The sequence below is a fragment of the Nyctibius grandis genome, chromosome 1, assembly GCF_013368605.1.
Source record: "Nyctibius grandis isolate bNycGra1 chromosome 1, bNycGra1.pri, whole genome shotgun sequence".
NCBI classification, from domain to species: domain Eukaryota; kingdom Metazoa; phylum Chordata; class Aves; order Nyctibiiformes; family Nyctibiidae; genus Nyctibius; species Nyctibius grandis.
The window spans coordinates 123,169,506-123,241,594 of NC_090658.1; the positions used below are offsets into that span (position 1 = coordinate 123,169,506).

At 38.3% G+C, this 72,089-nt stretch overlaps 1 protein-coding gene across 1 annotated transcript; it reads right to left on the reverse strand.

Annotated features, from left to right (window-relative positions):
* Window positions 1–19,255: 19,255 nt before the first annotated feature.
* Window positions 19,256–57,645, reverse strand: APOB (apolipoprotein B). The gene is made up of 29 exons (XM_068406481.1): window positions 57,591–57,645; window positions 55,917–55,955; window positions 53,135–53,250; window positions 52,146–52,291; window positions 50,944–51,097; window positions 50,603–50,758; window positions 49,506–49,630; window positions 49,233–49,318; window positions 48,250–48,469; window positions 47,024–47,251; window positions 46,710–46,827; window positions 46,441–46,587; window positions 45,164–45,375; window positions 44,572–44,809; window positions 43,848–44,024; window positions 43,360–43,551; window positions 42,486–42,653; window positions 40,933–41,144; window positions 40,199–40,381; window positions 39,850–39,971; window positions 39,005–39,215; window positions 37,553–37,728; window positions 37,231–37,418; window positions 36,820–36,965; window positions 34,110–34,486; window positions 23,879–31,459; window positions 22,968–23,082; window positions 21,960–22,143; window positions 19,256–21,228 (listed from the first exon to the last, which is right to left on the reverse strand). Exons 1-29 carry the CDS (start codon window positions 57,643–57,645, stop codon window positions 19,402–19,404), a joined length of 13,899 nt encoding a protein of 4,632 aa, XP_068262582.1. The 3' UTR covers window positions 19,256–19,401.
* Between the last annotated feature and the right edge of the window lie 14,444 nt (window positions 57,646–72,089).

Consider the following 72,089-nt stretch of genomic DNA (forward strand, 5'->3'; position numbering starts at 1 on the left):
CAATCACTCAGAAGGCTCCCATATATTTGCATGATACAATATGATGAATACAGAAATGGTCTGCTTTGGGAAATGGCATTACTGCATGAACATATCCTGGAGTGAACCAGCTTGGAAAAAAACAGCCTCAGAGCAGTGATGTTCGAGTGGGATCTTCCTCTGCACATCCCCAGCTATTCCCCCCCACTGCCACCCCATATATGTACTGTAAAAGACAATTGGACTCAGTGTTGAAAGCTTAGAAATATTGTGAGAAACATTATTCTTGGAACAGCATGTGTATGTGCTGAGGGATGAGAGGGAACGTGTGCCAGTGTGGGGTGGTTAAGGGGGCTTCAACCACATTTAGATTAAGGCCAGATTTAGGCTCAGCCCAGGAACTTGGATGGGCATTTGTTTCCTGTTTTCCAAAGCTAAAAGCTGAAACGGAGGAAAACTGATTGAAAAGAGGGGAAAAAAGCATGTTTATAATGTTAATCTATGTGGGGTAGGAATGAAGCAGGTTAAAAATGGTGGGTCTTTATTAGGAAAAAATATCCACTGAATCATTTCCAATGTTTGTTGTAAATGCAGTCCCAGTATAACAGCATTTTGAAGGGTTGTGCTGCAGGATCTGCAGAGCAAAGGCAGGCCTGGAGCTCTTGTCCATGACCAGGCTTCATCCCATTTGCAGTGGGACAGTAAATATTCATATGTGGCAAAGTCAAGGCATAAACTCTGCTGATTCTCCAGTATAACCATTCCACATCACTTGGCATCTGCCCATTTCACTGAAAAACTACTTTAGGAATATGCTAATGAGGATATTTAAAGATCTTGCCTATAAAACCAACATAACTCTCCTCTATATAAACTCCGTGAAAAAGAGTAACTAATAAATAGAGCTGCAAATCCTTCTCACTGTTTTTGAATTCAAATTTTAGTTTTAGTAATGTAGCAATTTTTCTAGTTTTCCTCTTCAAAATATGACAGAAGTACTACAAAAAGATGATTTTCCTTTGTTCAGAAAGAATCTGTTGAGTTTCTAAAAAGAAAATTAATTATGAGCAATACTGTTAAAACTTTCTTGTTTTCCATTTTTCAACGTCATTTTTAAATGGAAAATGTTTTTCATGCAAAAATGTTGGCCAACTATAATAATGCAATTTTTGAAAAGTACCTTTTTTAAAAAAAGCAATGCCACTGGAGATGATAAAACAGTCACTGATATTCCAGGCTGCTCCTTGGTTTGCAGTGAGTGGCACAGGAAAGCGGACTATTAAAATTCAGCTGATATTCTAGAACAACCCCTGTGTCTGATCCCCAAGGGCTGTAGAAAAGGAGAGCTTTGTTACAGCTAAGAGACATTTAGCTTGAATTGTATCAAGCTAGGTAACTTCAGGAATTAAAAACCAAATCTCTCAGGGTCTGCTGAAACGTTTTTTCCCTCCAATTTCCTCCACAAAAGAAACGACAAAATAGAGTGGAGAATTTTATCCGTACACAAGTTCAGTGAAAAGGTACTTTTTAGCTGTCAGAACCAGCTTGTTGCCAATTTCCGTCAAAATAATTCCCCAGGTTAAATCCTGGTCCTATTGAAGTCATTGTCCAAATGCTCATTGGCTGTGAGGGGAGATCAGGATTTGTCCCGTTCAATTCATTAGTGATGGTATGAACCCCAAGTAGTATTACGCTTCCTTTAAAGAAAGAGAAGCTCCTACTTACTGTTTATATACTAACGTTATTTCTCACACGTTTATTGTGTTACTCTCCTTAATTTGGTGCCGTGCTGGGTCCCTGTGGGACGCCACTCAAACATTATGTCAATGATCTCAAAATTGAACTCCAGTGCTTTATTTTACAAATGGCTTCTAGCAGATGTGTGGCACACTTTATTAACTTAAGTACCCATTAGTTGAAAATTTCATTAGTTTGGGGGAAAGGGATCAGTTTCGTCAATAGATCTGGTATGGGTGGACCCTTTGTGTCAACCTGACCCATATCAAAATGGATTATTGTTGTAAGTGAGACAAGTGACCTAATGTTCTGCCTATTATGCACACATGATCTATAACCTTTTAAAATACTAGTGTGGGAAAGGAGCACACTTCACTGCATCCCCAAACCACGGATTCTTAACAGGTGGCAGTCCCTCTCTTAGCAACGTTTGCCATGGGCTGTCTGCGCGAGCGTATGAATTATCAGGGGGTACAGTTTCCAACCAGGTAACCAGGGGAAAACCGGGATGGAGAATGAAACCAGAATAATGAACGGCCGAGCAGACAGTTTTAATGAGCGCAGAAGGCAGCCGGTGGAGCTGGGTCTGTAGTGCCATCGTCTGACTGACCGGCGCATTTCGGCCGAGGCGTTGCGCATGCTGCCTGGATCTTTTGGGCTGGTAAAGCCGCAGAGGTAAAGCTGGATGTGTTTACAGCAGTAACATATGGTACATTTTACTCCACGCTTTTAATGTTTTGATGCTGTTTGCTCCTTGAATGATGGCAGCAGTAGTTTCCAATGCATTCGCTTGACCTTGTTTTGGAAATGATATTAGGGCCAACTTGAAGGCCCCATGCAAAAATATTTGGTGGGACCACCCACTAAAAGGTGCACTGTGTAACCCTGTGGCTGTGTTGTGCAGCAGCTCTCACACCTGCTCTAAACTCCTTGACCTTCTGAAGAAGGAAAAGTAAATCTGTCTGGAAATGATGAATCATTTTACACGGTAAAAGGACAGTCTTTATTATTAAGTTATTACTTCAAGTAATACCTTGTATTCCACACTGAACACTGGGATATAAGCAATAATATTATAGTAGCATAGCAACTTGTTTCTGGAGAGCAACCACTAACCATGATGCATCCTGCAGCCTACCGAGGGCTCTGCCAACACACAGGCAAAAGTCCTCTGTTCATTGCCTGCTGCATAATAAGTGGACATGAACACATAAAAGAAATCTCAGAGAGTCTGATTAAGTGGATTGGTAGAAAATACTGTTGAAAAAAACAGATGGAAAAATACAGCCCTCCAGACACTGCAGAAGTGCTTCCATGCTGCAGGGCACCGATGCCCAAACATCTTGTTCTGGTGTCTGACTGACTCTTCTGGAAGTACTTGGAGATGACCTGTTTCCATTCCCTCCCTCATCACGCAGTGAGAAATGTAGGCATGTGTGCTGTAAAGCTGATCTGAGTTTGTGCCCTTAACCCAACCTAAATGAGATGTATCATCTTTCATGCATATGAACTATAAAGCATGTGCACCTTCCTTCTGTATAAACCTCTGGCAGTGTCTGGGCAACCCCTGAAAGCAGGATGCTGTTGCAGGGAAGCTTGTACAGCTTACTGTCCTGAGTTCTGCAAGCTGTGTGATGGGAAGCAGGGTTAGGCTGGATGAACTGCTCCATCTGGGGCAGCCCACTTCAGCTGCCATCCTCAGCGAGACTTCTCAGCCCTTCCCCATATATTTCCCATATATTGCCATATATTGGCTACCAGCACGCTGGTGATGTGATATGAGGTGTGAGATAGCCAGGAAGATACTAGATGGGATAAATTATCTTGCCAGAGCCATTGACCTGATTCACAGCCAGTTCCTCACAGCAGTGTCTGGGTAGCCCATGGACAGGATTGGCCAGATGGGACTGACAGGGGAAAAATTTTCAATGTCATGAGTTTGGGAGGCAAAGGGAAGGTTGGTTGTGTTCAGTGTTTGTGGAGAAGAGAATCAGTTGTGGAACGACATGTTCATCTTCAGTAATAGAGAGATGTTTTCCTGGAACAAGACACTTCTCTGCTATTAGTAAAAAGCAAAGGCAAAACACAGAAACAGTAAACTCCTAAACTGAACAAATCAATATGGGCAAACTAGATTTCCTGGTTTAGCGAGGGTTTTCCTTCCTTCTCCTGCCAGCTTTGATTGATTCTCAAAGAAGTAAGTTGTTTTTTTGGGCAGAGTCAATTGAGGAGAGGGAAGTTGTCTAGCTTCTTCAGAAGCTGACACGTATGCACCGATTTCTCTAAGAGATGCAGGTACAGAAAAAACAGCTCAGGAAATCAAAAGGATATAGTACGTGCCTTGGCCCACATAATCCCAGTTGGGTTTCTGGGTTTCTAAGTGGTTGTGGGACTAAGTCATTGTGGGACACTTAGTTCACTTTCAGCTGTTCATGCCTGTTTCTCACCTCCAAAATTAAGGTATATTTGCCTCCTACTGAAAGTGTTTTCAGGTAGACTTAAGAAAACTTTATGAGAGCATGAAGTATGTCGATTCTTATTATACAGTGTCGCATCATCTTAAATCGTGTTGTAAAGCAAAACCATGTTAAGTTATTAAGCTTAACCTTCTGTCTAGTGCTGAACAAAGAACTTATGGACATTTAATTCTAGTCATTGCTTCCGCTGACAAGCTGAGGACCTCCCTCTCTCAAGTCAGTAGGGAAACATGCACTCCTGTTGCTTCTTCAGCTCAGGTTCACTGCAGTAATTTCAGTATATTTTGCTGGAAAGTGCTTTCTTACAGCCAGGTCTCCCATCATACCAATATGGAGCATACACTATATTCTTTCGCTGTTTCCTCCAGAGCCTAATATATCCTTTGCAGCACTTTCAGCTTGAAATGAAGTGTATGACCTAAAGTCTATAGAATAACATGAATCACTGGACAATAATTTATAGGGTCACCTCATAATTACTATTGAGTATAACATGACCCTGTTTATTGGAACATATACAGGAGAAAGGTTATTTTTTGAAATTTTTCTTGTTTATTCAAGCCAACATTGCTCCAAATCTGAATGGATTTATTGACATCATGTTAAAAATAATTATTGTCAAAACAACTGGGAAAAAAACTTTTGAAAATGGTAGAATCTTCCTGTTCCTGAAACCTTCTTTCAGGGAAGTGGGGAGCAACCTGTGGCTCATGATGGCTTTTCTGCAAAAGGTGATGTTTTTTGTATGTAAGGAACTGAGATCTGTAATAAGAATGAACTAACTAGACGATAACGAAGCATGTTGCAAGTTAATGTTCCAAAAAAACATGTTGTGTTTGGAAGGAAAGCAGGTTAAAGCAAAGAAGAAGCCAACAACTTAAAGGAGGAAAGTTATGTTTTGGGCTTGTTTGGCAGATTTTCAGGTTTCTGCATTTACTGCCCTTAAGTTATAACCCCCCACGCTCTTCTACACAAAAAAGGTCGAAGCAGTGAGGGGTAGAACAGGCAGTGCTCAAACCAGTGGTGTTTTTGGTAGTAAATGCAAAAATCTTTGGGCAAAACCATTCTATTTGTTTGATTTTGATTATCTGGAAAACATTGAGGGTCTGAGGATTCATGTTCTTTTTCCACGATGATATATGATTTTCACAGCCACTAAGAGCCCCCTTGAGTCCTGAAAAGGCTCAGTCCTGATGGTATACCCTCCCTCTGTACTTCTGGTGTTCAGGTGGGGAAGAAGGAATTTTGATAATCACAAAATTTTCTGTACTCAGGACCCTCCCTGGCCTGCAAGCCAAACTGTCCCCCCTCTCCAGGCTGAGGAAGGGAACATGAGAAACATGCTATGGGTGGAGAAGATGTGGAGACCCATTGCCTTTTTTTGGCTTGGGCAACAGCTGCAGTTACAGGAGAGACTGTGGTGTACATGACCTTGTGTGCTTTTAAAGAGCTACGGTAGGAAGCTGAAATGTCTGACTGGTGTCTGTGTAGGTCATCACATATGCAACCTGCTTGGGCATACATTTTCAGAATTTTCTAAGAATGACTTTGTATTTAGGATAGTTGAAGGAAAGACCTCACATTTCCAGGAGAGGTGTACAAGAAGTCTACCTTTGGTGTATGTTTGTGGGACCAGAAGCAGAGACCTTGTTGAATTCTACCAAGACTTGATGGGTTAAAAGCACCAAGACACTCCACACCAGAGCACTGACCATAGAGGCCTGACAAACAGAGAAAATCAAAGCCTGTGCAACAAATATAGTAAGTGCTGTGCTCCAGAAGCCCAACTTGTTGCTCTTCTGGTATTCAGGATCCCTTAACGCCATCACACATTCCAGATGTGCATTCCAGACTGCTCCAGTTCTGAAAGTATGCTTGGCTTGACCAAACATGTGGGGGTTTATTCCAAGTAGAGATGTATTCATTTGCAGTCATCAAAAAATGTATATTTATGGAGGAAAGCTTGGGTGCAGCATGCCAACACACTGATTATGAGTGTGTAGAGTAAAGAGGTACTGTCAGGCTGCATATGTTTTAAATATCTAAATTCAGAGACCAAAGTACCTAGGGACAGCAGCCGGATTAGTGACACATTTGGAAAACTATGGGTACATGTAGTCTGGTAAATTAAACAGTGTCAGGGCATGGGCACAGGCACTGGGACTTACTCATCCACGCTATTCAATTGTTAGAACAGTCCTTGGTGTGATTTTGGCCCAGATCAACTAACAATCTCCCAAACAATTCCTAGGTGTGGTTTGTGAGTTAGTACAGGCCAGGGACTGTTGCCAGTAGGCAACACGCAGGCGGCTGTCCTGTTCTAGAGGTTAAGAGGGTTTAATATAATGGATGCGATCAGATTGTTCCAGATGGCTTGATGGCCCTGACACTGTTTAGTTTACTAATATAGTTGTAACCTTTAGGTTTTTATACTCATCCACTTGGACCTGTGACTCACATATACCAAACAAGCAGCTGTGGTGATTTAAGATGTTATTGCACCTGAGCTCTTTGTTACTGGCTCTTGTTGGAGGTTGCTGACCCCACTGTAGAGCTGCCAAAAGTAATGTACTTCAAGTGTTTTAGACCAGTGAAGGTCAAATGATGTGAGGTCTGTGCATATACTGAATATGGGGAAAAGACCAGTTTAAGAAGATGCTTCCTCCTCCCTGTACATCCATGTATTTATAAGGCCTTAACTAAGGCCAGAGCTCTCACTGGAGCCATCACTCTCAATCTTCAGCACAGGATGCCCTTAATAATGAGTGACCTTTTGGATAATACCACTTTCTTAAAGCTACTATTTGGCTTCCATTGGCTGCACTGCTTTTCCTGAATCGATGCTTTTCTGACTGGTATTGCACAAGAGTTTTGCACCCTAAAATCTATATAGCAATGATATTTTCCCCAATTGCAGTCACACTTGCTTTTAGAGACAAATTAACTTCAAACAGTTTAATGTCTGTTCAGTTATGCCAGGCAGATTTATTGTGAATAGAGCTTCCAGCTGCCTGTAGGACTATGGTGGAGTACAGAGATGATAGGTGGTGCTGTGCTCCATTGTCCATGGCTGTGAGGAGCCTCCAGCTTCCAGTAGGACTATGATGCGGTACTGACTGGGGTTCTGTGTGTGTCCTTATATCTTAGGCTGTTTTCCTTTTAGAAAGTTGCAACACTCTTTGGCCAAGTGGCAGAGGCTGTGGTCTTGTCATTTCCGTATCCAGGGCTGTGGCTGTCAAAGACAGGAGAAACAGCAACTGGAGCAACCACCCTCCATCTCCATGGAGAGCCCTTGCCTTCTTGCCTGGTGGTCTCTCAGCCTCATGCCAAGGTTGCCCATCCCACAACTCGCTGCTAGCCAGGAGACATCCCTCCCAGGCCACCCATGCCACTCACCCTACTGTGACATGGGTCACTCCTAGTGGTCTGCCCGCTGTGACAAGGCCATTTCATTGGCAGGGTTGGTGCCAGGAGATCATGTGGGGCCCAGCCAGCCCTTGGCTACCCAGGGTAAAAGGGTGGCAAGCTCCCTCTGCCCATGGAGAGCTTCCATCTCCCTGCAAGACCGTGACGGGGTAGAGGTGGGGTACTTATCTGTCCTGTAGAGCTTTGACAGCTCTCCAGAGGGAGAGGACAGGAGCATGCTGTGATCTGGTTGCATCCCTGTCTGTGTGTCCAGCTGTAACGTATAGGAAAAACAACAAAGGTGGAGCAGCCACCTGTCTCTGCCCTGCCCTCTCATTCCTGCCCTTGCTCACCTGGCCAGCCTGCCAGCTTGTCTGCCAGCCTGAACTGGCACAGCCCTTTTTATACTCACTGGAGCTGGCTGTGTCACCAACCCACATGCGACATGGCCACCGCCAATGTCCTGCCCACTGTGATGTGGCTGCTGCATCACCAGGGTGGTGCCAGGATCTGGTGGCTTCCTGCTTTGACATGGCCATGACATCACCAGGGCTGGTGCGTCACTGTGACATGGCTATTATCTTCCACCACTCAAGCGAGAAGAAACAATTAAACAATAATAAAATAACAATAATAAACTGATAATGCTGGGGAGGGAAATTAAGTAGCTGTAGCAGCAATTTAAAGAACAGCAGCTCAGCACAGGTTAAAACAGAATTAGAAAGCAGTAGGTCCTATCCACTGCCCAATTTTAAAGACTTGTGCTACTGCTTACTGCTGAGATTTGTGGGTTTGAAGGCTGAATTCTGGAAGAAAAATGCTTGTCAAGTTGACTGAAGGTAATATTTCATACCTTTGGAATTAAAGACACATCCACTTCCAAATCCTGCATCCACCAGTTACTGATGGCACTGAGGACATTCAGTGTGAACCGCAAGACTCGCATCTTTCTCTCCCTGCTGTTAACCAGAGATTTTGCCAGGTCCTGTCCTGTGTTGTGTACTTCAGTTGGATACTGGAACAAAAATACATAGGTTAGCTTCCATCTCCTTGTTTCACTCTGGAAGTGTTGCATCCTTTTTGACTGACAGGACCAGAGGCAATAGGCACAAATGAAACACAGGCGGTTCCCTCTGAACATCAGAAAACACTTTTATTGTTGGGGGGTGACTGAGCACTGGCACAGGTTTCCCAGGGAGGTTGTGGAAACTCCATCCTTGGAGACATTAAAAAGCCATCTGGACATGGTACTGGGCAATTGGCTCTTGGTGGCCCTTCTTGAGCATGGGGGTTGGACAAGATGACCTCCAGAGGTCCCTTCCAACCTCAACCAGTCTGTGATTCTGATTCTGTGACAGTATTTAACTAACAGGGGTATGATCTGACAGTCACATTTCTGACATCCTTAGCATCATAGCACATGCCATTCTTGTCCTCCAAAGTATGTGGGGAAAGTGTGGTCATCTCACACAGTGCAAAAGGACAGCTGCTGGTTGATGGTTCTGCTAATCACAAGCGCATTCTAATAACAAACAAATTCTACTACTTCTTATTTTAAGCCAAGTTTATGTGTTTATTTTAAGAACAAAGGCCTAATTGCATGAAGTCTCAGTGGTGCTCTAGCCAAAAAAATTGTAGACATCCCACCCCTCCCTTCCCCAAAAGAAAAAAGAAGCCTTATCAGGTTGACTGCAAGAGCAACATTCTTAGATTAATCTCAAAAAGACATCTAATGAGTAAGAGGAATGCATTACCTCAAAACAAAAGATCACATATATTGGCCTATCTTTTCCCGAAAACAGTTCCTATATGTGTTGAAGATAAACAACAGCCGCAAAGCAGGGAGGCTATGGTCACAAAATGTCATCTAGGGCAATATTCTGTGACTTCCAATGTGAGTGGGCAACATGAACTTCCTCCACTTCTCCACTTACATTATACTAAATAGTTTTGCGAGCACAAGAAGTGCTGAAGCCAGGTTTAATACACATTTGTGTTGCATGGTTGATCATGAGTTGCACTGGAAGATTTTCCTGTGGCTGGGGCATTCATAGCTAAGTTTGGAATGTCTGCCATTAAATAGGTGGGAACTCACAGCCTTTCACTTTTTTGGGGTGCTTACAGGGTTTAGGTCTTACCATGAAATTGAGTAATTCAGGGCGGAAGGTACCTCTGGAGATCTTCTGATCCAACACGCTACACAAAGTAGGGCTAACTTTGAAATTATGTTGAACTTTGAAATCAGATGAAGTTGCTTAGGATTGTGACCATCTGAGTTCTGAACATCTCCAAAGAAGGAGATTCCACAGCCTCTCTGGGATTTGTTCTGGTGTTTGATCACTCACAGGGTGACTTTGTTTTTTCTTTCATATGACTTTTAGCTATTGTTTTTTGTCTTTTGAGTCTGAGAAGAGCTTGACTCTGTCTTCTCTATAACCATGCAACAGGTCGTGGAAGACAGCAATAATGTGTCCCCTTAGTCTTTTCCTCTTAAGACTCAACAAACCCATCTATCTCCCTCTTGTTTGCACGCTGTGTGCTCCAGCCTCCTGACTAGTTTGTTGGCCACTACTGAACTCACTCTGCTATGTCCATGGCTCTCTTTCACTGAGGATCCCCAAACCAGACACAGTAATCCAGATGTGGTCTCACAAATGCCAAATAGAGGAGAAGGATCTCTTCCCTGACCTGCTAGCTACAACTGTCCAGTAGGCAGTTGGCCTCCTTGGGCAAAAGGCCATACTTTTGACTCCTGTTCAATATACATTGCATATTACATATTATATCTATGTATATCCTAAATATAGATACATTATATCTATATATATCCTAAAGTTTATTCTCCCCAACGTAAAAGTGTGCTTTAAAAAGTTCTGTTGCAACCTTATCCACAGTGGATCAAATGGGCTATCTGCTAACTACATTATGGTGGACATCAGTAATCACTATGGGAGTACTCAACTTCAGAAACGGAGACTGGCTGCACACCAGATACAGAGCAGAAGTGGAGACAGGGTGAAGAAGCAGCTGAGCTTAGCATCAGACTTTCCAGCATGTGCTGACTTTTCAGGATCAATCTTTGCAGGCTGTGCTTTTCTACTTCAAACACTTTTTTGTTGCAATTATTTGTTTTTTAAATGGAAAAAAAAAGCAATGTAATTTTATTAAATAAATCATCTTCTCTCTGTAATATCGACTAGTTTGCATGCCTTGCTAAACATTAAACCAGATGAAATGGGGCTTGGTTACATACGGTTAAGTGGCTTGGTTTTTGTGAAGGGTAAATGAGATAACTATTTGTTATTTTTAAACAAATATTCACCCGTGGAAAGAAACATCTCTATTAGACAGAAAAATGACTTCACAAAGGTGCATTATGTGGCAGCCAAAAACTGAAATGGGTGGCAGATTATTTCCAAAGTTAAAAGTTTATGGTGAAACCACGATATAAATTAACTGCTAGCAGCCGTTGAGTCCATTCCTCGGATCATTTATCTGTATGAGAGTGTTATATGTTTGATGCCTGGTATGTATGATGGTTTTGGGGTGGACTAGAGTGTTTCTGAGTGATTTAGCACATGAAACCAGCTCCAAGTTTCTAAAACAATAAACATGATGATGGGAGAGAGAAGTCAATACATGTATCTTGATTTCTTGTTGCCATTACAGTGTGTCTATCTACTTCATGGTCTTCAGCACCATTACAGTTGCTAGATTATCTCCAGGTCATGAATTAGTTTTATTCTGACAAGTCCATTGAAAAGCAGAGAAGTATAATTCCCATTTTACCGCTGGGAAATTAATATAAGAGAAAATGAGGTGACCGAATTGTGCAGTGGATCCAAAGCTGGCCTAGGAACTGAACCCCAATCCAGAACGTGAGCTATTAAACTAGATCCTGTCTCTGTAACGGATAATATGTTGTAAGGGTAATCAGATATGGGGTATATATTTAGGAGATTTGTAAAAAGCAGAAAGATAGTCACATTCAGTGGAAACATGAAGAGGGAAGACATAGAAGTCCAGATGACATACATACACATGGCCACAAATAAGTCACCAGGTCGTTATTCCCCTAGTAAAATATCAACATACTTATTTTAAAACAAAAGTGTGTTTCTAGAAGGACTGGAAAATTTCAGTTCAAATATTTAGGAGGAGGAATCAGCCCAGCCTGGTCTAGTGGAAAGGTGTCCCTGCCCATGGCAGGGGATTGGAACTAGATGATCTTTAAGGTCCCTTCCAACCCAAACCATTCTATGATCCTGTGATTCTATGAATGCAGAATAAGACAAACCATATAATTTCACAAAATTGTACATCAAATTCATCAGGGTGTTCCAGCTAAAAGGAGAACAAAATTAAGTCAAACTGTCACATTGCAACATGTAAAAAAATATACCTTTCTGATTTTGTGTTTAAACAAAAATTGAAGCTTTAGATGATGAACTTGGTGGAACACCATTGGTGAAGACACTGAATTAATGGGACCTGAGTGGGAAGAGTTACGTCAGCTAACTGCTGACAGGCATGTTGGGAAGTCTTGGCTGGCTCGACGTGCTGAAATGAAGGGGATGACCTAAGGATTAAGGATTAGCTTTAGGCTCTTAACTTGACAGTATTGTACATTGTACATGTGCGTGTGTTTGCATGGATGTGTGCACGTATAGACAGATGTGTCTGAGAAAGAGACGAGGTGGGGCTTGTACTGCTGTAATGCATTTGACTTCATAGCTTTGCGTACATGGACTATGTGTGAGGGATGTGTGTTCCTTCAAATCTGTCTGGTTTTCCATTCTGCAACTTTAAAATGAAATGCTTTTGCATAACTTTCTGTATTGTTTGTAAGTAGTTGTAAGGCAGTCATTACCATAGAGAAAAACAAAGGCTTGTTAAGAAACAAATACAATAACAACCGAGAAAGAGCATTATGGAGAGACAAACAGTCTGCTAACAATGTGAAATGTCTGTCTGAAGTGTCACAAAACACAGAGGTAGGAGGTGTTTGCGAGACTTTTTTATTAATGTCTGTCTGAGAACAAAGGTAGTAATCCTGAAATTAATTAAATTAACACCTATGCTGAACTTCAGAGACAGTGATACCACCTCTTCACTTTTCTTCCTTTTTTTTTGCAGCGTAATGTGATGCAGACTCAAGGGTTGTGTGAAGTGCGAGGGAGTGAGCACGTACGTGGGAAATGGAGATTTTCTGGCTAAATGCAGAAGCTTGATTGCATTGCCTTAGCATAGGGGTAGGGGTCTAAGAGCATCTTGTTACTGGCTTTGCATCTTAATTGCCTCTCAGGCTAGACACTGATTTAAAACTTAATATTAAAGGCTTTAGAAGGAAAAGAAACAAATGGCATTTCAGAGTCACTGTTGGGTGCCATGTGGGGATGTTTAAGAGACTGGTGACAAAACAGTATATTAGTAGATTGTGTGATTTCTGGGGGTTCCAGCACAAAAACCTTCCATACATGAAACCTACCAATAGAGCTATAATTACCAGTGCTTTCAGAGCGATGGTAGAGTTGAATACAAGGGCATCCACAAAACACTTTCTACAGAAAACAGTTCTAAATAAAAACTCTATCAAGCTTTTTAGAAATAAAGTCCTGTAATCGTAGTAAATACCAGAAAAGGTACTACTGCAAAATAACTAGTAGGTGTATGTTCACTTTTTTTCCTCTACTTGGCAATGATATTGGAATACATCTTAACTGTGGCAGAGGTAGTGCTAGCAGGGGAAATGTGTGGGGTAAGAAAAGTATGTTATGGAGACTATTTGTTTGCTATCCTTAGCCAAAGCTGCACACAAACCAGAGAAGAATATTACCTCTGTAAGAATAACCAGGTTGCCCAGAAACCCAGGAGTCCCCAACCTCTTTCAGTAAAACTTCCATAGAGTGATTACAGAAGTGGCAGGCAGCACTCAAAGAGTTGCTGGTCTGTTACTTTTCCCCATGCATCTCCTTCATTAAGACGACCTTTACTCACCCTAGTGGCTTCCTCTAAGTATCTAACCATGCCATTTGTAAGGTAGATGCAGTGAGTATTTTCATGCTGTATGCACTCTCTGCTGTCCATTTAGTTCACTCCTTGCTTCAGACTCTCTCGGGTCCCCCAGACAACTATACTGCATATGGCTTTTGGCTCCAGTCAGAAACAACCGAAAGTTCCCTCTTTAAGGAAACTTGGACACTGAATAGAAAATTGTTCCAAGTCCTGTTTCCTACAGCTGATATAACTTTTGAGCTAGTTCATATCACTTGTTCGGAGACCAGAACTTGCTCCTTGAGTCCCAAAAGCAGTAGAGATTTATCCATAAATTCAAGATTGTTTCTAGCATGTCCTCTTGAAATCATTTGCTGGGAAATCAAAATGAGGTTATAACTTGTGGTGGGTCTCTGCTTACAGCAAACACCTGGCAAATTCTTCACAACAGAAGCGTAGTGTAAGCATCTTGCATAACCTTTGTTACTTCCATAAGTCAGTGGTGGTATCGCTGCTCAGTGTGCTTGATCCTCTCACTCTGCCAATGCCCGGACTAGCACATGACCCTTCTCCAGCCATTCTGAGAAGTTCTAATGTTGCTGTTTATTTTCCTAACAGCTACCAAAATTACACTGTCAGAATATAAATGGTAAAAAACATAGCATGTTTTTGTGGTCAGTTCCTGCATGCTGGGGAAACATCCATGGTTTGGCAAGGCAGAGGGGTACTTCTGTCTAAATTGACATGAATAACACAGAAGAGGGAAGATGCAGAACTGGCTGAGAAGATTTCAATTGTTGGAGTGCTTCATGGGAATTTAGGATGCTTGCAAAGTGAGTATGGACCAGATAAAGAGTACAAGAGATGACTGTGGGGAATGATAGCATTAGCCATGAAGAATTTGTCCTACATTGTTACTTATACTACCCACTAACTATGCTACCCAAAAAATATTAAAGAGAAATTAAGGAAGATTTCTGCAAAAGATGGTCCAGATTGATACAAGTATCACAGGCACTGTGGGTCAGAGGAAATTATGTATTATACTAAAGGATAATATCAGATAGCTTGCAGGTAATAGCCTGGGAAGGGTGCAGTTTGCTAGGGGTTTTGTGTGTTTTATGTATGGTTAAGGATGAAGCTATTTCCTGGAGAGGAGACAGCTGGAATAGAAACATGGTGGAAGAGATGTTGTAATATCTTACTGTCAATCTAAAGACAGAAGTTCAAGCCTCCTAGCAAACTTGCCCTGACACCTGCTTCCCCTTAGTTCAGCCATGACTGCTTATCAGGTTTCTTGAAGTGGAGACAAAAGATGGATGGACGTGATCTAGTTTGCCTTGACCAATTATTATTTCAATTTCCTGCTATTGAAATGTGCCTTCATCGTACCAGCTCAATAGCATTCAGAACTTCTGGCAGTCCTCTAACTGGACTGTTGAATGGTGGATATAAAGGTTTTATCCAGAAATACACTGGTATGTATGTGTGCAGTGTTCGATGCTGCCAGAACAGTGGTAGGCTAGTGGCAGAAAGTATTCAGGTTGGTGGTTGCATCTGATTTTGGTATTGGGGCCTATGCCTCATGGTTGCGACCAGAATGATAAGGCATTTACATGCAGGGATACCATAAAACCTCTGTCTTTGTACAATGATCTATTAGAATGAATGATGAAGCCAATTGCTCATAAACTATTCACCAAAGGGTAAGTACAGTGTTAAGTATGGTAGCCTAAAGCCATATCATTTTAGTCACAGAGAACCACAGAGTAACTCAGGTTGGATGGGACCTTGGGAGGTCTCTAGTGCAACCTCCTGCTCAAAGCAGGGGCAACCTTCAACTCAGACTGCATTGATCAAGACTTTGCCCAGTCAGGTCTTGCAAACCTTCAACATATGCTTTTGTTCTACAAGGTCCCAGCCTCCCTCAATGCCTTGGATGGGTAATGAAATGAGGGAAAGGGTGATGAGAGGTATATGGATATTTCCATGTTAAAGGCATGGGACCAGAACCCAGGATTCTTGGCCCTGGCAGACTTTCTCTGTGATCGTAGGTAAAACTGGGTAAAAATATGTAGAGAAGCTCTGGCTACTGTTGCACAGGCAACCTTCATTCTGGCCTGTCTTGAATTCATTAGTGATTAATTTTCCTGTCTGCATGGTTTTCCAGAGATATTTTTGTGTAGATTTTTGTAGATAATAATATCGCCTTTGTCCTCCAGGATCCCAAAGTGCTTCTCAAGTTATACACGTAACTGGCCAAAGCCTATTCCTGCTGAGGCCAATAGACATTTTGCCATCAATTTCATTTAGGTCAGGATTTGGCTGTGTGGAAATGGAATACAAGCAATTCTGTATGTCCACATGGCCTTTAATAAATTCTAAGCAATAAATCTGCCAGCAGAAGAGTAGTACAAAATTTGGTGTCACTTACTGAACAACTAAATGGTTCAATATAAACTTTGTAAGGTATTAGTAGGCCATAATGACAGTTGCTCTAAAAGTATCAATAGCATAATTTAGAGCCAGAGATGGATGATGCACTGTATGGTGTGTGTGGATGTGGATGCGTGCATAGAATCTCTGTATACACAGCAAATTATACATGTATTTTTAAATCACTTATAAAAGGTCAGCTCTAGTTAGTTGCATAATCTAAAATTCTGGAACATTTTTGCTGTCCTACGTCTGCAAAAGTTTTTCATTTAGGAACACACACGCTTCTTGTCAATGTTATTTCTACAATCACTTAGTTAGAGCAGGGCATATTGTTCTCTGAATTTCTTGTTAAAATGTTTCACTTAATTAAACTTTTACAACCAGTTCTGCTCTATGTCTGATACTTGCTGTAAATTATAAAGAAAAGCCCCTCTGGCATTTATGAGAATTCAGACAATGAAGACTATAGGGGAAAAAAAAAAAAAAAAAAAAAAAAAAAGAAACAGTGTCACTGAGCCCTAGATAGTTGCTGATTCCCTGTTATCTCCCACACAATTAAATTTAATGAAAAATATTTCTTAGTATACAAACTAGACTGAAAAAAAGAGGCCAAAATAGAACTAATAATATTTCAAATTATTATATTGCAAATGTTTCATAAGTGGAGTGAATTGCAGCATAATTTGAATAATTATGGTTTTGTCTAAATTTCCGTAACGTATTACATGGAAAATACGGCTAAAATTTGCTAGAACCTGGAAGAAAAACAAACCAACAAACAAACAACAGGAAAAGCCATAGAAATTGAAGTTACACCTGGTTGTACGTGCTTGTGGGACGTACCTATGCACACATGCAAACATACACACCCCTTCCTGTGTCAAAACATTGCCAGAGTTTCAAAGGGGTGCTTGAGATGACCTCTCTAGTGTGGGGATTGAACAACAGCTAAGTTCCAGCAAGATCTCATTTTTGAGAGCAATGTTCTGCTCCCAGGCCCTCCCAAAACCAACTGTGGGATGACTACAAGATGGCTGTCACATCGATTACAGGATTGAGAGCTTCAATCCAATTGGCGGCAACGCTGCTATGAGACTTGGAAATCTCCTCTAACCTCTAACCACAGTTTAGTGTGCAAACTATTGTGTTTGCTCTCGGGAAGCTTCACTCTTGCCAAAGAGAGCCTGTATTTATGCTATTTGGCATATTTATTATTCAGTTAACCCATTCCTTATAAGTAAATCCTTTTTTAGAATTTATAACCCTCCCAAGAACTATGGATGATGGACAGAAATAAACAGCCATGAGGGGGGAAAACAAAAGAAAACAAAACTTTAAATCTCTCCTCTCCCATAACTTTTGTAACTTCTTCTATTGTCCTTTGTTTCCCAGGCCTATTTGTCATGATGAAGGGAAGCAAGAATCAGACAGTGTCTCGGAAATCTGGTTGTGCTTAAACATTTGTGAAATTCAGGGAAACAAGTTGTGCAATCTGACATCAAATAAAGATCATATGACCAATAGGCTTCAGTTTCCTTGTGAATGAAGGTGAAAGGGCTCTGCAGCCAACATCTTTATTTACTGGGATACTCAGGAGGACATGTAAACACGGATTTTTATACCTCTGGTTCCCCCAGGCAGGATGACATATGCAGATTAGTTCTATTCAGAAGGAAAACTCCGTATTTTACAGTTCACGGGAGACTACTCCATCTCTTTATCTGAGAATTATTGCTATATTTGTGATGGCTGAAAGCTCTGTACTTTCTATGAGATGCCCACTCTCTGCTGACAGCTAGATAGGTGTGCGTATACTACTGTGCTTGTCAGATTCTGATTTTGTGGTTAATGTAGCTCATCTAAGAAAAATCATTACTGGCAGACTTACTCGGGTAATAATACTATATCAAAGTCATATAGCCCAACTTGCTCTGAGATCTTGCTAGATTGGTGTGGACCAGCTGTGGAGGTGTGAGCTTTACTGCTGCATAAACTCAACACGGGCACTGGACTCTCCCATTTCCAGGACCTGAGCTAGCATCTTTGCGTGGTGCTGCTCTGTACTGTAAATATGTATCTGCTGCCACAAAACTTATTTGGTATTTGTAAACTGGTCCTCCATTGCTCCATGTTTGTAATCAATCTATACCATGGGATGAAACCAGACTCTAAAAGGTCATGGCTGCAAATAGATGAATCTCTGTTTTCCCATTAATGAACATGCAACAACCATATTACAGAGTGACCTGATTGTATAAAAACAGACACGTACACAAAATTTCTAGTGGTGTTTGTTAAAGAGTTTATTCTCAAAGAGGCAACATTATTTCAGCCTGAGCATGCCTTGCTCAAGGACTATCTATACAGTATTCCAAGAGCTGAAAATAAACCATAACAGGTCCACACATTTTCCACTCAAAAGTAGTCCTATTTTGTGAGTGAATTCTTCAACATTATTTAAATTCATCTTTAAATTGAGAATTCATTTAAATGAGGTCTAGGCTTCAGCCTAGGGGACTGAGGGGAAAACTTTTTGACTCCCATTATATTCAGTGGTGTCAGTGAAACTTTGACAGTTAACTAAACTTTTGATAAGTAAAAGTTAGACAATTTGATGTGAAACAAGAAATATCACGGGGAAACAGGTAAGAAAACCCTGTATTTCTGAACCACAAATTAGCCAGTGGAAAGAAAACCCATCTAAAAGTCTTGGCATAGTTTTCTGAAAAATGATACATGCATAAACTTTTTTTCTTAACAGAGCATTGGTATTATTATCTGCAGTTTTCCAGGAGTCAGATTTCTATTTATATTTATATTTCTATATTATTTTTCACTTTTTGATGCTATTTCCAGAATTCATTAGTTTTCTCTTCATTTGTTTTTTATATGTTCTTTTCCTCTTTTTTTTTTCTGCCAAACTTACCTATGAAGGTATCTCTATGCTGGGAAATGGATGTGTTTCCAGGTTGTTCTTCAACTGGCTTATGAATGTGACCTTTACCTTAAAACCTGTTTATTTTATGTATTGCATAGCTTTTGTGACTATTTACAATATGTATTGCACATTATTGGCTTGATCCAACATGCAGTGAAATCAAAGCAAAGACTTCCCATTGACCTTGACAATTGTTGGAGTAAGCCCTATGGTCCAAGTAAAAGTAGCTGTAATGAATGACACAAAAATGTAATAAAGAACTCATTTATTTGCTTATTAAGTTTATTAGAATAACCTAGTGTAGATTATTCAGTTTTCGTTTACAAATTCAGATTCAAACAGTATCTACCTGAAGCTCCTGTATGCTGATTGCTGTTTTTTTTAAATACATTGCGGTACAAACTTATTACTTCTCCTCTTCTGCACATCCATTCAGGTCTTCATGCGCTGCTGTATCTTTTCCATAATCTGCTGAAGACTCAGTTGCTCGGTGGCGAGTTGTTCATCAATGAATCTTTGCATTTCTTCCCATTTCGTGGAGCCTTGCTCAATGCCTTGCTGAATCAGTGTGCGTGTTAGTTCCACTTTTTTTCTGAGTGCCTCTCTGCTTTTCTGGGGCATTTGGTAAATGGACTGCCAGTCAATCGGCTTGGGCACATTTATTCTAAGCTCTCCTTGACGAACAGCTATATATGGCTTTATGCTCTCAGCTGTTATTTGCTCAAACCAGCGAAGAAGCTCTGAGATATATTGCAGGAATGCAGAGTAATTTTCTATAGTTAGATCAATTAACCTTTTGGCCTCACTGATTAGCTTTTCTTGGGAATGACTAAGCTGCCCATAGATCTCCTGGAGTTTTTCTTTGACTTGCTTGTTATGTTCATCGATTTTCCTCTTAGCAGCTGCAGACCAATATTGGATTTTTTCCTGAGCAGCAGATGAGAGCTCCATGACCTTCTGTTTTCCTTTTCCTTCAATATCAGTTATAAGGTCATCATATTTCTGGCTGTACTTTTCCACCAATTCTCCTACTTGGTCTGTCAGGCGTGTAATCGAGTCAGCAAGACCTCCAACATACTTGTTGTGCCAACCCACTAATGTATCTATTAGATTCTTCAGCCATCCTAATACCTTGTCTTCCACCTCATAGTATTTCACTGACCATCCAAGTGTAGTTGGATCAAAATATTCCTCTCGCAATGCCTTTACATAGAGGAGCAGTTGGTGCAGCTTTTCTGAAAGGTCCTGGAATGTCTTCTGGCTAAAATCTTTAAACTGAGAAGTGTATTTTTTAACATCTTCTGCCAAGGATCTCAGTTTCTCTGCATAATCTGAGGCCATTGCATCTTTGTACAGCTGTTGAGTTTGGACTTTGATGTTTTCAAAATTTTTGGATTGCAAGCTTCTAACAATTTCTTCTACCTTCTGAAAAACTTGTTGCACTACTTGTTTCAGTTGCTTAAGCCTTCCTGCAAAGTCAGCTTCCTGGAGAGTAGCAAATGTCTGCCTGTTTTTTTCCTGCAAATGTTTCAGCATTTCTTTAATTTGATCAAGTACATTACGACCTCTAAGAATTGTTTCAGAAGCAGGAACTCTGACTTCCATCTCATTGATAGCTGCAATCAAGGCATCAAAGTACTCCTGAAGTTTTGAAAGGCATAAATCAGCATTTTTTGCTACCTTCTCTGTAGTCATAAGGTATATTTCTTCACCAGTGTACTTTTCAGACAGCCCAGGGACCTGGAATTTTGTGGTTTTCAGGAATTCAATGGCTGAATCAATTAGGTGTTTTATTCTCTTGTGATACTCTTCTATTATGTCAATTGTAGCATCCAAAAGCTTTGCTTTTATTCTTTGATAGTCAAACTGTTCAGCTTGGTCTGCTGCTTTTTGATATACCTCTTTAGCTTTGAACTTCATCTCCTGATATTTGCCAGAGGCCTCATTGGTAGCTGTGCGAAACTTAGTATCTATTTGATCTATTTGTTTTACGGCAAATGCGTATGCTTTGTCAGCATTATTCTGCATGATATTCTTCATCTTTAAGGTGGCAGCACTAATTTCCAGTCCCATATGCTCCTTATGATACCGATTAACGTACCTATAGATTGCACTTGTCATTTTAGCTACTTTTTCTTTTAGACCCAACAGCAAGTCTTTGGCAGCATCCTCTTTCCAGTTGAATTTAACTTGAATCAGGTCAGTTTTCTTGAAGGATATCTCACTTTTCAATATGTCAATGTCCTTCTGAGGAGCAGACTGAAAATATAGAACAGGATAAGAAAACGGTAGCTTGTATATAAAGCAAATCCAATATTATTTATGAGCGTATTTCAACATTCTCATTTTGCATCTTTAATTTTATTATATATTAGGACAAATACACTACAATTTTTTGTCCATTGTGTGTTTTCTCTCATCTTGAAATGGTATTTTGGAAGAAGTTATATTGTATCAAGCTACTTTATGCATCTTCAAACAGTAGGACCAGAATATAACTTAGTCTTTCTTATAATTTGATTGCAAATAAGATTTTTCCTTTCTTTGTACTAAATGTCTACGATGTCTCATAAGGCATGTGAATTACATCTACAGATGGTCTGACCTCTTCCAGTGGCCTGATTCCTATAACGGCCACTTTTGTAGTAATTACAAGTAGCCTGATGGGTATACATTAAACCTGATGGGTGCCTTAACTAAAACTGGCTTTGTACTTTCTTCACTTTTAGTGGGTGTGTTTTCTTGATCATAGGAGAGGGCAAAATCAACTGTGTGGAGGAGCTGAAACAGCCTCTTCACACAGATGCCACTTTTAGTATTGGAAAGGCCAGTGTAGGAAACAAAAACTTTAATTACTGATAACACACGTTTTCTTTGAACAAAGGGTGGTTAATTTATGTTTTAACGTAAACATACACAAACTTTAAAAGGGAACTTTTTGTCTGACCTCACCCAACCATTTTGCTTTTTATTGCTCATATCAAGCTTACCCGATTTCGGTAGTAAACTTTAGCCTTGAGAATGTCAGTGTCCATTTCAATGAGATAGCCCAAGGTCCCAGCTGAGGGTGAAGATATTGAGCCGGTTAAGCTCCTGTCAGTCTCTTGATAACGCATATGAACATCTGTAAAAGTTGGGCTGATGATGTCTAGTGATGCAGTGTTGTCCATGACTCTACAACAACAGTGAATACACAGCTATGAAGGAATGCACAAAGCACAAGCCCAATGCAGTATGTCTAAATACAACACCACCTATTATTTTATATATATATGTATGTAAACAATGCCTTTGCCAACAAAAGAAAATGTAGGGTTTTACTCTCCACATTTCTTAGGATTTAGCCTAATGCATTCAGAACTTCATGTCACTCCAGTTTTCCTGTTTTAGATAAAACTATATTGAGCTCTGTTGAGAATTTTCATTAAATTAGGGCAGCAAAACAAAATCTGTAGCTGTACCCCTATCAGCTTTCTACAGGCTTCTACAAGCTGACTGCAATCTTTTCCACAAACACAAATAGAGCCAGTATTTTTTATCTGCATTTATACTTGCCTTCACGGACTTCTGTTCATTGGATATATCAACACAACACTTGCAGATCAGAACAGGCAGTTAGAAGGCCAACTCTGTAATCTCTAGTAGTGGTACTTGTGAATAAAAATTACTCTTTAATCACTTGTGGTGACAGAGGGATCCAGAAAAAGAAAACCCAGACCTGTGTTGATGGTCAGATCTAGAACTGCTGTGATTATAAAATGCTGTGTTTATATCTCAGCAGTTTTCTGAAATGGTGCTGCTGAGAAAAGGTATTCTAGAAATGCTGAGAGGGAACAGCTATCCACCTGTCTTGAGAGGGAAAAAGACACAGACAACAATGACAGGGTAGCTACATAGGTTCTTATTAATTACACCAAAGCACTCTGGGGCATTAGAGATCAAAGCAACAATACATCATTGGCAATTCTGTCTATTATATTATTACAGCAAATCTTTACCTAATTCCTGAAACAGTAAGATCTTCCTTGTAGTTTGCGCTCATGTCACGATGTGAAAAGCTGCCAGTTGTGTTCATAACAAACATGCCTTCTTCATATTTGTAGTTTGAAACAACTGTGGAAAATATTTCAAAAGTGTGTATTTCCAGAACTTACCAGCAAACAATACAAAATACATATCCAGTTGCATGTTAGACCGCCAGTTGTGGGGTGTTTCAGTAGTATGTAAAATTATGAATCAAGAAACTGAATGCCCATAGTGCCCCAGACAAAAAGATATGAAAATATTCATTCAACCGGAGTATTTTAAAGTTCAATTTTCCTCTATATTTAGAACAACATGGATATAACATTTTGCATTCATGCAGATCATAAATTGGGGTTCTAATTTCTTGAGAGTTTAGAATTTTATTCTGATGTATATTTTCAGTATTATTATAAAGTCTAGAGCTCAGTGCTACATGGGACTCCAACGTTTTTAAGTTGAAATAACTTTTGAAATCAAATATACTTAATTCCTAAGGAAGAAGATAGGTATTTCTTATCTGAACTGAATCAGATAAAAAGTCAGCTTGCCATCTCTCCTTTACATGTATTATCGTAAGTAATGGGAGACTGTTATGTTGTTCACAATTTAAAGTAAGAAATTGCTACACAGAAAAGAGATCTTTTCCATTTTTTTCACAGTATGCCATACATATATCTAGTCACTAGCCTTCAGGATGACTGACTGAGACTCTGATAATAATTTATGAAAAAATGCTGCTGCTGATAAAAGAAGTATAACCTAATGTCAATGCTAAATAGACAGAAACACCTTCATATGCAAAGTCCTGGAAAAAAAAATCTGAAAAATACCAGTACACAGTATTTCCCCCAAAATTGTGGCATATAGAATTTTAATGTCTTACCATTCAAGTCATATTCCAGGAACTGCAATGTTGAGCTGCAGGTAGAGTCAATGGACTGTTCAAAAGAATCCTTTTTGTTTGTTAAGTCTGTTCTCCAGGTGACATTGTACAAAGGGGAAGCAACTTTGAAAGATCCAGTCAAGGCACCAAATGATGGGATGTAAATTCCAGCAGGCAAGGATATTTTGAGAGGAGGGATCTCAATTTTCTGTTCAGGAATTGTAATTGTAGGCAGATCAAAATCTGCAATCTTATTAGCTGCTTCATCCAGATCTACATGGAAACTGCCAAGAGAAATACTCTTTGGAAGAGTGAATTGAGACACAGTTATTTGGTATTCAGGTATTGTCACCTCAAAATATGGTATTTTATATTCTTCTAACGTAATATAATTGGCTCCTACATCCACTTTGGGGAAGCTTAGTTTTGGCAGTGTGGGTAAATTGACATCAAATGGCATTGTGTTTAGTGTCTGTGGAATTTTTATGTTGCGCAAGTCAATGGTGTATGATGGGACCTGGAGAGTAGTGAAAGGAACTCTCAACTCTGGAGTGCTGAGAACAGGGCTTGGAGCCTTTAGGTGTAACTCAGGAATACTGAAAGTGAAGCCATCTGTCAGCTTATTGACAGGTATGGGGAAAAAGTAACCATCGTCACTCTTTGTGTACATGAGGGATGCTGAACCATTTAAGTACTGTTTTCTGTCAGCACTGGTAGTGACGTCCAACTTCAAGATATCCCATAAGCTCCTCTCAGCAATGGGACACTTTATGTTTTTGAGGAAGTCCATGTATCCTCCCAAAGATCCAGAAATATCAAACTTTGCCTTTGATTTTTCATTTGATAACTGTATATCATGACTGAGAGATAATGACTGAATTTGGCCTTCACCTTTCCAGCCAACTTTCTGGTTTGCAGTACTGATTTTCACTATGACAACTTGATTAACTGAGGCTGTGTCCAGGAAGGAATTTGGTTGAGTGGCTTGAATCTGAAGATCTGCTGATATACCCCAAGGAGCCAGCTCTAAGGTTGCTTTGCATCTCTGAGCCCCTGTCGTTGTGAAAAGAGGTGTATATCGTGCGTAGTTCTTCCCATTGTGCTCCCAGATGGCATAGACACGGCGAGTAGATGCTTCAACTGCAAGTATTTCTTTCATTTCGCTGTTCCAGAGTCCATCTGCTTTGGAGTGGGCCTCAAGCTTGAGAGATGACCGAGCCCCATTAGCATTCAGATAGGTGTTTGCCTCATGGTCCAGACTTCCAGAAAATGCATTTCCAGTGTAAAATACTCCATCAATATTCCCATTTGTAGAAGTTTCTACTGATATGTAAGACGTAAGGCTCTCTAAAGCAAGTTTGTGAGCAATTCCTCCCTTAGCACTGGTGCCGTATTTAGGAGTATTAAAATCATACATTAATTTTAGCCCTGAGGAAAGAGTGGGTTTAGACTTAGTATTTCCAGAAAGTTCTTGGCTGAAATTAATTTTTAAGACTGGTGTATTGATTTCTGCATTTGTTTCCACTGAAGCTTCAATGTTCCTCTTTGTGAGACTAATAGTGCTGTCATGATTTCCTCCTAGAAATTTGTTATTACTTAGGGATAATGCTGTGGCCAGCTTCAATCCTCTTTTTCTTGTCAAACTTGTTGAACCATCCAGCTTAAACTGCAGTGCATCAATGACAGAAGACGATGAGACACTCAGTTGCCCAGCAATATCTGACTGATTGAACAGTCCAGCATTTACAGTTAAAGTGATCACACTGGATTTAAGTGAGAAGTCGTAAGTAAAGTTTCCCATGGCAGGAATTAAGATGTGGTTTGACGGGCTGTTGATTCTGAATCTAGGAAGCTTTAGAGTGCGTAGATCCTGTGGGACATGAAGGACTGGAAGCTCCAGAGAAGGTAAGACTAGTGTGTAAGATGGTACTGAAAAGCCAATAAATGGGACTGTGAATCCTGTGGTGCTTATTTCTTTGGGGAGCATGTAACCAAAGGCTGGCATCTCAGCAGTAAAAGGAGAAACCTCAATATTCACAACTGGAATGGTGTATCCTGGAATCCTGAAGGTCCGTGGTAGTTTGTTCAGTGATGTCTGTATTTTGTATTTGTCAAATTTTGTTTTGGCTTCATTATATGACTTTGTGAGAAAATCTAAAGCGGTGTTTCTTCCTCTCTCAAAATGCTTGTTGAAGAAAATGATGTATTTATTAAGTGCTTCATGCACTGTTGCTAAAGGAAGTGGGATTACATGCATGTCTTTGTTTTTCTCATACCGAGCATTCAAATTTAAATCAAAGGATTGTCTTGTTGTCTTCAATAAATCCTTCAGGCCTACTTGTTCCCACAGTGAATAATCTTTTAGTTGAGGAGTTTTGATTCCAGTGTAGGGAACTTGAAGCTGAGGAGTGGTTAGAGGAATATTTAGGAAGTCTAGGTTGGCATCTCCATTCATTTCGATATGAGCTTCAATTCTGTCATCATTGTTGCCAGCAGACATATTATGGGAATATCTGTACTGATTGAACCTGCCAGTAGCTTGCCAGCTGACCTGCTGAACAGAGCTGCTGAGTGCAAAACCGTAGTTATTCAGGAAGTCAATTTTGCCAGTCAGTTTCATTGGGAAGCTGATTTTCACATTTCCATCATTGTTTGTTAACAGACGAATTTCAAAAGGCTGTGCCAAGAAGGAAAACTCATTATTTACAGTTCCAGTAATCCGTCCAGTGAGCCGAGCATTGTGAGAGCCTGTTAATTCTACCTTCAGTCCTCCAAGATGTCCTGCGCCTTTTACATTCAGAACGCTACGTCCCACACGCTGTGACTCAATTTCAGACTGAATCTGAAGTGTTGCATAATTTAGGAAACCACATTCATATTTCATAGCTTGGTTGACTTTCAGGTACTTATCATTTATTCTGTTGTTGGCAGAAAATGTAATAATGGGGCCCTCAACCCTGAAAGTGGCATGTGAATCATGAGTGCCCTCATCAGAGAAATTAGGAGAAGCCCATTTCCAGTTTCCTTTACCAGTGGAAGTAAATGATATGTGTCCTGCTTCTACCTCTGTTGTCATATTATTGACCAGATCAGCCTGGCTGGAGAAGTCAGCCTGTTGAATGTTCAGTCTGTGGGAATATGCTGTTCCACTCTGCATCCAAATTTTTCTTTGCAGCTTGACCATTAAATTATTCTGTAATTCTATTGAATTTTTCGTTGTATATAAGTTTGCTCTAGTTTCAGCTTCACCTTCTACCGAAGTCCCTAAAAATACCACTTCATTGGTGTGATCAACTTTAAGGAACCTGTGGTTGACCTTCATGGAATTTTTAAGGTTCAGCTGCTTCATCTCAGGGGCCAAGAGGCGTGAATCTGCAAGAACGCTAAAAACTAGGAAGTCTAATCTGGACGTTGTTTGAGCTGAAAGGGAGGTCACAAACTCTGGACTGTTTGCAGATGTTGTAGTATTATGAACCTCGGCTTGTGTAGACAGTGTAAAGAATGGAGAGGTGACTCTGAAAGCACCAGACAACTTGCCAAATGTAGGGACAGTCACAGTATGTGGGATAGGTGGAAGCTGGAACTCTGGTATCTTCATGTTAGGAATCTGGAGCTCATTTATATTTAGCTTTGGAACCAATAATTCTGGTATTTGAAACCGAGGCCATTTTATTTCTGGGAAAGAAATGCCAGAAAAAGGCATATCTCTCATCTTCAGATCTTTAAAATGCAAACCAATTGCTGGCAACTGAAAGTCACCAGACATGAGTTTGTCTATGGTTCTCACAATCTGAAGTTTAATCTCATTCAAGTTAATTGTGTAGGAAGGAACTTTAAACATATTTAGAACTGTAAATTCTGGGGTAGTAAATTCCATTGGGATTTTCACATCCTTTAGTCTCTTAATATTTATCTCATAGGAGGGGATATGCAGATTGGTCAGTGGAACAATGAAGTCTGGTGTTCGAAATGTTGCTTCCCGAAGACTTCGGAGACTAACCTCAAAGGCAGGTATAGTGACTATAACAGTTCTGATTGCAGGCACTTGAAATCCTGTTTCAACAAACTGGTTTAAATTTTCAGCCCAATTTTTTAGATCATACTCTTCAGCCAAAGCAATGATTTTCTGAAAAGCTGTGTTCCACTGGTCAGAGATATATATGACAACAGAATTGTAAAATTGGCTTATCTTCTGAAGATACCACTGGAATTCCTGGGAAATATCCATTTCAGAAATCCTCTCTCGCAGGTCTTCCAGATGTTCATTTACCTTGGCTTTCAGATTAGCAAATGTTGTTGAGTTTATGAGCTCCTTGAACCAGTTAATTATTGCAGCAAACTTGCTGTCCCTTAGTTGTTCCATGTATTTTGAAATCACAGCGCTAAAATCTCTCATATACTGTTTCAGCGCTTCTGCTTTCTGTGGAAGTTCTAGATCTCTGAGTTCCTCATTTATTTTCTGTGTCACTTCTCGGATTTTGTTATTTGTGTCATCAATAAACTGGTTATAGTCAAAAGACTTGAGCTTTTTAATAACCATGTCAAGGAACTTATTGACCTCTTTTATCATCATTTCATAATCAAAGGTTTGCACTTTCTTGACAGCATCATCAATAAAAGCAACAACTTTATCAAAGCACGACTTCACATCAATATTTTTCAGGTAGATGATCAGTTTCTGGACAGTTTCTTTTATTCTGTACTGATTAAGCAGTTCTATCATTCTGTCCATTAAAAAATATATCTGCTTATCAATTTCATATTTTACAATCAGTTTCTGCATATGACCTCGGAAAGCACTGATCTTCTCAGACACTTCATACTCCTCCATCCAGTTTAGAATAAAGTCTTTGATTTGTTCAAGAACTTCATTAATTTTTTCAATTGGTAATGAACGATTCAATTTTTCTAAAACTTCTTTAGCATCAAACATTTTAATCTGCTGTTTCATATTTTCTGCAATGCGTCTGACATCAATATTCTGAATCTGAATTTTGAGTTGTTCTAGGTTTTCCTGTATCCTAGCTGTAATCCTGTACTCATCATCTACATTTTTAATCCAAGCCAAACTGCTGCTTTCGATTTTGCTAGGATAATACTGGCGAAAAAAAAGATGCAATTTCTGAATAGTGTCCACTACAGTCATTCTTATCTTATATTTGTTATCTAGAGCTGTAATTGTTTCAACTATTTGGTCAAGAAGCTGTGCAACAAGTGCTTTAATGTCATACTGCTCATAATGATCTTTGATGTATTGCTCAATTTGTATCAGATAGACCTGCAGCTGAGACAGTATTTCTTGAAGTTTTTCCATGGCTTTTTCCAGCATAATTTGGAGATCATCAGATGTTATTCTGTAGTCCTTTGTGAAAGCAATCAAATTATTTTTCATGCTGCTAATTCTGCCTTTCACATCTAATTTGTCCATGTAATCATTAAAGTGCTGTGGGAGTTTATCCAAAGTTGCCTTGTATTTTCTCATATGTTCTTCTATGTTAATGTTCTTCAGGTAACTTTGTATGGCCTGCAGTGTGGATAGAATGGTGCCTCTGATTTGTTCAAAGTAAACTGGTAAGTGTTCCAAGAGTGGTAGGTTAATAACATGCATATCTTTATTTTTATCATACTTCACAGAGCCAGAGATGCTGAATTCTTGAGGCTCTGACACACTGCCCCTGAGGTCCAACACGTCAATTAAATTAACTTCTTCAGATGTGAATGGTAGTGTGACTGATGTATCCATTACAGAGAGATCTGCTAAAGCTTTTCCACTGAGTTCCACACCAGTCTTTTCTGCATCGTTGTAAGCACTGAGATCTTGTGAATATACATTATTGTTTAGCTGACTTTTCAGTTTCCAAGTACTTGACTGCTCTGATGGAGTAAAAAGCATATGGACTTTGTTATCAAGCAGTGTAGTGTATCTTCCTCTAGACTTCAAGCTATGACTGGTAGATCCTCTGTAATCATGGGAGAAAGTGAAAGCAAGAGGCTCTGCTTTGAACAGGAATTTGCTGTAAAGGTCTCCTGTGTGTTCACCCATAGCAATCAGCCTTCCATTACCATTGGTATGTATGTCAGCAGTGACAGCAAATGGGGCCATAGTGGAACGCACAGCATTGCTGAAACGGAGAGATTTGGAATCACAGTTTGTATTCATAGTAACTGAGGAAGCAAGTCCTGCCACACTCAGATTAACTCTGTGACTCACGGCTGTGCCTTGAACATTTGCAACTGTATCTGTTTTAAAGTCTGCAGCTAGATCAGCGTATGTAATGGTGTAGGTATGCCTGATTTCATCTGCTCCATAGGCTGCTCTGACGTTGCCACCTAAGTTCAGCTTCAGAGGCTCAAGGACCAGTTCGGCTTTGTTGGAAACTTCTGTTTTAGTGTATTTAATATTATTGCTCAGTTTAGCTGTAAGCGAGCTAGGCTGCACTTGTAGGTCAAAAACATGCTTGTGGAACTTGTCAAAGCTGAAGCTGTTGTCTAACTTCGAAGCAAATGTTAAGGATAAGCCAGGAATATTCAAGTCATTTGTGTACTCCAACTTAATCTCTTTGAATGATCCTTGAAAATTATTTGAAAACTTCAGTCCTTCTCTATTAACTCTGAAGTTTAAAACATGTTGGTTTTCCACACCCAGAACTGTACTCTGATATTCACTTCCCAGCGTTATTTCCGTTAGGCTCACTCTTCCACCTAGATTGAATTTTGCATTGTTTTTACCATAGCGCCCAGAAGAGGACAGTGACATGGAGCCTCCAGCAGTATCAAGTTTGGCATTCATTTCACTCTGCATTGTCAATGGACTAAACTGCACATTTGTGGTTGCACTGCTGGCTAGACCATACTGATTCACAATGAGTGATGACTTATGTGCAGCTCGATTCCTTTGATCAGTCATAGAGATATCAGTGTTGAAAACAAGATCCTGGGAATTGAGAGAACCTGCAAACAAGGCATAATACTGGGTTTGCTTGTAAGTGGCTTGGTAGTCAGATCGAAGTGCTGCCATCTTCTTTGACAAAATTAATTCAAGCTTATTGACACCTGCAATATGTCGATACCTCCCATTTGTTTCAGATGTCATTTTCAGCTGGCTGTTTTCATACTTCAGTGAAGCTGTGTTCTTCAATAGTCCACTTTGTACATCAGAAACTGAAGTAATGGAAAATAAATCATCACTGTATCTGCCAGATATCTGATTGGTAGCCTGAAGGTAAGAAGAATCCAACTTCAGATTTGATTTTCCTTCTAAAACCCGTCTCTTTTCATTGTATGAGCTTGACAGAGTGTAAATGCTTCTTGCAAAGACTGAAGCCACTTCCAGCTGACCTTGCATCTTGACGTTATTGATATTCATGTTATTTGTCTTTTCGGAAACAATATCACCGGAAAATGAAAGCTGAGGACCCAGGGTACTGGATGCCATAAGTGATATGGTGTAGTTTGCAACTGGACCAGGTTCGTAACTCTTTGTCCTGGCCAACTTAAAAACTGATGTTAAGAGTCTGTGCTTCAGGTGATTTTCATATGCACAGGTGAATCCATTTCTATTAGATGATGCTTCTCCAGAACCTGAAATAGGAAAAAGGAGACAAAAGATAATGGTGTAATTTGTACCTTTTTGTCTTTAAGACTTTGTCTGATGCCACTAAGTTTTTATGTTACTGCTCGAATTACAATTACTTTTATTATACCATTTTACTTTAAAGGCCAAAATGTTTTGGTAAATCCTGAATATTTCTATAAAACTTGTTATTATTTTGATATTTGGGGCTAAAGTTTTGAACTATGAATAAATTAAATCTCTACACTACTCTCTAAATATAATTATGTGAGAAAACACGAAGTTATGTGATTATTTAAAATTAAATTAAGAAGATGAACTCTCAAGAATAACCCATATCTAACATTCCTGTTTTTTAATGTTTTATTTATCACGCTTCACTTATGGTGGGGAGTTTAGAAAAGACTGGAGACTTGTCCTTTTGCAATTTGAGAACTCAAACTGCAATTTGAGAGGAATCAACTTAAAAATATCAATCTTAAGACCTATCCAGTCTGAGTCCAGGATAACTGCTATGTAGTCATGGCTGTATATGGACATACAAATGATAAAAAATTATATATATATATAAAAATAGAGTGTGAAATAAATTGTGGCCGTACCTACACATACACCTGCACATTTGATTTTGAAAACACTTGACTTGCCAGATACACAAGTGTTTATAGAATCACGCCTTCAGTTTTGAAGGACTTTTTCTTCAGTAGGTAACATCTAGGAAAATATGAACCTTAAAAGCCTTTATTGAATTAATCTGACTTCCCTTTTAATGCCTGAATAAACAGATTCACATAATATCTTTACACAGAATCACACAGAATCACAGAATGTTAGGGATTGGAAGGGACCTCGAAAGATCATCTAGTCCAATCCCCCTGCCGGGGCAGGATTGCCTAGACCATATCACACAGGAACGCGTCCACGCGGGTTTTGAATGTCTCCGGAGAAGGAGACTCCACAACCTCTCTGGGCAGCCTGTTCCAGTGTTCAGTCACCCTTACCGTAAAGAAGTTTTTCCTCATATTTAAGTGGAACCTCCTGTGTTCCAGCTTGCACCCATTGCCCCTTGTCCTGTCAAGGGATGTCACTGAGAAGAGCCTGGCTCCATCCTCATGACACTTGCCCTTGACATATTTAAAAACATTAATGAGGTCACCCCTCAGTCTCCTGTTCTCCAAGCTAAAGAGACCCAGTTCCCTCAGCCTCTCCTCATAAGGGAGATGTTCCACTCCCTTAATCATCTTCGTGGCTCTGCGCTGGACTCTCTCTAGCAGTTCCCTGTCCTTCTTGAACTGAGGGGCCCAGAACTGGACACAATACTCCAGATGCGGCCTCCCCAGGGCAGAGTAGAGGGGGAGGAGAACCTCTCTCGACCTGCTGACCACACCCCTTCTAATACACCCCAGGATGCCATTGGCCTTCTTGGCCACAAGGGCACACTGCTGGCTCATGGTCATCCTGTTGTCCACTAGGACCCCCAGGTCCCTTTCCCCTACTCTGGTCTCCAACAGGTCTGTCCCCAACTTGTACTGGTACATGGGGTTGTTCTTGCCCAGATGCAGGACTCTACACTTGCCCTTGTTGTATTTCATTAAATTTCTCCCCGCCCAACTCTCCAGCCTGTCCAGGTCTCTCTGAATGGCTGCGCAGCCTTCCGGTGCATCAGCCACTCCTCCCAGTTTTGTGTCATCAGCGAACTTGCTGACAGTGCACTCTAATCCCTCATCCAAGTCATTAATGAATATATTGAATAGAACTGGTCCCAGTACCGACCCTTGCGGGACTCCGCTAGACACAAGCCTCCAACTGGACTCTGTCCCATTGATCACCACTCTCTGGCTTCTTTCCTTCAGCCAGTTCACAATCCATCTCACTACCCGATCATCCAGACCACACTTCCTCAGTTTAGCTGCGAGGATGCTGTGGGAGACCGTGTCAAACGCTTTACTGAAATCGAGATAGACCACATCCACAGCTTTACCATCATCTATCCACCGGGTTACATCCTCATAAAAGAATATCAAGTTGGTTGAGCATGACTTCCCATTGGTGAAGCCATGCTGAGTGCCCCTAATGATCCCCCTATCCTTGATGTGTCTAGAGACAGCACCAAGGACAAGTTGTTCCATCACCTTTCCGGGGATGGAGGTGAGGCTGACCGGTCTATAGTTACCCGGGTCCTCCTTCTTGCCCTTTTTGAAGACTGGAGTGACATTCGCTTTCCTCCAGTCCTCAGGCACCTCTTCCGTTGCCCACGACTTAGCAAAGATGATGGAGAGTGGCCTAGCAATGACTTCCGCCAGCTCCCTCAGCACCCGCGGGTGCATCCCATCAGGACCCATGGATTTATGGACGTCCAGATTGCTTAATTGGTCCCTGACCCAGCCCTCATCAACCAAGACAGATTCCTCCTCTATCCTGACTTCTTCTGAGGCCTCAGGGGTCCGGGGCTCCTCAGGACAGCCTCCAGCAGTATAGACAGAGGCAAAGAAGGCATTCAGTAACTTCTCTTTAAAAACAAAGAGAAAGTGATTTGAGATTATATAACACCTTTCTTTAAATAAGCAACAGGAAAATGAGTGTGATGAACCTGATAAATGGAAAATAAAGTAATTAAAATAGTTTTGCCAACATTGCAGTATTAGCACACATTCGTACCTTTCACACTGTAGGAAAGCAGCTCAAAAACTGAATCAGCGCTCATGGTATAAGTAGTTTTTATGCTGGATGCTTTCTCTGTGGTGCTATTAGCCAAAGTGTATGCTGCTGTCCAGTTGTAATAGTTGCTGTGCACATTAGCAGAGAGCTCTAAAGTGCCAAATAAAGGCACACGAACAGGATAGGATTCTGGAACAGTAAATGTCGGGATTCTGTATTCCTGAGATGGCACACTTATTCCCATTGACTCCATTACCAGAGGAGGTGTTTTAACAGTCTGTGGCATTCTTATGTCATGGGATGATCTTCCACCAAATGGTAACGGGATATTAATTAGAAAACTGTTTTTATTTAAGCTGTATTTGATCCGGCCTTCACTAGAAAATAGAAGTGACTGTATTAGAAACTGTAAGTCCATGATGCATATACAGAATTTCCATCATTCCTACTATTCCCATGATACTGAGCTTACTTACATGCTTATATCAATGTCTTTACTTCAGGTTTAGAGAGAAGTGTAATGATAATCTCTTATTACCAGCACTTTTGAAGCACTCATCTATCAGAATTTACTGAAAGCCCTTTTGATATCAGTGAATTCTGTCAATGGTTTTTACCCTTATTTCATAATCAGGGAGACTGATACATCAAGTAGTCCAGAAAATTCTTTCTGTAAGACCTTACATTAGAATTCAAAATCAATTCCTGATTCTTTGTTCAGAGCTTAACTAATTTTAGCTCACAGGTGGAGAGTGTCATTCAAGGGGCTAAATACACAACTGTAATGAAGCTTGCATTTTATTTTCTACTCTGAGAATCAAAATCTGCTTTATAAAATCCTTGAAAAGATGTATTGCCATGAAAATGATCCTCAAAATGAAGGAATTTGAATGAAAATAGCTGACATATAGGAAAAAATAATTCATCCAAAAACACTTGTGCAATGTGTCATGCCGAGTACCAGAAAAAGGCAATTATATTCTTCTTAAAAGAAGTGACGTATTCTTATAGAAATGCATGAAAAGTCTCATTAGCATTAGAAGTTATAGGAACCTAAATTATCAAGAATTTATCTTTCTGATGATAAGCGTTTCAAAAGTTTCATCCAAACATTCAGCATTTGTTTTATTCTGAATAAAAATAAATACAAATCTAATGATTTGACCAGGAGTTAGGACTGGAAAAAATGGATCGTCAGCTGGAAAGTTTGTAGGGAAAAAGTGTAATTACAAAAAGGCAAAACTGGAGGAAACTCTGCCTTAATTTGTACATAAACAATAAGCTGGCAAAGATGCTTTTCTTGTTTGCCTAACTGGCCTTTTATATTACAAAATCTTTTTTTTACACTTAGAGCTACATCATAAGATGAAAATGAAGGAAACATTTAAAAAAATCTGTTCTTTTACATCAAATGGTTAAAAAACTACATCACAGACCAGTAGAAATTCCTATTATTATTATTCTAATGTGCACTGCTGATAAGAACATAGGAGAAAAACCAGTTTTTTCTTTACTTAGCTTAGGAACACGATGGAAGCATAGAGATGTGTGTCATTAATATACAGTTTCACATTGCCACAGTGAAAGATAGTACATGGAAAGACAGCACTAAGAGATAACATGCAAGACTGTTCTCCATCTGTTTTTGTAATCCAGTCTTACACGAGCTTCTGTTGTCCTCTACATTCATTTCAGCCATCAATATTTCCCTAGCTCATGGAAAAACTATAGACACATGTTTCTGTTTATCACAGTGGTAGCTGTTGGGTGTATTCTGAAGATACTACCAAGCAACACTGTTCCTTGAATCCTTATGCATAGGCAGAGCAGCGATGTGATATGAACACTAATTGGCAAGAACAATATGTGCTAGGAAATGTAATGAGAGGAAATCCTGGCAGATGCATGAGCATTTTAAAGTCTAGATCCACTGTGGCTGACTTACAGTCTAATTTCCTAGAAACAGAAGAAATATACTATTTATCTGCCTTCCTGTCTCTCTTTTTGTTTGTCAAACCCTACTTTTTAGAAATTTTTAACATATCGGATTATTTCTATCAAATTGGACAGAAGGGTAAAAGCCTCAAGGGTCATTACATTCATGCAAGTTCTGTGAAACTCTCTGGAGAGGTGGAGAAGATGGGCCCAAACTAGTGCAAGCATCCAGTCCATATGTGTACAACCATGGTATGTGTTGCCTCTAAGCAAGTGACAGTCAGACATGGAAAGAGGTCAGGGTACAATATTGGTGGAGGTCAACCAGTATGTGTAGGGGAGTGGGAAGAACTGTCCCATAGGACTGCACAGGAAAAAGTAGAGATATCGGGGTTATGGCCAAAGACAAAAGGTCTGTAGGAATGCAGGACATAAATCTATGGGAAACCTGGCTTCATTAGTTCTGTGGCTCAAAGGTTGTTGAACACTGTATTTTTGTTTGGTTCTCATTACTATATAACACAATACTTTAGGATACATTAATATACTGCAGGAGTGACTGCTGTAGTCAAATCAGTATTAAAGACATGCATCATTTCCTCCATATAATTTCATCTCTCTGGTCTTAAAATTCTTTGTTATAATTCCAATTTTATGCTAATTTTCCATCGGTTCCATGCTGGTTTATAAAACAAAGCAAAATAAAATAACACAAAAATATGAACAAATACCTATTTTCAGTTTCCTGTGTGATTATCCTAATTTCTCTCCCTACCTTTTCAGGAAAAGTTCTTCAGGAATAGTGATAACAGGCAGGTTAATTTTCTGAATGCTCAGTTCCTGCAGACCAATTAGTTTGTCTTGCAGAGTCTGGGCATAGGGGACATCTTTTGATGCCTTTTGCAGCCAGGTGTTGGTTGCCTGCAATGAGGAGACAAGTTTTTCAAAGTAAATAACAAGTTTTAGGACTTCCCAGTAAGTTATCTGAAAGATGTTGTAACTGTCTGTATACTGAGCCCTAGGCATCTGATAAACTCACTGGCTCGATTAAAGTTGGAAAAATACAACTTATTCAATCTGATGAGTGCTTTTACAAGCAGTTCCCATTTTGGCTTCTGTGGGGGAGGGAAGAATTCACCAGGGCTATGTGGTCAAGCTGTAATATCTACTGTAAGTTGAAACATACCATGATAAATTGTGACACAATATGTCGCAGTGTCATATCTGTATGAGCCACTTTCCGATCCAGCAGTTCATTGGCATGCTTCTCCAAAGTTTTTGGGTAGCCTGAAAAGTCAACTGGGAAGCCAGAAGACATTTTTTTCACAGCTGCACTGGCACCTGAATTCCACTCTAGCTCAACTTTCTCAGAATCTGAAAATCATGAATTTAAAAGAAAAGGGTAAGATTAGTAATATTCTTATTCTATTTAGGGCTATACTATAAACTGATGTAACAAGATGTTTAAATTTATAGGTTGTACATGTGGATCACGTTTTTGCCCCTACCATATCTGAGAAGAACTCTTTTTGAAATTGAGTTTCCATGAGCTGTTGCAGCTGAGCTCATCTGAAGATATCCTTTGGTTGGTGAATAATTAACCAATGCTTCAGTCCTAAGTTCAGTTTGCAGGCGAGGAATAGCAATGATGCCTCTTAACATTGCCTCTTCCATTCCAGCATATCTGTGAAAGTAAAAAGTAAATGTGAATATAAAACATTTCACTCAAATTTTTCAGTTGTGTTTCAGGAGCAATTTCAGGATTTAAATCTATAGTAAAGGCATAATAGGTGTTATAAAAAAATAGACTGAATCAAACTTGTGAACTCTCTTCCAATTCAATGAATGTTTTGAGCTTCTGCTAGTTACTTCGGGAATTTGACGGTAATTATTATAATGCTACTGTGCAGATATAGACAATAATAATTCCGTATTAATTCCATAACACTGAAATGGATGGAAATATGTACCTGTCTTGGTAAAGTTGTACCTGAACCAAATTCTGAAATCCTTACTCAAGCTGAATTCTCTACTAAAGGATACAGGCTGTGGCCATGAATCACATAGGAACAAAACACTTGACAAAATATATTATGCTACTGGGCTTAATTTTCCTTTATTCACATTTGGTTTACATCTCTGTAACTTTGTTGACTTGAGCAAACTTCTAATATTATGCTAGTGCAAATGAAAGGGAATTGAGGTCCTTGACATCTGTCCAAGGTTCCCACTGATATCAGAGGCAATTCTGCATGAACAGCAAAGACAAAGACTCCCCGGGGCACCATCAAGATCACAGAATTCCATGGAAGATTGAGGTTTATTAAAGAATGTGATCAGCTCATTTCACTATGGGCTTGTGAGGCAGACAATTTTAGAAACCCTGGCAGGCTGAACATTTTTGTTAGCTCCCCTGTAGATGTTCCCGGAAATATTCTCTGCATGAAGCGTGGGAATTTTTACAGGAAGCTCTCAGTTATTTTTGGTTTTGTTGCTTATTGAGTGCCATTAGATTTCTTCATGGGGAGATGTAATAACTTTTTTTAGAGCCAAACATATCCAGTAAAAAATAATGCCTCTCTGAACAAACCTTGCCTTGTTTATGTCCTTGGATTATCACACCTGCAATAACACTAGTACAATGTCACTCTTGTAGTCATGTGTGTGCAAACATGGAAGAACTAGCTCAAGGAACTTGTAATACAAATTACATATATACATATAGTAGGAAAGATCAGTTGGTGTATTAGATGTATTTATTTGATATATATGTGATGGATTAGAAATAAAATCCTGCAAGGGTTTTTAAAGAGGGTTTGAATGACAAGTTTATATGTCTCTATATATAAGCAATTTATCCAAAATGGGATAAAATTTTTCAAAATTTTCTACTCTCAGTAAAACCTTCAGGTATCTTATTCAAAAGTATATGTAAAAGCCTAAGTGGTTTTCTGAGTTACCTTATCTGGGCAGTAAGAGTTACTTCAGAAATCTTCTTGTTGTTAAAGTCCATGACAAAGGTATATGCTTTCTTCCCAGAAATGGATTCATCAGTAATTCTGAAGTTTGTACCAAAGTCAACATCAACATCTGGAATGTGGACATCACTGGTCAAAATCTTTCTGTCTCTGTTGTACCTGAAGGTCAATGTGGCCTCATGTTGCTTTATACCTGGAAAATATAATGTACTTTGGTTATTCACAACGATGGAATCTGTTTGGACTTTTCTTAAAAGGAGAATAAAAAAGGATCGACTGGAAATTATATCACCCTGAAGATCTAACGCAACCTTTGATAAATCTGAATCAGCAACTGGGTTGTCTTTTTTCTCCTCATCTTCTAAACCCACCATGGGCTGATCCACTAATCCCGTCACTACTTTTGTTATGTAAACTTGTCATCCCACAGATTCCCCCCTTGAAAAATCTGCTGTTTATGCAGTTCTTCCCAATTTGTATGCTTTACTTCCATATTTCATTGGAAAAATGTATTTTTCTCTTGCTTATATAGAACTCATTAACTTCTCCTCTTCCTTGCTTCCATTCATCAACACCACACTTCTATTCAAATCATGTGGAAGCATTTTCGGGATAAAATAATCAGCCTCTGATCATGAAAATCTTGCACTGGGATTGCATATATGAAATGAAATGTGAGTTAAAGTGTTGGCCTGTTTGGGTGTGAAAATGGTATTCTACTTTATACTGTAAAGAATTCTATTATGATTTATTCATACAAATCTTTTTCCCATTCAGTGACACAGTTCCAAACTGAGGTAAACCATATTGCTTTTTCAGACTCTTACCTTCCGCCTGGACAGCAAACTTTAAGGTGTCTATCAGGTCATTTCCCTCTCTCTGCAGGTCATAGTTTGCACTTGCAGAGTATTCTTTCACTTCACCTGTGGACACTATTTCAACCTCAAATCTAAAGAAGGAATAAACAAATGTCTTGTAAATAACTATTTTGTCCATGACCACAAACAGGAGAAACCATACAGTTCTCAATAGCTCTCTTTCTGAGCTGCTCCTGCTAGTCTGTTTTCAAAGATTTTTAAAGGTAAGCTTTATGTGAGAGGGTATGGTAGATACTACGCCCTAAGAGGAAAAGTTAGTTAACACAAAATAAACATAGCTAAAGCTGGAATGACTTACCTCGATTCTCCAGTCAAGGGATAATATGGAGCTGCCTCTGTGGCACTGGCATTAGAGTACAATAATTTGTTGCAGAAATTTAGACCAGCAATGAAAGGCTTGCAAGAAGTCCAGGTTTCTTGGTTCTCAGTCAGAGGTGGAATCTCTTCAGTTCTGGCTGAAGACACCAAATGTAGTGTATTGCTGGAACAGAAAAGTGAGCCATTTATTCCCAGGACAGGTGTTCAGACATTGTCCTATCAACAAGGACAATATTTTTCTGAATAAAAATCATTTATTAAGGTTGGCGCTTAATGAAATAACGTTTGGTAGTTAAATGATCAAGTGGTTTATTATTATAAGTAGTATTATTGACAATTACAATTCTATGCATTGAGCCATTTACCCTCTCTAAAATTAAAGTAGTTAATTTAAATTCAATCTAAAAATAGGCATTGCTATTATAATAATTTTATGTGAAAGGAAAAAAAAGAATAGAAATGGTAAGAGTCTTGTTGAAAATTTCAGAAAATAGTGACAAATTAAAGAATCTGTAAGCCTTGACTCCCAGTTGCCACTTATCTGGGCTATTTGCTTGTCTTACAAAAGAAGTTAGCCCAGTTTTACAATGTCTGGGATTTTTCTGAACTGAAAATTTCTCCATGCCTGCCCTAGCCTCTCAATTCCATCACAATAAAAAACAAGAAGAGAAGGGAAGAACATAGCTTTGGAAGTTCTCATTGAGTTCTCATTACCTGATACTGAGGAGCTTTGTTGGAGTCTTCGGAGCAGGAATGCTGAATTTCAGCTGTCCAGCTTTCATACTAATATGTGCTTCAATTCCAGACTCATGGAATATATTAGAATTCATCTCCACACCGCTTCTAGCAAATTCAGGCATGTTTATTCCCAAGTGTGTTACAAATTCAATTGCTACCGAAGGTTTAGCAATGAGTTCTGCTTGCATCTATTTAATAAAAACAAAATGGTGTATTTATTTGCCCAAGACACTTCTTACTGGTTTTATAAAACAAATGCAATATTCTTCATAATCTAGATGTAGGCTTTATATAATTGATTTTACTATAAAAAAATTTGATTTTTTATATTAGTCACATAAGCAGAGGGACCACATAAGTGGTAACTGTAATGTAACAAATACAGCAAGATGATAACACCAAGGAACCTTACCTACTTTAATGTAAAAATACTCATGCGTCAGAAAGACTTTGTACATGAAGCTACTTGCACGTATTTTTAAATCTGAAGACAAGAGCCAGTTTTCCATTGTAAAAGAAAAATAGCAATTTTCAAAAACAATGTGTAAACTATTTGACAAAAAGTAAATGGATCCAAGATTTGAATTTCTTTAAACAGAAAACAGCTTATTTTCCAGCTTTTGGTTTGGCCGTTACAGAAAGAAGGGAGAGAATGCGAAATTCTAGAAGAGATTGCAAAGGTAACTAAAAGGCAACCAGTACTAAATTAGAAGATATATTTTTTTTGTTTTCACTCAGATCATGTATAAAGTGGAAAATTAAAAGTCTAGGTGAACTGAAACTATTCAGAAATTTATATATACTATTGACTAAGAAAAGACTGGACATGGCACTTAGTGCCATGGTCTAGTTGACATGGTGGTGTCAGGGCAATGGTTGGACTTGATGATCCCAGAGGTTTCTTCCAACCTGATTGATTCTGTGATTCTGTGTGACTAAATTAGAGCAAAACAGTTATTAAAACTGGAAAAAAGAATGGAAATATTTTTTTTTTTATCTTAACTGGATAATTAATTTTGTGTCACATAATCTTTAATTGTTACAATTTTAAAGTGTTTCCTTTTAGATCAAAAAATGTTTCATTTCAATCAATTTTCAATATTTCTTTTAACTGAAAATCAAAATTTTTACTTTGAATTGGCCACATCAAATTTTTTTATTAACTGTTTGGTTTGAACAGAAAATACACATGCTGTAGCTTTTGTATTATTCTCATTTGAGGGCAGGGAGAGAGAAATAAACAGAGATTAAAAGGATTCTTTTTTAAAGGGTGATTAAAATATTTTTAATTCACGAATTTTGTTATGTCTCACACTTCATTTATTATATGTATTACTTCTTACTTTAATGTAAATGTCATCCACAAATTAACTGGAGACCTCTAATAAGTAAGTTGTTTTTTTTCATTTTAAGAGTATTTGGTAGTCTTTAAAAATCTTTTGGTGTTACAGTTTTGTTACAGTTTTATCCCTAAATGAGATTGTAGATTATTAGGAGGAGACAAAATAAAGACAGCTGTTGAGACTTACGCTTTTTTGATGAAGCTTCACAGCTACTTTGGCCCCAGGTGTCGCTATTCCAGACAAGGCAAACTTCAGTTGCAAACCTGCCCCAGTTGGGAGCTCAAACTCGTTGTCCATGAACATGTAGTGGACAAATAAATCCTTGTCAACACCTTTTGAGATGGCTTGTGCAATCTGTGAAACAAGGAAATGAACACTAAGAAATCTACGCTTTGGAATACAAACATTTTGTACTTTAAAAATGGATCATGGAATGATTGTAACTATATAATCCAAAAATAAATTTAATATAGAGTACAGAAACTAATTTCTACAGATTCCTTGCTTCAAAAATGTACTAAAGACTGTTTATCAAAATCTCAGCTATAAACAAATACTAGATTCTATCATCTCCTGCCTTGATACGCACAGATCATCTACCTTGACATATACATACAAAGGTGAATTGGTTTAGATATAACATGTAACATTCTGGCTTCCCTAAAGTCAATGACAAAGCATTTTTTACTACATCTTCTTTTCATTTTAACATGATGAATTATTGCTTAATATTGAAATTTAGTAGTATAACATAATGGCCAACATTAAGATTTTGGCATTGTTCCAGTAGAAATCTCAATCATACAATAAGATCTGAACCTTCCCTTTCCTTCCCCTCACCCATCTTCCAGGAGGACTCCACTTCATTATTGAGCAGTCTTCATGAGTTTCTCAGAGTCTTTCAGACTAAATCTGGATATTTTATTTTAAACAATTTTATTTTCATGCTGGTATCAAATATCCATTCTTTACGTAACAGATAAACACAACCTAAATCTTAAAAAAAATCTTGTAGAAAAAACCCAAATCAATAATACACATTGGTGCATTAGAAACATACCATTTCGGGAACAGTCTGAAGAGTTTTAATGCTCTTTAAAATCATGCTTCCCAGCAATTTGAAATCACTGAGTTTCATGTACCCAAGTTCTTCTCCTAGGATTCTCAGATATGCTCTTCCTCCAGGAGCTTCCTTCTTGCCCAATTCTTTTATCAATTTTTCAAGGTTAAGCATTATTCCTTTCATGACATCCTGAAATTTCAGTCAGAAAGTAGTAAAACACATTTATGAGAAATCTGTAAAATCATATGTCTAAAACAGTTGCTTAGTGAATGTCAGCTAATCTGCACATGCACTTCTTACAGATTTGTCTCCAGACAAAGGCCTCTCCCACATATAATTAAGAAAAAAACATTGTTAAATAACATTAAGGATTTCTATTTTAGCTTACCAGAAGAAGAGAGGGCTTACATAAAATAAAGAAGTGCTGTAATTATTGTGTAAAGATAGGAATGCCATGCTGCACAGAGAATGTTTTCAAGCTGTACCTGATCCTGCTTGCCATCCTGGGAGTAACCAAAATAGTCAAAAAGTGCCTTGGAAACCTGCTCTGGCACTCTGCCGTCAACCCAGTACAAGGCCTTGCTTGCAGTGTCTGGGAAAAATCCCTTCTCTCCAAACAAAGCTTCCAGTGTTGGTTCAAACCCTTTTCCATCCAAGCCAAGCTGAAATGAACAGGACAATGCAGTAACTGAGACAGTTTCCCCACTTCTTTGGAGCTTTATAACAAACAGACTTTCTGGGGAGCAAACAATGCATTTAATGTGTATCCTACAAGTCTGCGATCCTTAAGGGAAGATACAGAATACTAGGTCATACAATTAATTTTATCTCTGTGGTGAGGTCCAACAAAAACCCTACACATAGGCTGCATTTCTCTTAAAATCTACTATGAGTACTTCAGTGTGCCAGTAATGATTCATTAGCATGAAGTCAATTTGTTACAGATGGGTTCGTTTTACCCTAGCTGAGGCCTTTAATAACTCCAACAGGGTCGTCCATCCAGTCAGTGGCAAGTGACATCACATAACGGATGGCTTGCTCTAAAGCCCATTGAGATCAAATGAAAGTCCCCTTGTAATCATAGTGATCTTTAGATTTCTCCCAAAGCTTGTAAAAACAATACATTATTCAGAGAAAGTTGTTATAAGCAAACAGAAATGAGAAAGAAAACAGATGAATACTAGCAAAAGTTTTTGATAATTGTTGTACCTCAAAGATATCGCTTGGGTGAAATCCATACACATTCAGGGTGGTTTTTAGCATAGTCTCTTTAGGAACATAGCTGTTTGGATCAAATATCACATTTCCCTCTACTTTGGCAGAGACAGGATCAACTCCAGGTACAGAAACTCTTTTGGAAATCTGATAATTTTGTGAGAATTTTCTGAAATCTTTGGCTGTTGGAGCCTGGTTTCCTTTCAGAGCTTCTTCAACTTGGCTTTTTAGACTAGGAAAGAGGATAGCAATGCAAATATGATTAATATAAATTCCAAAAACATACTTAGTCTTAGTTGAGGGATTTCTTGTGTCACTTGCAGACATTCATACAACTGAGGTGATTGTAAACGGCTAGTTGTCTGCACATATTAGTAGTAAAAATAAGACTTAAGGGAAAGGCTGTAAGCTGGCCCTGCTCTGGCAAAGCCATAGATTTACTCAGCTGATGTGCTTGTTCAAACAAAGAAAACAAAAAGCAAACATAAAAACAAGCAAAAAATGCACTGCTAAATAACTACCACTGCAATTGTTGACAGAACTTTGTTCTTCCTAGGAGACCAGTATATAACTAAATTTTACTTACTCTTCAATGCCTACTTCTTCAGAGTCTAGGATGTTGGCAATGTGTGAGGCAATAAAGCTTTCCACTTGCTCGTTCTTCTCCTTTGTGAGGACTCTCAAAATCTTTGTAAGATCACTTGGGGAAGGATTTTTCATCAGTATGAGATAGGCTGCTAGGCGTTTGTCTGTAGGGGCATCCCCTTCTTGGAATGCTTTCAGAAGTGCTGAACGGTCCTATGTAAATAGAGAAAGGTTTGCACTGATGAGCTGGCTAGTAGGTGATATTGCTAAACTCTTTTGGGAATATATAGGGTGAAATAATTTCCGGGATGTAATTTTTTCAGGACCGCATAACTATTTCTATACTTTATTTCTATAACTGACCAAAAATGTTTCATTGAAGCTATTTTGATAAAGTTTCTTTTGATAGAAAATATCATAGAAATTATGGTTTTATTAAAACTGATTTTCTTATCCTATATCTGGCAGGTTACTTTTTTGTTTAGAAACTATTCTAAACAAATAGTTTTGATTTTTGATTGTTGGGAATCAGACGTGTTCTGGTCTGCAGACAAATTCTCAAATTTTGGAAAAAATATCATTCAATGTAAGAAAATAAGGTGATCAAAATCTGCTGCTGCAGTAAAATTGAAAACATAGTTTGAAAATAAATAATAAATTAAATTGAATCCGAGGATGTGAGCTCCAGGTGTTTCCAGGCTCCCCGACTCATTAAACCTTGTCTGGGAACAAGGGCATGTCTCTTGGAGTAGAAACTTGTTGATATTGAAACTATTTCACTATGCTAAGCTGAAATGCTCTTTTTAATGACACCCATTCTGTAGGAGGTGCTTTAATGTCACTGTAATGTAAACATAAATCTAACCAGTACTATTAATAACAATGACAACAAAATGCCAGTATAAAATAGGGTCCTGAATGTTTCTTAGTTAAATCCATTTAAATTTGGGGTAATTTGTTAAAACCACCTTTAAGTACAACTCCATTTAAGACACTCTAACAGGAACAGATCCAAACTTCCCATTTAAACTGAGACTATCTATACAAAGTAACTGCATCTCAAAGGAGCAACACTCACTAAGTCAGAAGTCTGCAGAACTTCTCAGGTATGTGTAGGGAAACTAAACTAACTAAAGGAGTTCTAAAGAAGCCAGAGACAGATAAAATGGAGATAGCAAAGTATGAAAAAATAGGAATGTTTTTGCATATTCAGTAACTTCTGTGAACAGTCAAGGTGCACTGAAGACAATTTATACTGGTTCTTGTGACTCAATTTACCTCTTCAGTAATAGTCATTTTCCTGAATGCCTGGATGGCTGCTTTCTGAACTGAAAGTGATGCAGCTTCATTTCTGATACATGTCTTAAGAAAAGATTTCAGGCTGGGTTTAGCTTTCTCCATTACTGCACCCATGTTTCCAATAGCCTGTCAGTGATGAAAACAAAGAAAGATGATAAACATTTTTTCTCCACTAAGAGAAGTACAGTAATATATGTGCTACAATTTAAAATAATAGCCTGCATAAGGAAAGAAGGGAATAAAAATACCCGAAGTGTGAGGTATGTGAGTTCATCTTCCCCAGAACAATCACTGCCAAGCAGTGATACCATGAAATCTGCAACATCTGTTATTTCCTCTGTCACAATCATCTTCTCATTGTAGAACCTAAAGAAATAGAGACACGCATTAAAAACAGAAGAAGAAAACTGGAAATGTCTATTTATTTTTTATTCCCAAAGAGCAAATTCATGCGAATAACAAAAAATCCTCAAAAAGTGACTACTCTTGGGGTTTACTCTAAGTAATGTTTGTAATGTTTTCTTGAGGTTATTTTGTACAATTACATGCTATCATTACTTACTTAGTAACAGAATGACTCAGGCCATAAAAAGAAGCTCTGCTTGGCTGATACTGGGCCATGTTAAGAATCTCCCGTATTCTTTTCGGAGTTGGAGAAGGCAATAGTCCCAAGGTATATGTGACCAGGTCTACCACAAGCGGGTTCACGTTTCCAGTTCTCAGTATTTGAAGGACTGCGCCATAGCATTCTGGAGTCCCGCACTGAGTCAGGGCCTGAACTGTGATGGAACTGAAAGGAAAAGAGATGACTTTGATTAATTAATTCCTTGTTTGCAGCTATCACTGCATGCTGCATCTTTGAAATAAACATTTGACAGGTTTATTAAGGTGTTTCTATATAAATGTTATATGCTTATGCATGACTGGAAGCAAATCACACATCTGCTTATCAAAAAGAAGCTGCTTAGTTTTACAAGTTATACTAATAACACGATTAGCTACGAGCAACAAGAAAGTATTAACAATACTATAATTACAGAAACATATCTTTTTTTTCTCCACAACAGACTTTCCCACAACTTTAAGTATTATAATATAATATATTGAACTAGAATAAGGCTCTAGTCCCTCTACAGACTGAGGACATAAAGTATGTGTAAATTAACTCAAGTCCAGCTAGGACAGAAGAGTAAGGGTGGGGAGTGGAGGGCAGGGTCAGACCAAAGACTTGTGCCCTCCTATGTCTCAAAAAATCTCACTTTCAAAAGTGTTCTTTGCTATAGGTCAGACTTAGGAGTTTGGAATTACAGTCATTGTCCTTGACAAAATTGCATGAAAGATATTTGGCTATAATAACATATCCACAGGATTGAGTCTGGCATACATGCTTGGGATGGTGGTGGGGAGAAAAACCCTGTGCTGGGTTGTGTTATACTCTAATTTATAGTTCAGCTTCTCCAATAAGTTCGGAAGTTTTGATGGGGGAATGATCAAAACAATATTAGTTCTTCATAGAAGGCTAGAACTTTCAGATCCGAATTCTTCTATTGTTCTCATACATTTAATGTTCAAGTTCCAATTAACAACTGAACATTTCTGATGGAAAAATGAGAAATCCACACGTTTTACTCTCTCTAGATAATTCTGATACTTATCTTTCTGAAAGACATTCTTTACATCTAATTAATCTCTAATGTAAAACCACTTGTGGCAAATCATGAACTTTAGAATGGATTTGCTATGACATTGACATGGGGTGTACTTGCACAATGAACTTTTGTTATATACCTTGAAGTTTCCATCATCTTTGGTACAAGAGAGCCAAGAGTGGTGTTATGTAAACTTCTAAGTCCAGAAACAAATTTGTAAAACAGTCTTGCTCTCTGCTGGTTCTGTTGGGAGGCTGTAAGCTTCTGCAGTTCCTGAAGAATTTTCAGAACAGCATCCCCCTGCCTGGGAAATTTGGCATCTGTGCTTTCCAGTGCAAGTCCCTTCTCTTCCAGTTCATCTAGCAAATAAAAAAAATGCATTCATTATGTGTTTATCAACAAGCTATGTTCATTTTTACCTTCTGTCATACATTCAGTATAAATACAGACTCTCTATATTATTTTATATTATAATTGTTGAAGTTTAACAGCTGAACAGTTTCTAAACATAATGGAATGGAATTTAATTGTAATTCTCCCAGAAGTTGAATTATACCTATTTGCATAAATTCATTTAAATTTTCATGAAGATGATTCCTTAGCACCTTTTATACGAGCATAGTTTGCTTTTTCAACTTTTAATTAATATGTCTTAGGAGAAATATGCTATGACTAGGAATAACAACTGCATGTCAAAAAAGTGTGTTTCAGAACCAAATATATAGTAATCATGGACTACTTACATTTGGCAGCTGAAGCCAAAAGTTGCATAAGAAATTATGGTTAGCTAAAAATTGTTCATTAAGCTAATTTCCAATAAGATTAAAATTACTTTCCAGGCAAATTATAATTTTTTAATTATAAAGAATAATTTCAAAATTAAAATGAAAAGACAAAGATTATTTAAAATTACTGTGTTTTTAAACTCTTCAGGTTTTCCCATTTCGTACACCGACCCTTCTTCTGACTAAATTGATCAAATTTAATTAAAAATTATGAATTGTTTTGATCCCCTCAAGTGCATCTTTAATGAATTCACTGTTTAAAAAAAAAGTGTTCGTGTATTTAACCTGTATTTATATTTCGTCCTTGTATTTTTATTATTGATAATTGCAGCTATACCTCCATCAAAATTTCTGTTATTGATCTTTGGGGTATCTTCAAGCTTCAGTGTCTGGTTGACCTCCGTCATCACACCATAGCGATTTCTAGCAAACAAAGAAAAATTCAGTGCTTTAGTTGAGTCTAAGTACCTTTGAGGGTTCTTGCCTTGCCTCCTGCCTTCTTGAGAACAAAACACATATTTGGGGATGAAGTCAGGGCAGAATGTGATACATCTCCATTTAAAATGAGTATTTATAAATAAAGGTTAATGATAAATAGTGAGCAACCTACTTGTATGAGGAAGGCAGAAACAGGTGTTTTTCACTGCAGACAGCATCTCTTATATGCCTTTTCTTTGCATCAATATTGTAATGACAGAATTGAGTGCTTCTTAGAAGGGTAGATAACGGGATATTCTGTAAAATAAATATTTTGGCAGTCATTTTACTGAATAGTATAGGAAACATAATTTTAAAGGCTGCCACAGTTTTCCTGTAATATTAACAGTTACAGCATATTGGAAACAAAGGTGCATAACTGGAATCATTCTCACACAAAGACAAAATTGTGCCAGCATCAATCTTTAGTCTTAAGTTTCTTCATAGGCAAAAATCCCATTGAAATTTTCGCTCAGGCCTTACTGAGGTGTTTGGGTTAGTAGTTACTTCATGATTGACCCCCTGCTGCCTACAACAAAGGACTCCTTCATAGAAACCAGTTTGTAATTTTTAGAGTAGTTCAGGCCCCTCATAACAGCTGATGCTCTTTTTAATTTCACTCTTATTATATACACTTTAAACATTTCTACAAGCTGTAAAAGTGGCAGAAATTATAAAATGTGTTTTTTTAGCATGATATGAAATCCTGATTTTTTTTTGAGGGAAAACATTCAAAAGTACAGATGCCATGATACCAGGAAGAAATCTGCCAATATTCATGCAAGCAACTGCACTTGATCATTGCAGACTCACGGGATATCAAACCATTTACTTCTGGGCATTTAGAACACTCTCCTCCTTCACATCACATACACATCAGGGTTCTGGTGATGTTTAACATGGAATGGGAGTGTTGAAAGTTTTGACCAATAAAATTAAAAATTGGGATATGATCTGATAGGTTATCATGCAATCAATAGTACCAACTCCACCTATGAAAAGCTCTCCTTCTTCTCATGAATAACATGAAAGAAGGTAATTACACTCTTTCTCTGCATCTGTTTTTCTCTATTGACTGCCAACAAAACCACAGTCTGATCTAATGAAATGGTGCAGAATACCTATTTAAGCCTTTAGAAGATAAATACAAAATATACTGGTTGTAGTAGTTGTTTATAATTTTAAGTGATGTAGTGAAGAATGTTATATAATTTTTAATGGTATACTTACTAGTCCTTTTACAATGGCAATAGGGCTGACATAATCTCTGATGGGACTGAAGTTGTCACAGGCTTTCAGGTCCCTGTTAATTGAAATATCTTCCGCAACATTTCCTTTTCTAGATTTGAATTCAACTTCACTGTCACATTTTCCATATACAGTATCCTGGAAAGAAGAAAGAAATCAGTGTCTCTCTTCATGCTGTCAGACATTTTCTGATCTAGCTGAAAGGCACCCTTTCTCAACTGAATTTCCAGGTCTTTTGAAAATTCTGTTCAGGAGTAACTCTACTAGGTAAGGTTTCTTCCATTTGTTAAGGAAATAAGGTGAATGCTTTTCAAAATACCTACCATGGAAATTGTTTTTACATTTTCTACTGTTTCTGTTGGCACAAGTAGAGCTGAGATGATCCCTCTCTTGAGATTTAGTACATTCAGAGGTTCATCCTTCTCTGGATACAGCTTGACTTTTGTTCCATCCTGAATGTTGAATTTTAGCTCATGTCTGTCCAAAAGAACCCCAACATTAGTATGAAATCATGTTAAAGCCACCTAGTGAAGAACATATTATCAATAAACTGATAAGCTATAGCTAAAGCATCATTTTGGCCTGTCATTATTTAGTATTCACTTTTGTTACTATTACAGAATATTACAATTAAAGCAGCAAAATTCTAACCAAGGACATTCTGGTGTCACCAGACTACGTCATCTAAGGACAAGCAAATATCAAGAGCAATGGCTGAAAGTTGGAATTGCACAAATTCAGAGAGGAGATAAGTAAATTTTTAGAATGAGGTAATTATTAACTACTGCAATATGCCACAAAATGATGGGAAGGATTCTCTGTTAGTTGCAGTCTTTAAATAAAACCTTGATTGTTTTCTGAAAAACATATTTTAATACTGTCTCAAGCTGTTTTGAGATCTATGGCTTGTGAAACAGGATGGAGTGGATACTGAGGCACTGAAATAAGCATGAAGGTGCATGAGCAGAACATGCACTGACAAGCACTGGAGACTAGTTGGGTGGAGCAAGTAGTAGCAATAAGTTACGAAAGCAGATAAGTAAGGAAAAGATAAGCTGCATAGGTCATTAAAGATCATGATAGGAAACCTGGACTTCAGTCTCAAATGTCCTTCTATTGCACAGTCTTTGTACTATGTCAGCAAAGGAAAATTATCTTAAAACGTCTGCAGATATCCATTTGAGAATTTGCTTACAAGAAGGAATATTCCACTTGAAATAATATTTTAGGGAACTACCCAACAGTTTCCTGATGTAGATGATATAACTGACAAAGACATTCCAGGTGAAAATTCTGGATGGAAAAACCTTCCCTAATAGCAATTGAGAACTGTGCCAAGTTAGCCCTAAATTGTATCAGGGAGAGTTTTGCTGTGGAACCAGCTTATAAATCTGCTATGTTATCATGAAATGTGTTCTCTGCCTGCAAAAAAAACATAGTCAGGGCAGACTGTACCATTACAGCCTATTCAATGTTAAGGCTACAAGTACTGACGGATTGGTTATTGATAATTGATATTGCTTACTTGGACATTGCATTTGCAAAGTCCTCTGAGGTCTTTGACTTTTTCAGCATGGCCCTTCCCTCAGTGTCGACACCAAATGTCTCCCTTAGGGAGCAATGCATTGTCCGCAGGATGAAGTGGCACAGCTGTGGTACCTCCAATTCAACCTGAAAACACAAATACGATGTATTTATCCTTTTTTCATTATCATGTTTCCAGAATCATCCAGTTACAGTTTTGAAAATATGGTCCTCCTTGGGTTTGGTGGAGTGTCAGAATCAGTCTGCTAGCAGCTGTTGGGAAAGATTCCAAAGTGCTCTAAATAGGTTAAAGTAACTTGAGGGAGAAGATACGAAAGCAGTTATTTGCTTGGCTGATGGCACGGAGTATAGTATATACACGGTAAACAAGCAACTTAGGTCCTTAATATTTATAGTACTAGAAGAACTCTGTGAAGACTGGAATCATTACACTGATCAGTGCTTAGAGTCTGTCAGAATAGTGTGTGCTAAATAAAAAATAATTTCCCCAGTAACTCCATTTCAGAAAAAAAATCGTGATGGGAACATCTTGGGGAAGACAGAGGGACATTGACTAGGACCTTTTGCTCCTACAGTCCTGATCATGGCTTGACTTACCACCAACAGGCTATCAAGTGGTCTTATGGCATCAATGAGCTGTTTTAGTTCAACTCTAGAATTGTTTGATGGACATTGCTAGACTCAGCCTGGAAGCCAAGGAAAACTGAACTACCAGGTCTTCCCCCTGTCTCATGTTAAAGTACAGCCAGATCAGGATTGAAATGCACTGGTGCAGTGGCATGAAGGACTTCTGCCATCCTCAATGCCTTCTGTCTAGGACAGGGAGGGCTTAGTCTTCAGGACTCTAAACATGTGCCTCTCAAAAGAACAATCTTGTTTGAAAAAACACCGAAGGATGCTCCCCAGTTGCCAGCTCCCATGTTATTCAGTATACAATCCCATTGGGTTGTATTTACTTGTCTTTCCTACCTTGCAAGTGATTTTTGAACCACTTCGAGAATCTGCTGTTCCTGTGATCCCATTAGATGTTTCTGCTTCATATAAGTAAACATATTTTCTGAGGTGTTTAAATCTGGTTGCATCTTCTGCAGTTAGAAAAACAAGAGTACTGTTATGACTTGGGTAGGATATGTATATGTAGATCCTTACAATACACACTTAATATTGTGCAACTAAAATGAATACCACATATAAACAAAGCATGAGGACCCTCCCACTATTTCCTTTTATATTTGCTACAGAAGAGTTTTCAGTCAAAGAAGTAATGCCTTCATGTCAGCTAGATACTTTCTGAACCATAAGTTATAGCTCAGAGAAAACTTGTAGGGGAAGCATAAGTTTTTGTGTCCACTGCTGTTTGATGAGATCTGACAATATGACACCATCTGGCCTTCAAATCATGCCCCATTAAAGTTAATGACAAAAACGGGAGAAAACTTAAGATATGGAACTGTTTTAAAAATAACCCTATTGCTTCTAAATTAAACCAATCAAATGGTAGTTTTCAAATTGGTACTAAAATTATTCATTTCAGCTCAGATTTTTCCATCATAATTCAAATGCAAGAAGCTGCTTTATCTAAGTCACAGGACTGAGACTGGAAGCAAATAAGCACAGAAAGAGACAGAACATCAAAACTAGCATTCCTCAATACCATTTCCCCTGAATCTACAGAGTATCCTTCTGCCCCAGATTCTCGTGAAACATGATCTGTTCTAACTCAGTTATTGGATCAGCAAATTTTACTAGACTAGACTTTTTTTAATGGAGATAAACTTTAGTTATATGAAGAGCATCCAGGACAAGCCAAAAGCACTAAGTTACAAGTAAGAACAAGGCAGGAGGAAATATTTGCAGAGGTGTTTCTCTTTTTATTAAAGGAAGCCACAAAACCTAATCTGCTTCCTCAAAGGGATGAATTTCACCTGTGTTTAATTTGTCCCTGTTGCTTTCAGAGGCAATTCATCTGTAATTTTAAACCCTACAAACAGGCATGAATGCAGTAACAGAGACATAAAGAAAAGAACATTTTGGCTCAGTGACAAATACAGGGATAGAAGATCTTTTGGTATCTGGAATGCATGATGTAGGCCAAACAATGTCCTCAATTACAATTCACTTCCATTATAACCTCAGGCATAATTTTAAACTGAACATATGATTGGGCATTTTAAGTGACCGTGTTAGAGCAGTTTAGGTCTACCTGAACCAGAAGTTACTGTTCCCTCTGTTTAGACTGAGCAACTCACTGGGACTGTGACACTGTTGTGATGCTGAGTGAAAAGCAATTTCCTAAATTGCTCCTCTTTGGTTATTGGTGACTGAACATATTAGAATCCTGATCTACTTTTACAGAGAAAAAAAGGTAAAGTCATCTCGGTGTAAATCCACACGCCCACCATCAAATCTGTATGATTTTGCTTCGCTATACCTGCCATACATGTAGTTTACTCTTTCTCTTTTACAAAATATTTCTCATGTCAGAGGCCAATGGCAATGTTATCTTGCCATTTATGTCACAGAATTGCATACTTAGAGAGGAGAATAGAATATTACTATAAATCTCATATTTCCTCCTTGGACTACCACTTTTATAAGCTTTACATACTTTAATAGTGTTTTAACTAAGATTACTTTCATGTACTTGCTAAACAGAATTAATATAGTTAATACTAGCTATCATACAGTAATCAGCATCTTTCTTACAAACATTTGAAAACTGAATTATGTAATTAATTTTAAAATTAACTGCTATAAAAAAATTCAACGCTATCTCTGTCACTCCTGGCTATCCTGGACTATAGCACTGCTTAACTGTACATTCTCAGAAATTTTCGCAACACCAGTATCTACCACACTAAAGCCAAAAGGCTAATTATTGCTTCATTCCCTGCTTTTAAACAGAAATAAATGGAAAAGGAATAGGGAAATGATAAGCTTAGAAATGCAAATATCAAATAATTTATTATATCAAAATTACACAAGAAATTGGTAATGAAGCCCAGAAGTCTTTGAGTTGGTTTAGGCAGCTGAAATGAACCCAGTTGCCTGGAGATGGTGCTAAAGCATCCAACAAGGGGAAAAAAAACCTGAAGACCCAAATGGACAAAGAACAAAACAACTTATTCGGTACTTTGACCCTATGGTGGAACATTATGTATCTAACCAAGCAGTCAGGGCCAGCCAGAGTTCATTACAAAGATAGGGCATAAAGTCAGCATTTCCTGAGTCTTGACTTGCTTTAAGAAATTGCTGTCCTTGCTGACAGAGTTGATGATTTATTCTACAGGTATTTAGTTAAATATTCAAGTGCAATTCTGTGGGTTTAGCAGCCACTGTCAAGGGTAAACGAGAAGTGAGATTCAGCCCACAGCAAAGTGTAATCTATATAACCTCACTGCTACAGATTCACATCTGATAAACAGGGATTTCTAGATTAAGGAATATGCACCTGGCAATTAAGAAATCAACAAACCAATGGAAAATAGTTTCTTAATGGGAGCTTTTTAAAAGTTTAGAAATGCAATCTCAGCTTCTCCAATTTTAGGAAACTTGAAATTCTTTGAGCCAAGACTTACGGATAATTAAATACCTAAAATAAATGGCAATAAAGACTTCAGAATATTGCAATCACTTCTGTTTCAGTTATTTCAGAGGAAGAGATTTATGGATTAGGAAAAGTCAAGCTTTGAAAGATGTATTCATTTAATATAGCAACATAAGATAAAAGCAGATGCAAGAAATCAGTTACTTGAACATCCTGGATTTCCGGTTTCAGGCGTTTCTTCTTCTGTAAAGAATAAAAACAAGAATTAAAAGCTGGAAAAGCAGTTTGTAGCTATAAAACAAGGGCTATGGAAATATAAATGGACATACTACATTTTCATTGTAAGATCTTTTTAATTCATACCAACTTTTGATGTAGTTTGTCACACTGATGTAAATAACAAAGTTACTATTAACATTGACAGTACAAAGTCAAATCTAAAGAAGAGTTACAGTAGTTGCCTTGATATTGTGAACTAAGAATTGGATCTTTAGGTTACTTTGATTTAAACTGAGAAGGATCAGCTTCTAGGTTAACAAGTATTTTTAAAAGCCCTATGTTATGTGAAATAGAAAGTTTATAAATGATGGGCACAAAACATAGAGGCAGACAGATGAAATGTACCATCTGACATGGTTTACTTCAAAATTTTAGTCTATTTGAGCACACAAAAATACTGCTATATTTTGCTTTTTGTACATTTAAAAAAGGACAACTGACGATTAATACTACAATTCTCTGCTATTAAAACTTCTGAATATTGAGGGTTCACTCTTTGGAGGAAAAGAACCCCTATTGGAAGCCTATTCAAGTTAAGAGAACCATTTGCTCCAATCTGAATTAGGTATGTCCCATATGACTCTATTTAAAATAAAGTAAAATAAAATATAATCCAGTAAATTTGCTGCATTCATTTGATGCTATGTCATTCTTTGGGTTATCACACATGAATGCCAGCACTTTTCACAATATTCTCTGAAGACTTTCCAAGTGTTCATTCTGGGAATTCTAAGGTTGACCACTCTACAGAAATAGATCGTACCATTAATTACAGTAATAGCAATAGCAACAGCAATACTATTATTACTATTAAAATAGTAATAACATTAACAATAACCATTAGAAACAAGTGCATCCTTTAAAATTGTATAACGTCAGTCAACAACAGAAGGTTAGTGCAACAAAGGTGTATTTATGACGAATTTGATCTGCATGTAAAACCAGACCTGCAAAATTGGCCCCAGGCTCACTTTCCTCCTTAAGGTTCCTGAAGTCTTCAGTAATGCTACAGTGTCATATTCTAAAAAGCCACTTCTTGGGAAGGAAGGATAGCTTGCAATCCACAGCACCATATTGATCTAGGCTGTCGTTTCTGATCATAGGGAAAAAACCTCTACTGGCCTACTTCTTTAAGTACTACTACTGATGACTATGTCCCTTTAACACAAAATTGTATTTCAAATGTCAGTATTGCCTACATTTTGCTTTATTGCTCTCTGTCTTCAAATTTGCCGCAAGATAGGTAAGCAACAGCTGGGACACCTCTGTATGGTATCTCCAAGCTACGGTATCTCCATGGGTGTTTAAAAGGACAGCATTACAGGAAAACAATTAGGCCAAAATAAATTATGTGAACTCCTTACAAGTTGCAAAATACATTAAATCTGACCAAAAGACACCAGGCGACATTTGTGACTTTTTCTACGTTGGGATCCTCCCATGACTGCACAGTCCTACAAAAGGAAGAGATGACATCTTGGCCACACTTACTCTCTCTAATTCTATGAGCCATTGTCCTGTTGATTTTTGCATTATTTTTGCTTGAATAGGTTCATAAATAAAGCAGCAAAAAGTGCTAACATAAAAGGCAGTACTTACGTGTGACAACATGACTGCTGAGCAGCAAGAGCAGCAAGAGCTGCACAGGGCCCATGGTGAGCCCCGAACCCTCTTACTGCTCTTTCTTCTGATTTTTCTTCTCTCCCCTCTTCACTTCCCTATTGCCTTCAGAGGGAGAATGAGCCTTCTGACTTGGACTTCCATTTATATAGTCTGTAGCAAGCAGCTGAGGCAAATGGTTTAGAAAGCTCAGAGCAAATTGCCAAAGGTCCAAAGGTGAGAGTCCCAGATCCTCACTGCATTCCACAGAACGCTCTGCTTTGGTTGCTGTGAGTCCCTGAAGGCAGAAGACAAAGCATATACTGGACATAAGTCACTCTTCCAGTTCACTGTTCTTTTTTTTCTTTAACTGAGTTTTAAAAGCAAAATCCCACAGCTACAGACTCTAACAATGTATTCAAATATATTTCCCATGTCTACATAGGAATGATTACAATGCATAAATTATAGATGGAAGAAACGATCATTGCGGCATGCTTTCAGTATAGATGTTGAGAGGCTTAAGGGTATGAGTACTTGAGAAAATGAGAGTATTGTACAATTTAGACATCTTCCCTTTACAGGCAGGAGAATAAAAGTTTAAGATTTTTTTCCTTTGCTGTACCAAAATTTGTCATATACCTTTCTAAAAATAATTTTACATTTACTTGCAATATTCTGGTAAATCAGGTCATGTTCATGTTGAAAATAAGCTCCGTATAGTTATTTTGTTTTCTTATTTTTAGATTCAATTTCTTTTGCTTGCTAATAATAGCAAAAATATGAAAATAAGATGATAAAATTTATCTGAATGAAGAAGATAAACCTATGAAGAAGATAAACCCAAGAAGAAAAATCCGAGCTGCTTATAGAATATTTCATCTACCTCTTCATCCTGGTTGGGTGGTCTATAGCAGACTCCCACCAGGATACCTGCCTTATTGGCCTTCCCACTGATTCTTACCCATAATCACTCCACGCTATCGTCACCACTTTTATCTGTTCAGTCATCAAGGAATCCCCATGCTTTCAGCTCATTGGAAAAAGTCAATATTCACATGGAGTTAGATGACGTAAAATTCTTATTTCAGCTATTTTGGTGAAATTGTGGGCTTTGACCTCAGAGTACAATTTATCTTCCAGACCAATGTGTTTTAAACTGTATTATCTAATTTCTTTTTTTCGTGTTTCTCAATTACTTTTGGCTAACTCCCACTCTCCTCTGAGTGCATCTCTTGGAAGTGAAATGAAGACTTTGGAGATGGAACCATTCTGAAGCCCGGTGACTGTATCACAGGTCTTACATCTCTGCACCTTTTGCAAAGAGAGGCAGAGGGTATTGGTGCAGATTTGAAAAGAGATGGTGAAGATTTGAAAAGAGAAAGATGACAGAAACATCAAACTTTACTCCCTGACGTCCTACACTAGAAGTAACTCCAATCTTTGGTATATGCTGTATATATCTAATCTGCATAGATTTGGTCCTGATCTAAAAACCAAACACCTAAATGGAAGTTCTCCAACTATCTTTGGATTAAGCCATCTGAGGCGAGTGCTATGTTCCACGTTTCTTTTCCCTTAAGATTTTTTTTTTTCCTTTAGTCCACATTGCTCAGCAATAGGGACAGTTTGGGCCTTACTGCTCACCATGGTAAGGTAGCATTGTTGAAGCACTAGATACTGCCAGAGATCATTAAGTTTGTTCACAATTTCCTTCAAAAAACTTAAATACCAATATTAAAAATTATTAAAAAACAGTGATTAAATTATATTTAGAAAGGAACTATTTCTGGACATTTCACGTCTTTTTTCTTAGGAGAACCTAGTAAGGGGAAAATTACCTAAAGGAAATAAAAATGCTATCAGCATCTGGTAACTGTCCGTTACTCAAATGAAGTTCCTTGGCCTATTGAGGAAAATGGAGGGCATTTATTAATGCTGATGAAATAAGCTACCTGTAGCTGTCATACATTTCATGAAAATTGCCAGTTATGTCTTCTTTCTTTCCTAAAAATCTTGCCATTGGTTTTAGGATGTTCTGCATGTCCATACATTGGTAGTACGTAAAAATGAAAAACAGAACATGCACAGATTCTTTGTAGAACACAGAATAAGTGCAGTTCATGTACGTAAAGAATGACTGACAAACTGAAGGTATCACATGTACATGCATGGACTGGGTATTCACAAAGTCCACTACTTCATGCATTCATCAGACGTACTGTGTACGGACTGAATCAATGGTCTCATGAAATGTAGGAAGTATGACAATACTTCTGATATGCTGAATTACTTTTATATGGAGAGATCATTTGTGTGTGGGTATTATGGATATGGAAAACCTCTGCCATGATGTGGAAGCCTTAGCAATTGTAGAATTGGGGAATATACTTGGACTTGGTTTGGAAGGGACCTGTAAAAGTCATCTAGTCCAACCCCACACTCAAAACAGATCTTAATGGATCAGGATGATCTGAGCCTTGTACAGTGGAGTCCAATCAAATGATGAAGGCATGATCATTTGACGTTCTGTCCTTCATGGTCTTCAGTCTAGCTGCAGTATTAACAGGCTACTGCCTCCTCACACGTACATGAAGTTATGTATTTGGGTGCATTATTGTACTCTAAATGACCAGAGCAGCTGTATTTCCATTGGAACTACAGCACTTGCTTAAGAAGTAGATGATGAAGTTTCTGGCTTTGCCATCATGAGAGAGGGTTTGATCCTATGTGTAAGTGTCCTGTGTATAAGGCTACATGTAATTCTGGTTGGGAGCGGCCTTCGTGATGAACCTGGACTACTATGTAGCCACAATTTGAAGTTTGTAGAGCCGGAAAATGGAACAAGTAAATAGTGAAACAACTCCTGTGCATGTTGGGACATGTCTCTGGGAGTAAGAAGTCCTAGCTTCAGCTATGTATGTATTGCATGTGTGGATTAAATGGAAATATAATACATGTAACAGGGACCAGGGCTCCAGACTGAGTACATCTATTACTTACTTTCAAACTCTTTAAACTCTCACTTGTAAGCCATGGCACATCATACACACGAGTGTATCACTTATAATGAAGATAGATTTGATGGTCACAGTCACCTGTAGATTCTAGAAAAGCTAAGGAAACTGAGCACATTAACTAATGTCAGCATATAGCTGGGAGTCAGCAGGGGAAAGCATTTTTAATATCTCCTATTCCTTAATGCGTGACACTGTGTCCTGTATTTATGGTATATATGGCATGTCTTGATGGCCTCCACAGTACTGTGGAGGTACATTCACTGATCCCTTTCTTTTCAGTATAAATATGTGCATCTTTGTAACATTTCTTCTGTTGTATTTAGGGATTGTCATATGAATACCATTAAACAGAGAACGCACCTAACACTCAAACTTTGACTAAGCCTCTTAAACTGATAGGATTTGGGCTTCCAATTTGTTTCTTATACTGTGTATTAACACTTTATTTTTTGTAAAGTCTTAGTTGTAGGAGTTCTCCTAGCATTCAAAGTCTAGATTTGATTCTAGAAGGAAAAATTAATTTTATCAAATTTTGTCTTCAGGTTTCACTTCACTACACTTTTTTCCACAGCTGCACAGAGGAAGGTGCATCAAATCACTCATCTGAAACTGAACCCCCTCCTTCCTTCACTTGTCTTTTCCAGTGAGGAACTGGTTTTGCTGTGCCTGTTTTGGCAATGCCGACAATGGCTATTCTTATACTAATATAAATACAGAAAACAATTAACCTTTAATTGTATAGTCTATACTTATTTTATATATTATTATGTGTATATTCTATATTACATTATACATTATAGAACATGGTCTTTTATTCTGCTTGATGATACTGACATTTCCGTTTTCTGTCACTGGAGACTGGTGAAATGTTTTGACAGGAGTGTTAAGAGAGGGACGTGGTAACACCCTCACTGGACATATCCACCAGAAATTTTATCTTGTGCTTGTTGTTGCATTGCCTTAGGATAAGGCTCTCTTCAATTAACTCATTTAGATTCTTAATTAAGTTTTGCATCTGATTTTCACTCAATGACTTTTGCAAGACGACAATACAGACAGTTTATGGAAGCAATTGTGCTTAGTACCAAGTTGCTTATATTCCAAAGAATCCTTGTGTACCTTCCCTTCCATCCCTTTCTCCCTTCTCTTTTTCCTTCTTCTTTCCTTCCTTCCTTTCTCTCCTTTTTCTTCCTTCTTTCCTCGTTTGTTTTCTAAGAAATATACCCACTACATGGTGTTCACATTTTTTTTTTGTTATTACTCATTCAAGTCAAGGCCCAGCACTTCGGGTTCTTTGGGAGCTCCTTGGAAACATTGGTCTTAGTCTTCTACTGTGTTTCCCAGACCACAGTGTCATCTGTTTAGGTCTTAGCATGTCCCTCATCAGAGAAAAATGGTTGTATTTTCTGGCGAAACACCTATGGTGCTAACTACAACCCAATGGCAATTGGAGGAAACCATGTCTCCCAAAGGAGGTGTTGGAGGTGCATAAACATACACTCTGTTTGTCTAAGAACCACTGCCAGAAGCCTGCTGAGGCATCAAGAGTAGAAAAATATTTGGTATAAGCCATCTCCTCCAGAATTTCTCTCCTTGTAGGTAGTGGAAAATGTTTCCTTTTTACATATTTATTTAGGTTTTTTGAGTATATTCCTGGGCAAAGGGTCTGTCTTCTTTTTGCACTAACAAGAAAATGTACTGTTTCTGTTGAACCTTTTATTCACACTCTCCTTTCAAAGTATTAAACCTCCTCAGTTCCTTCATTTTGTTTTGTCCCTAGGCAAAGAAATGTACTTTTGAACTGTGGTAGGTTGGGGTCTTTAAATTCAGTTTTGAATTCTGCCAAGAGATTCCTACAAAGATGTTGCAAGCCCCTACTTTATTCTCTCTCACCAACAAGGTGACATGGTGAAGTTCTCAACGTATTTCTAAATCCGCATCTTTTCCATCTTTTTTTCTTTTCTTCCAATTTCTTATTTATCCATACTTTCCATTCAAATGCTCCCTTCTAAACTCACCACTGGAAAACTGATCTTCTACTCTCTCTTTTAGTACCAATAACACTGTTTCTGGTATAGACGTTCAGTGCATCTGCAAAAAAATGTAAGACTAAGAGATAACCCATTTACTTTCACAATGACAATCCAGGGATTTCCTGTAGAAAAATTACATGCTGCTGTTCTAGTAACTTCCACTGAAACAGTGGCATTTTTTTTCATCTTTTTGTCCAGGTTGTAATATTCCAGAATTGCCAGCCCTGCCAAAATATCATATTCCAGTGGAGTGTCATGACACAAATGGTTCAGTGAACCATGGTTTTTGAGAACTCCAATTTGAAAATCTGTGCACCTTTTTTGCTTCATCTGTCCCATGGTTTCAACCCTCCACCATTTTCACACTGCCAGAGCTCATGCTGCCTCCACAGGCTTTCAGGCACACAGGATGCCACTTCTGCCTGCAAAATTCCAACTGCTTTCCCAAAATTAATCACACCACCACTGTGCTTTCTATGATGCTTTTCCTCATCTCCACATCTGGCCACTTCTCAGAGACTCAATTTGTTTTCCAGACCTACAAGTTGAGTTTATCAACATAGAAACAGTTTCTTTCCTTTTTTTTTATTATTTCTTTTCAAATATTTATTTGTCACATGTTACTTTTCTACAGAATACCATGTTCCTCAAATAGGCATACTACAGTTACTTAGCTTTCTGCATGTCAATTAAAGGGAAGCTTTGAATATAAGAATTATCATTTATAGAACTACTGCCTTGCTGTTTTTCTTTTTGCTGGCTTCTGCTGCTCACAAATACACTGAGGAGTAATGTTTAAATCTTTTCCAGTTGTTTTGGGAGCTCATTTTTCCACCACTCTGAGTAGTTCAGTTTTCTTTCTGTTCAATAATCACTCAAAGAGTCTGACAGGTCACTTTCACTCAGCGTGTGAGCTGATCCATCATAGTTTTAACTGACTGGTATTGTGCAACACAAATTTCTACAAAATATTACATGTAATTTTACTAGATAATTCCTGAGCCTTTTCAAGGCACCGTTCTCCTTAGGGAAAAGAATTCTGTCTTCACATTAGCAATAGGGAATAAAACCACAAACAGATTAATTTGCCTTACAGAGCATAGAAAACCCTCACTAATAGCTTTCTCCTAATGTTAGATAATTACTGCAGAAGATGCCCCTGTGACATGATAGCTGCTTGAAGGCCACAAGGAAGACTCTGTGGACTAAGCTTACACATGATAATTAAGGAAATTGTTAGGTTTACCCAATGTCTTATCTGAGGAGGAGAAAGAGATCTTTTTTTTTCATTTTACTAAGGTGCTGATGCTATACAAGGAAGAAAAAAAAAATGAGTCAGTACTTTTTGCATGACATTACCAGAAACAATAATGAAACGTATGAAGCCACAAGAGTGATAGTAGATATGGCTGTCAGGTGGGGGCTGAACTTTAATCTATATATGGACCAGGTTATAAATTTCATTACCGGATGATGAACTGCACCTGTTAGGCTTGAGGCTCTGAAAAGTTAGAAAGGAAGGGGACCTGTCATTCAGATTATTGGTACTGACATCAAAGGCTTTTCACTTTCTGGTCACCTTCGTAAATATAGCCTTAATGAGCGGTGGGTTCAGTTTCCTTCCCAGGGTAAAGACGTTTTCAAAATTAGAAACATTATTGTAATGGTTGTGATTTTAAATTCTAGGACAGGCCAAGAGTCACAGAGATTTGAGAAAAAAATCTGCCTTTTATCCCTAAAAGGCTTTGCATTGTATCACTGAAATATCTTCAGCTTACCCATACACGTGAGTATTTTGCTGATTAAAGAGCACAATTCTACTGATGATAACCAAAATTCTTGATTTTTAGAAAAGTCCTCTGTGAAGAAAGGTCTTTCTACCCTCTGTCTGGATTCCTTTCTAAGCTCAATATAGCAGCCTAGATTAACATACAACTGACAGGAATCAAATTAATATTTTAAAGACAGATATTTGAGATATATTTAAGTATTACATTAAATATTTATATCCTTACTTACTGGGGCAACATTGTGGTGCAGGAAAATACTACATACTTCCTCTTTGCAGGTACAACTCATCTAAAATGTACTGTCACATCTTAGACAGAAAAGCATTTGTCTGTATTTCATGAATTTTTCATTCTACTGATAAGTATCCTTTTTCCTGTTCTTTGTTAATTTATTACTCCTTTTATGTACAGCAAAATCACAGTGGCAAATATTATCCTCTTCATATATTGCTTTTATTTCAGAAACCCATTTGAAGTCACCTTATTGTCAGTTCTACTGTATTATCTTTTAAAGGACTTTATACCCCTTTAGCATAATTGAAGCTTATATATGAGCTCTTATTTCTTTCTGAGTGCTCTTTTCACTCCTTTCATTCAGTTAAGAATGCAACTTTTCAATACTAGATACCTCTGTACTTGATAAGCTAATGGATAATGGTAAAAATACAGTATTAAGAAGCAAAAGGGAGGGAAGGAGGTAAAAAAGGAGGTAGGGAGGGGGGAAGCAAGGAATGAAGGAAGGAAAGAGGAGGTGTGGAGAAAGGAGGGAGGAAGGGAGGAAAGGGGGAAGGCTATATTTTTCACCTGTACTTTCTGTTGTGGGTCTGTGCTGGGTCAGTGATGTATGTACACCTAAATCCACCTCTGCATGTGGCCACAATCAAAAATTAATTCATTGTTCTCAGCAGAATGAGTTCAACAGTTTGCACTGGGTGTATGGAAGTTAATCAGTTTGGACTAAAAAAGAAAAAAGGAGCAGTCTTCTAACTAGGATGAGACTTTTTTTTTGTTATTGTATTGCTGAAGAAGGAAAGGTGTCTCCTAAAAACCACATTAGTAAGAGTTACATGTTTGCAATTGAAATTCAGTTTTGATGGACTATGACCTTGATGGAATATGACCTTGATGGAGTATAAATCAGCATGAGAGGAGTGTATTTATTCAGAATATTAACTTGTAGCTATTATTTCATATAGTAAATAGGAGTTCTACTGTAAATATCTTGTATGTGGAATGGTTATTTCCTTACTTGTCTATGGATACACACTTCCATGCATTGATTAATACAGACTTCTGCCAAAATCAAGGGGTGTTCCAAATCTGAAGTTTTGGTTAAAACATTTCCAATATTAGTACATTTTTATTAGTAAAATCATATTGCTTTTGTTAACTACACCATACGGTCAGAAAGAATGGTGTTGGAAATGAGCGTGCCACCCCTTATCAGCATTGCCTACACATTTGATGATGTCCTGGGGCCGGAGTGACATTGTATCATGATTCCTATTTTAACTATCACATTATGTGGTCAGATTCTCACATTGGGCACTGAATTCCTTCTGTATACAGCTTCTGTTTTGGGTTTGAGGGTTTGAAAATCAGTCCATGGCATCTTTGAAAAATGTGTCTCTCTGGATAATAATGGGTTGCAAACAGTTGCCACTTAAGCTAAGACTCCTTTACATAAAGGGTTCAGTGAAGACGGAGCATTTTGCTTTATGTTTGTGTACGATTGTCCAATTGTCTCTGCTATCAGCAATGTAGTGATTCATTATGCTGATCACTCAAACGAAACCAAACCTCATTTAACACTAAGATAAGGTATAAACTGCAAAAATAGGTTAAAGTTCATCTTTCAATATCAGCTGGGGCTCAGAAAAGAAAAGGGAACATCCTGTTCAGATGTTATTTAGTTCAGATGTTATTTAGTAACAGAAGGAAAAATTCTAGAAGTTCATTTTTTTAAGTTCTTTGAAAACATGCTTAATCAAGTTAAATAAAATATCCAAATATTTATTTAGTTGGCAAGAATGAAGATTTCTGAATTATACTTTTTGGCATAAACCCCCGACCTATCAATATGCCAGTTATGACATAGTTTAATGAAAAAGGACAGGTTTCTTAGATAAATGTAACACTAAGAGTCACTTTATCTGTAGGAACGAATTGGTTGACAATGATGGAGTTATGTTACTCTATCTGATATGAGGATTTGGCTCAATTCTGCAGCTGACTCTGTTCTTATTTGATGCTCTCAGCAGCTAATTCTCTGCTGACTGCTCCACCATTTGCCTTTCCATTCCTTGACCTTTCCTCATCTTTCCCCTGTATCCGGTATCTCTGTTTGATTTTTCATTGCCACAATTGCACTTAAAGAATTTTATTTTCTAGTGTTATTCTTTCATTTCTCCTTCCTATTTTCTCTGTTTCAGCACACCACCTGTACCCCATACTATTCCAATGTTACCTTTACTTCTTCTTCCTCATAGATGGCATTTTGCTAAGTTTTGCTTTGGTGTTAGACTGCTGAAATCTTCTCTTTATCTTCCTGTTCACTAAGCCCTTGTAATCCACTATCCTATTCAGAATTCCTCTGTGAGAACAACCTAGCAGATTCTCCTCACACACCACTTCAGCTCCTTAAAATGGCCACTTCTGTTGCATTAAACCATGCGTAACCTCAGAGTGCTTTCCTGTGTGGCTGCCTGAAATAACCCGCTGCCCATTTCCTAAGCTCATGATGTAATGCTTGTGCAGTTTCCTTGTCTAGTGTAGACTTCAGGTCTGAAATGTTCAGATGGTAAGTTTAGAGATGTATTCCCCTGTAATGTAAAGGATTTGGTGGGCAGAGAATGTGCACATAGATGTGAGCGATTCAGAATTGTGGTCCATGTGTAGAGGTGGGTAAAAAAGCAAAGCAGTAACATAACAAAGGAAGAGAATGGAGAAGTGTCAAAATACTATAAAAGTATTACAGGAATGCAAACTGGTATGTTCTCAACGGTAACAATATTGTTACTAATAGAAGCAGTAGAAGTTACATTATTGTAACTAATAGAAGCAAACAGCGCTATTATTCACTTCCTGTGGTTCCAGTTCAAAGAACATATAGTGGAAACTGAGAAGGATCAGAGATAGGCAGGTCAGAGCCATGGAAAATATTTCAGTCTGAGAGACTGAAGAGACTGTAATTGTTTGCTTCGAAGAGGAGATAAGAAGAGATAAGATAAAGGCACACGAAACAATTATAAATATAAAGATGAAAAGCACTTGAGAGTCTCCTTTTCTTGCAGTACAAGAAGACATTGGGGGGGTGCTTGTGTGCGGAATCAGTTGTTGAAACATAGCCATCCAATTTTCTTTTCAGCTCTTTGGGTATCAAGGACATCTGTATGGTGATTGGAGACAAGACAGATTTTACAGATTTGCACCCTTCTCGGTTATCAACTGAAGGTCAGAGAAGATAATCCACTGAGTAAAAAATTATACTAAATGCCCAAGTCTAGTTAATCTTGCTTTCAGTGAATGTGAAAGTTGGCAATAAATCTGAATGTAAAACCTAAATTAACTAAATAAAACCAAGTATTAAATATGATCCACAGGTAGCTTTGGAGACCTCTGTTTTAAGTCTATTCATTTGTGTACCTCTTGGTGTAGCATATCTCCTGGATGTCCTATTCTAGCTGAACTGAGACCTTATCACAGTAGTGTTTTACAAAGACAAAAAAGAATACTTCTTTCCTTGACTGAACTGGTAATCTAAATACAAACAAAACAGACTGAAACAGGCAGATACAATAATACAAGGATACAGAAAGGATGTAATTTATATATTTGCCAAAACTTGGACACCTTAAGTCATCTCATATGCTACAGTATCTTGCCTGGTTTTCAGTTCCCTCTTCAAAAGGGTAAGAACCCCTTGTAGATTCTGTATGATAACTGCCATTACTTCAATAACATAAGGAAACTCAAATAGCATCAGATACTCATCATTAGGCATCTGATTAAACACATAGATCTCCACTGATTGTAATGGAAACTTAGATATTTTGATTACCTGCAGACACCTACATCACAGACAACACAGTTTTGAAATGATCCAAATTTTCATGCTTAAGCAATAAGCTAAGAATTTTCCTTCAGAGGAAGGTAATTCTCTAACTCCTGATAGCTTCTAGCATTTCTCTGTGAATCACCTAACACTGCTGGGGAAAGAGTGTTGCTGTTTCTGTATGTCTCCTTTATATTCTATAAAAATCCGTCTTTTAGTCTGAATACTAATTCATGAGGCATGATTCTAGTTGGGCTAGAAAATAAATTTAAAAGATTCAATTATGTTCTCACATAACATTTGCTCTCAACAAACTTACATCGACAGACGTTTGTTTCCCTGTATCTTAAGTAAAATAATTCCTGATGCACCCAAATAAGAGAGTAGAATGTAGATTAAGGAAAAATGTGGAGTGTAGAATCAGGTTCCTTAGTGATGGATGGTAGAGTTTGAAACGGGTAAATCTGAGAATGAAAAACCTCCAATTATTTGAAGTGGCGGTTTGAAATTCAGATGTTAGCATTTTTATTGTTCAGTTTCATGGGATTAATATCAAGCCTAATGTTGAATTTCAGTTATCTGAGATTTATGTTGGGAAAGTGAAATTTTCCCATGACTTTATACTTTGGTAAAAAATTATTCTGAAATGAAATTACACATGGCCTTAACATTTCCATCTCAGCTCTTAGCTGAGTCTGTGCTGGAAGCTTTCTGCCTTTAATCACTGCTGATGGACATCTAACTCAGCCAGAGCACAGACTACTTTGGACAGGATTTTTTCCCCTATTTCTTTAAAGTTAGGGTCCAGAGAGAGAAGATGATGATGGTTAGGAGAGAGTAGGTCCAGAAAGCTAGAATGTATATTATCTTTGGATGGGACCTGGATGAAGCTATGTATTTTAAAAAATAGAATATAAGGGGGGAAAAGTCTGAGGAATGGAAAGGTGGCATTCAAATAGGGATGGAACACAGAAGTCAGGAGACTAAATGAACCACTCAAATATTTACACACCTAAAGATGCCCAGAAATGCAGATAGTAACTTTCATGAAGAGAAATTAAGATACCCCTTACTACAGAAAGACTGATTTGACAAACAGATTTGCTGTAGTGGAGAATACGAAAGAGACACAAACAGAAGATGTTTAGCAAAGAAGAACAGAAACAAAACTAGTTCCAGGGGAAAAGGGTGATGAGGACAATTGGGTTTGTACGAAAAAATGAAATGGGCCAAGGATCACTTTCTGTCTCTGAGGCCAAGGGTTGTGGTACAGTCCATGTCCATCAAGTTAAATTCTCTCATGTCACCAAACAAGGTGATCGCATGCAATATGTGTATTGGGAATGGTTCCTGACTTGAGATAAGTCTGAAGTGGTGCCTGGGCATTATTTGGGAAACTGCTTGTTGGGCTGGGCTAAAAATGTGCTGTTGACTGTGCTATTTAGCTGTGAGAAAAAGTAAGGCCCAATTTCCATAGTTGTCTTTAATTTACTAGTGTAAGTGTAGCCTGGGAGAGTAGAGTCCAAGGAGACATGAAGATAATATACAAAGAACTGAAGGATTAAATGCAATGCCATGATCTGAGGACCAAAGAAAAGCAGGGAGGAAAAATGCTGTGATTCCTTTCAACTCCAGGAGAGGTCAGGTCTAAAAGCCTGGGAAGCATCTTACCAAAAAATATTTAATAAGCCATCAAAACCATTATATTTTGTCATCAAAGTGTATCCAGTGAACAAAAGTATGCCATGTTTGCCAAAAGTAAGGATATGAGATATGAATCTGAGGAAGCCTGAAAAACTCTCTCTTCATTTTTAGGTATGCTGGAAAGCAATGATTCTGCTGGTTTCATACTGGAACAGGTCTCGATTATGTCAGTTTAGGGAAAACATTCAAGAAAGTGGTGTTATTTCCTGTGATTCTTCTAGTGCAAGTTCAGAGATTTTTTCTTCCAAAGGAGGAGGATAAAGATTTGACAAGGGAAGGAAAATAGGTAGATTATCAATCAGCATCCTAGGAAACTGAGAAATGTTCAGACACCAACAAGCACTTACGAAAAGAGAACTGTTCTCAGTGAAAAAATTCAAATGAAGAGCATGATCTTAAGTATGTGGAAGAAGAATGTAACTTCTTTACTGCAATACCACTTTGGAATTTCCATATTAAACAAGAGGAAAAAACTTGAAAGGCAGAACTCCAAGCTCAACTGAATAAATAACTATGTCAGAAAATACTATTAAAATAAGCAGAACATTAACAATGAATAAGAAAAAGGAGCAGATCAACAAAAAAATTAGATCTTGGAAGGGTTAAGGGAGAAATGCCAAAACTCCAGAGGGGAAGTATGAGTGCAAGGAAGGATAGGAAGAAAGGAGTTGATAGAAAGATACTGTTAAGCTTGATCTGAAAATAAAATTGACTGTTGCATTTAAGAGGGCTAATTTGGCAGAAGCTAAACCCCCTTGCGTTCCAGCTTGTCCTCAGATATTAGAGGGGCTGGGGGTGGCTGAGCTTAGCCTCTGAGTGGTGTTTAATTTGACACCTTAAATTTTGGCTGAGATAGGCCAAAGTCGGCACTATCAGTCTGGCTGCATTCAACAGCTGATATGTTGAAGTAACACAGGTCCGGTTGCACTAATAGTGCAGGGCCCAGTCGCAGTCGATGAACTGACAAGGTTCCAGATTGTGCCATAAATCTGGGCACGTCCACCGAAATAAAATCCTTGCGACCAGATCCACAGTTAAGGTAATTTATTTAAGCAACATACAGATTCTTTTAGATTGTTGGTGATGAATACACTGTCTGCAAAGCACACTTAGGTACCAGTGAACATGTATATGTTGCAAGATGACTATATAGTGCTACTAATACGACTCCAAATAGAAGCTTGATTTCTAAGTTTCCTGGGGAAGCAGCTGGTGTAACCAAGTGTACAAATCTTACCCAAAGGTGTCCCTATGGGTCGGGAAGAGAGGTTCATCCCGTCGACTGATCCCAGAAGTCTGTAGTGATGTCTCCCTGACTTCTTAACAATGGTATCTTCCCCACCTTGCCTCTTTCTTAAAGGCATTTTATACTTTTTTTTTTATGTTTAGGTGGAGCTTGAGTGACTCTAGTCATACATACCTTTATTATTGATTGGTGTAAAATTCTCTCACTTTGATTTTAAAGGTATAGACTAAGAAAAACTCAGAGGACGTGCTCAGGGGCAGAGGGAGGCAAGTAGCTTTTGGTAGTATAATGAGATTACAATAAGCAAAGTTCATCCATAGGACACGATTTCGCCACAACTGCTAGCTCAGCAACCAGCGTTCTGGGTGGAAAGGGGTAGTATCTCTTGTTTGACAGTAGCTATGTGATTTATCTGCTACAAGGTACCATCTAGTTCCCATACCTGCCTCGTTTACACAAAGCCTGGCCACTGTTATCTCCACACTGCTCTACCCTCCATTCTCTTAAGAGTTAGCACACCAAGTTCTCTTGGTGCCAAACATCTAAGAATGCATCCCAGGGAACCATCACAGAGCAGATTCCTTACATGCCACTCACATCCCACCCTAGACCCTTTCTTAGTTCTACAGGATGTGCATATAACTTTGCTCTC

Bases quoted from the DNA above. Each gene is read 5' to 3' on its own strand.
- APOB (XM_068406481.1), bottom strand. From the start codon at position 57,645: ATGGGCCCTGTGCAGCTCTTGCTGCTCTTGCTGCTCAGCAGTCATGTT. The intron at 55,956-57,590 runs GTAAGTACTGCC...TATTCTTTACAG, and splicing joins CAGCAGTCATGTTGTCACAC to AAGAAGAAACGCCTGAAACC. The intron at 42,654-43,359 runs GTATGTTTCTAA...CTTGTTTCACAG, and splicing joins TTCAGACTGTTCCCGAAATG to ATTGCACAAGCCATCTCAAA.